This window comes from Capsicum annuum, chromosome 3, assembly GCF_002878395.1.
Source record: "Capsicum annuum cultivar UCD-10X-F1 chromosome 3, UCD10Xv1.1, whole genome shotgun sequence".
NCBI classification, from domain to species: domain Eukaryota; kingdom Viridiplantae; phylum Streptophyta; class Magnoliopsida; order Solanales; family Solanaceae; genus Capsicum; species Capsicum annuum.
Window position 1 is genome coordinate 24249331 of NC_061113.1, and position 62674 is coordinate 24312004.

Below are 62674 nucleotides of genomic sequence, written 5' to 3' on the forward strand. Positions count from 1 at the left end.
AAGCATCAGGGGCGAGTATAGAGGAGATTGTTGCTGCTGTTAAAGATGTTGTTGCGAAAGTTAAGAGAGGGTGTCGTCTGATCTTTGGAAATATCCAAGCTCCACAGGCAGGGAATTAAAGTTTAAACAGTCATTTGATGTGTGACGTATGAATTGAGTGTGACATAAAAACAAACTTAAAACTAAAAATATTGAAAAGAAGCAGAGCTGGAAGTCGAGGTGGTAATATGGCTGAGGGGGGGCAGGAAGAGAATGATGTTGAAGATGAAGACGAAGATGACATTGAAGAAAACAGGGAGGGTGTCCAGAGCGAGTATAGCGAGGATGAGAATGAGTATGATGCGGTTGTGAAACAAAATAATACTAATAGAAAGAGCTCTGCTAATGGCTCCGATAATATTAGTAAACCCAAAGACGATTTGCAAAAAAAATTGAAGAGATTCAAGGTTTAAGCTCAACGCTTGCTGAAAACTCAAAGAGATTAGAGACGGCCAGAGAGGATTTGCTGCACTCACAGGTAATAATTTTTGCTCTTTTTACTGCTCAATCTTACTTTAAAGGTCCATTTTGTTTGGTGTTTCACACAAAGAAGAGAGACTATTCGATGATGAAAATGTAACCATAATCTTTGTTTTATTCTATTTATTGTGGGGTAGGGGTGAAAGAGGGTCCATGAACAAATTATTGAAAAGTAAATAGAGATGACCAAACTTTTAGAGCTAAATGGGGTGTTATAACTATCTCACCATTCATAACCTGCGAGTTGATACTTTATTTTACTGGTAATTTTAGTAGTATGACAAACCAACTGCCGTTGTGCAACCAAAATAAATGTAGATAGTGAACGTTATTGCAAATATAATTCATTATTCGTACACCATGTATATTGTACCATCTATTTGAATTATGTGTACCTTACTGGTCACATTTTTTTCTTTAAGGAATTTGCACACTAAATATTTGATTTTTGGCTTTTGAAATTTACAATTTTGCATTGTTTTCTATTTTATGAAATTTGCATAATTGTATTTCTGGTTTCTGGAATTTGCTATCTGTGTACTGACTGTAGTCGCTAATTTGAACTGATTTTTTAGTTTGTTTTTGCTTTGTTTTGCATCAATGCATGGATCATCTTTGTTTCTGAGGCAGTAGCTTACTAGCTTTGGACTTCAAATTAGATATGTTTAATGTTAACGGCTAACCCGATAACCGAACCGATAACAATGAAAAACCGATAAACCGATTAACCGATATCTTAACGGTTCTTTAACGGTTTAGCATATATACAAATCGATAATGAATAAGTAAAATCGATAATTTGTAAAATTGAACCGAACCAACCGATATGCAGCTATAAACAACGTTTTTTTTACAACATATAAACTTATGAGTTAATTTTTATATTTGAAAAATCTCAAATCATGATATGAAATCCCAAATCAAATTTTTAGAGAATTTGAAATTTCATCTCATGATATGAAGATCCTAAGATGAAATCGACGTTAAATTGCACGTTCAAACGTTGATTTCATCTGATGAGTCATGACTTTCAAATCATGAGATGAAATGATATGTCCGAACTCCTACTAAGTATATAGTACTATAGATCGGATGTAATATCACCAACTAACGAGTCATTTGGTGTGAGGTATAAGGTATAATAATTTTGGAAGAAAATGTAGGATTATTTCACTCTGTATTTGGTTGGAGGTATTAGATAGTCCCATAATTTTTTATTTCACCATTCGTATCATAGTGATTTGATAAGTTATCTCATATACATGGTAAAATAACTTGATTCAAAATAGTTAATTTTAAATAAGTAATTAAAGAATAACTTATTTTCAGTCAAATGACTTGTAGAAGATGTAGTTAGAATAATTGTAAGGAAAAAAAATAAATAAAACTTTTCTCTAGGATTTTTTTTTTTTCTTGTTCAAGTTTTCCTCCCCATGCATCCAAAATATTTTCCTATTGGATTCTTCCACATTTAAAGCCTATCAAAAATAATATCGATCTTTTAAAATAGAAATTCTTTCAAAACACCAATTATAAAGTTAAATTGGCACATACAATTAGTTATTAGATAGAAAAAGATATATTTAAAAAAATATTTCTAAAAGAAAAGTACTCCTCGCTGTGTCAAAAAGAATGCCGCCTTACCCTTACTATCATTTTAGGTCATAGATTTTAAAATTTTTTCTTTTTTTGGTAATTATTATCAAAAGGTGTCACGTAAAATAAGATAAAAAAGTACTAAGATAATCTTAAATAACGTGTCAATCATGGAAGCAAGGGCATTTTTGTCCTTCAGTAATCTTTAGGTATCGCTGTTCTAATTGGACAACATGTGGGTCCCACTTACCTCCTTATATCAGTTGTCAAATTCCACTCGTTGTCGTCTGATGAGTCACCAATATATTTATTTGATTCCCATTCTTGTCCTCATCTTTTTCCAACCCCTTTCCTAATCCCCACCTTAATAACTCCTATAAATACCCATTTTCCCTCCCCATTTCAAAGCCCCCTCTTGTCTGCTCATCGTTTCATAAAACAGAAAAAAGAAATAGTTTGAGCTAAATATTTGCATATTTGCATTTATAATTTGTTCAATTCGTCCTTCTCTCCTATGGATTCTTGCTCCCCTTTTGACTCTATTATTTTCGGTATGTTTCTTTATTTGTTTAAATGAAGGTCATCTTTCAAATTTTAAAAGTTAAATATTTTATTTTTAATTGTAAATTTGGATATGAAATGATTAAATTTTTTCTTTTTACGTGTTTAGATGTATAATGCTTTTTCATTCTAATTAAAGTGTCTTAATTTGATTGAATATGAGTTTAAGAAATAGAAACTCTTGAATTGTAAGGCATTAAGCTAGAGATGTGTGTAAACTTTTGAGACAAACCGAAAAGGATGGTAAAATCGTTAAATTAGGATGGAGGAAAGTGGGAACCCTATTAATCACTATAATGGATAATTTAAAATATGCCTCACAAATTTCATGAGGTAGGATTAAACGTCTATGTATATTGTGTTCTTTTCCGACTTTGCATTGGATACGTACGTTATTATTGTTATTAGAAATATTTGTCCGATCGCATGTGGAATTGTGTTAATTATACTAGTCGCTAGTCTTAATTTTCCTTTTGTTTACTTACTGAGAAATTATGTTAAGTAATCTGATGATATTTTGAAACTATTTTTGTTTAGATTTGGATGATACTCTCTACTCTTCCAAGACTGGAATTGGACAATCGTTGAAGCAGAACATTGACGGTTAGAATTCTCTTGTTATTTCGTTATTATTATTTTTTTTTTAAGTTCAATTTTGTGATTAACTAAATAAACGAAAAATCAACATCACAAGATGTAATTGATTACCTAAAAATGTTGTGTTTGGCTGAACAACAGATTTTCTTGTGGAGAAATGTGGTTTTCCAGTGTCGAAAGCATCGGCGTTGCGTGTTGAGCTTTTCAAAACTTACGGCAGCTCTCTCGCCGGTTTACGAGTAATTTTCCTATTATTATTCCTTAATCTTAATTAATACTTCAATACTTTCTATTAATTAAAGTTTGCAATTAATCAATTCTCGTTCTAGGGGATTCATTTCCTCAAGTCGAGTTTCTATTAGAAACAATTTCCCTACCTCCGAGGTAGGGTAAAGTTTGCGTATATGAGACTATGTTGAGTATGTTGTTCTCGCAGCTAGTTGTTTTATTCAAACCCTTGCTTTTTCTTGTAGGCTATAGGCTATGATGTTGATGCAGATGATTATCACAGGTGAGATTTGTTTAGGAAAGAAAAAGATAAATTCTGCATAGTTTGATCCCTAATTAATCAACTTAATTTTGGAGAAATTTTAAAAAATGTGATTATTTATCTCACTTTCTTTTTTCCCCCTTATCAACAGTTATGTGCACGGAAGATTACCGTATGATTTGATTAAACCGGATGCTCAGTTACGAAGCATTTTGCGTAGTATTAATCAAAGGAAAATCGTAAGTTTTTTCCTTTAATTACATAGTTGATCGTTTTAATGAAATTTCGATTTTTGACCATAGGGGTAAAGTATGCATACAGACTATCCTTCCCAAACCCACTTGTGGGATTGCACGAGTTATGTTATTGTTGTTGTGTAAAAATGACATGAGAGTTCATATTGTGATCTGGTAATTACTATTTTGATATGTTAATTTGGACTTCGTGGAACTGATTTTGAATGTAAATGAGCAGATTTTCACAAATTCAGATCGAGTTCATGCAATGAAGGCATTGGATCGTCTCGGAATTACGGATTGTTTTGAACAAATTATTTGTTTTGAGACGATGAATTTTAACCTCTCCAAGGCAACGCGGCCAGAAGAGATTCCGGTGATATTGAAACCTTCAATGGAGGCAATGAATATCGCCATCGAAGCTGCTAAGGTTGATCCTAGACGCACGGTATGCTCTATAATCTGCAAATTATGCTAATTATCTCTTTATTTTTTGCTAATTATGTGCTTAATGGTTGTGATTTAGTGTTTGATTCTTTTGTTTTGTTGCGATGTTAGCTCTTCCTTGATGATAATGTTAAGAACATAGCTGCTGGGAAAGCTGTGGGGCTTCGAACTGTTTTGGTAAGTCCTCATTATGGTTGTGAGTTCGCCAATCTCTTGCAAGAAAATCAAAATAATTGAAACTCTGCATCTTGTGTGATAGAATTTGCAAAATTTCAACAAGGTAGTAATTAAGTGACAACAAAATATAACAAGAATATGTAAGGTACAAGAAGATATTTCATCTTATGGTTATCTTAAATGGTACTATGTGACCTTATTGTCCTACGTTAATTCAGTAATCAATGTTAGGTAGTGCATTTTATTTTCGTAGTACCAGGAAAATGACTTTGTTTGGACACAAGTATTTTCCCCTTTTGTAGTACAACTTCGACCTGTCCAACCTAAAAACGTGGGCGATTGTAATGCTACTTTGACATATGACTACAAATAAAGTACACCATGGATATTTTAGCTTGTGCTTATCTCAAATACCATGTTGTGACAAACTTTCTTTTAGGTCATTGTCTTATTCAAATTGTAAGAGACCAAAAAATCTCATTTCCTCTATAGTTTTAACATTTGTTATTTGAGTATCGTTATGATTGTAGACTAGTTAGGTTACAATTTTTAGTATGTATATACAACTTAAATTCATTATACAAACTCTGATTTGTGTTTATTTCCGCGTTTTGAAGGTCGGAAGAACAACCAAGACGAACGAAGCTGACTATGCATTAGAGATGGTGACTGATCTAGTCCAAGTAGTACCAGCAATATGGTACACCAAAGAAGAAGAAGATCAAAAAATTACACGTACTAGAAGTGAAATGGACTTTCTTGCAACCACAGCTGTGGGTGCATAATTACTGGTCCTTGGACCACAGTCCACAGTACATATGTACAAGTGCACATTTCAATAACCTTGTAGTGATCATCTTTAATCTATGTGAATGTACTCGTATGTATATATATCATGAATAAAATAACAAAAGAAAAGCCACAAGAAGGTGGTCTTTTCGAGAACTTTCTTGTTGGTTCGAGATAAGCTCAGCTAATTTTAAATTTGATAAATAGTTTGAAATTTATTCCTAAACCATATGACTAGTTTTTATTTACTTTTTATTTACATATCGTTTTATAAAAGCCTTCATACTTGTCATTAGTTTCAAATATATCTCTTCCACTTCCACTTCAAATATATCAAATTGATCCTTAAATTATCAAATTGGTTCAATATAATAATATGTTCTGCAATAATTTGAAGCATAACGATTAGGTTTTGATGGGTTGATAGGCAAAATAGCAAAGGACAAATGTAAAATAAGTCATGATCTTTAAGATATATTTGAACTTTTCATTTTTGATGAAATCTCAAATATCTCACAAATTCACGGGATATTCATAAAGAAATCAACTATCTTTAATATCTCACAAAATCATAAGATATTCATAAAGAGATTATCCTATGTTTGAGAAATGTGCTATTAACGACCCTCGAATTACGGAAGCGGCATTATCCTTTTACTAAATCCTCCCTCGCTTACTACCATGAACAAGACCTTTCCCGATCAATTGGTTTTGAATTATTTAATAAGAAAGATGGCAAATCCTACCATTGTATTTCCTTTTTTCATTTGGATCCTATCAACTTGGAGAGTGTCTAGATTAAGTCACTTCGAGAAATGTGCTACTAACGGTCCTGAAATTACGGAGAAATCAAGAGAGAGGAATTAAGGGAGGAACATATTTGTATTCATATCATTTATCAATAAAAAAATCTTGTTTTTTTAATATTTTATTTGTGATTACAATTTATTTCTGTCACCATAAAATTTATTGCCAACACTAGACTAGAGAACATATTTTTTAAAAAAAACATTTTCCTTTTCCATGTAATATAATTTCACTGGCTGCTTTCTGAATATGTTCTCCGCGTAAGAATCAATTATTAATAAAGATGGCCTTTACTTATATAATTGAGAATTTGTGTGTTTATTTTATTTAAATTGATAGATTGGTGTGAATCCAACCAGTAATGTTGCTTTCAATGCTACAGGGCAGGTGATGTACTAGCATATATTTTAATTAACCAACATTATTGCAAGCATATTATAGTGTGTCATTTGATATCATTATCTGCTGAGTCAGAAGGTGTCTTTGCTTAAGTCTTATTATTCAATAAGGATGGTTAATTAATGACTTTAATGTTTGAGAGCGTAGAAACATTTTATTTTGAGATCCATTATTTAAACATTGTTGGAATCGTTACGCATCAAAACACTGTAAAAGAGGACAACAATTACCTATGAAATTTGACATTTGTTATACGACCGCTACATAACTCATAGCTAATAATTGATGAAAAAGACTAAAATTTAGGAGGAAAAATAAATGTTGGGACTCTATTCAATGGCTAAGATGCTCATTACGCCTGAAGTACAACAATTAATCTCTTTAAATAGAGCTTTACTATCATTAAAATTAAGATAACAATTCACTAACTTCTACTATTACTCAAATGCTAACAAACTTAAAAGATTTAGCTATTTTTATTCAACCAACTATTAATTTACTAAAGACTTGGTCAACCAAAACACTAACAACGACCAAAAGAGAAAAACAATAACCAACAATCCCTCCCTTAAACTGAAAGTCACACTGTAAGTTTAACATGCTTGCAACAAATGTTTCAAATGTGATTTTCCACAGTGCAAACACCAAGTAATTTTCTAAACTTCAGGAAGGATGCCAACTTGAGAGATTTAGTAAACACATCAGCAATCTAATTTTCACTTCTGCAGAAGATGAGATCAATTACTCCATCTTTTGTGAGGTCCTTAAGAAATGAAATTTGACATTAATATGTTTACTTCGCCCATGCTGAACAACATTTTTGGAGAGCTTTCTTGCTAAACTGCTGTCACAATAAATGGTAGTAGAGCCATTTTGTTTGAAATTAATTTCTTCAAGAACCTTGCGCATCCAAATTGCTTGATAGGCACATGTTACTGCTGCTACAAATTCAGCTTTTGTAGTTGATAAAGTCATAATTGATTGCTTTCGTGAAGATCACGAAATTGCTCCCGACCCCATCATAAAGACATAATCTGACGTACTCTTTCGATCATTCAAATCTCTAGCATAATCACTTCTTATTTTTCTCCTTTTGCATAGAACAGACCATAATTAGTAGTTCCTTGCAAATAGCAAAAAATTTTCTTTGCGGCTAGAAAATGCACCTCTTTGGAATTTTCCATGTATCTACTAATAAGAGTTACAAAATACATAATATCAGGCCTTGTGGGCGTTAAATACGTCAAACTTCCCACTATTTGCTTGTAGAGAGTGTTGTCAACTCTTCTTCCTCCAGGTTCTTTAGTGAGCTTCGAATCAAACTCTTCCAACCCTTTATCTGAAACCTATCCAAAATCTCTTGAGCATACTTCTTTTGTGTGATGAAAATCCCATCAGCAAATTGAACAACTTCAATGTCAAGAAAATAATGCATCATAGCAATATCAGTCATATCGAATTCAACCATCATGGATTCTTAAAACTTTCAACCATGGAGATATTATTTTCGGTGTAAATCAAATCATCCACATATAAATAAACAATAAGCATTTTTTTCTTTGTCATCAATCTTTATCAAGAGTGTGTGCTCATATGGACATTTCTTAAATTCCTCCTAAGAAAAATAAGCATTTATACGACTATAACAAGCTCGTGGAGCTTGTTTTAGTCCATATAATGCCTTCTTTAATTTACAAACCTTATGTTCTTCCCCAACCTTGACATAACCAGGAGGTTGGTCACTAAATACTAGTTCATCCATTTAAAAAATTGGCCATAAGTGTTGCGCAGCTAAAGCTATCACTAATCTGATAGTGTCAAGTCGTGCTACTGGAGCAAAAACTTCTTTGTAGTCCACACGAACTCTTCTTATAGCCTTTAGCTACTAAGCGTGCTTTGTGTCATTCAACTTCACCCTTCTTGTTCATTTTTTTCTTGTATATCCACTTGACACCGATTGTCTTATGCCCCTTCTAGAAGCTCAGTCAACTCCCAAGTGTCATTTATAGCAATTGCGATAATTTCTTCGTCCATTGTCTTTCGCCATTTTGCATCTTTAACAGTTTCTTCAAAATTGGTAGGATCACAATTTGAAAATAGGACAAAATAAATGAGTGGATCTTTCGATTGATTAATTCAGTTACCTCAAAATCAGTCATCCATACAAGTTTTTTATTTGACCGTTGAGGCCGCTCCTCTTCTTGTGTAGGAGATGAAACTGGTGATTGAACTAAATCAAAAGTTTTCGACTGTTCTGTCTCCTCCAGTTGCAATAGTTTCTCTTCAAAAGGTACTGAAACAAGCTGCTGAACTCTTTTGTCTTTCCATGGCCAGGTAGCATCTTCATAAAAAATTCTAGCAAAGTTAATGAAAATTTTCTTAGTGTTAGGATTATAAAAATTATAAACCTTATATTGATTACTAATACCAAGAAAAATGTATTTTTTTCTCCTTTATCATCTAGTTTGATCCTTTTCTGATTTGAAACATGAGTATAAGCTACAAATCCGAAGATTCTGAAATGGTCAACACTTGATTTTCACTGGCTCTATGCCTTCTCCAGAGTCATAATTTGTACAGAAAAAGTTGAACTTTGTTTCAAAATATGAATGCTCCCGTCAACAGCTTTTGGCCAAAAAATTTTTGAGACACTGCTCCTTGTCAAAATATTGTGCACCATATTAAGGACTGTGCAATTCTTTCGCTCACAAACACCATTTTGCTAAGGTGTGTAAGTTGCAGTAAGTTTTCTTTTGATTCTATTTTTCTCACAAAACTTTGTAAATTCTTAAGAATTGAACTATCCTCCACGATCATTACGAAGATTTTTAAATGGACTACCAGTTTCTTTCTCAACAAGTACTTTAAAACGCTTAAAAACATCAAGTGCTTTAGATTTTTCTTGTAAAATATACACTCATGTTTTTCAGCTGAAGTTTTCAATAAAGATTATGAAGTACCTTTTACCACCATTGAAAGTTGAATTAATTAGTCCACAGAGATCTGAGTGCACCAATTTCAGCAACGCCATTGATCTCTAAGATTTACCTTATGGAAATGGACTGTGAGGTTGTTTGCTAACAACACAACTTTCACAAGTTCCTGAAGGAGCTGCAATTTGAGGAAGATCGCTCACCATATTCTTTTGATATAGCGTTCTCAGTCCATTACAATTAAGGTGCCCATAACGAAAATGCCACAACTATGCTTCATCATTTAATTTGGCAGAGAAGCATGTATGACGAACATTATGGAGATAGAGAGGGAAAATTCTATTTCTAGTCATTTAAACTTGAGTAATTAATCCAAATTTGGCTTCTAAAATTCTGCAAACTCCATCTTTTATAGATATTTCATACGCTTTCTCTTGCAATTGGCCAGTGCTCAGAAGATTTGTCTTCAATTATGAAACAAAAAGAACATCAAAAATTGTCTGGCTGAAATCTCTATTAGTTTGACTTAGAACCTTCCTTTTTTCTATGGTTGCAACTTTGGAGTTGTTACCGACCTTTACGCTATCTCGAAAAGATTAGTCCAAGGCAGAGAAAACTGACTTATTTCCACTCATATGATTACTACATCCAGAGTCGAGGTACCATAAATTCTTATTTGTTTCCTCTTTCATGTGGAAAACCATCAACAAAGATATCTCTTCTTCCTCTTGTTCTGCAAAATTAGATTCCTCTCCGTGTACCTCAGACAAATTTGTTCAACATTCTGATTTATAATGACCGAACTTGTGGCATCTGTAACATTCAATTTAGACTTGTCTAATGACTTTAAGTTGTACCCACCTCGTCCCTTTTCTCTGTCTTATTATCACGGTAGTGACGCTGCTGGTGATTTACACTATTGCCTCGGCCTCTACCTCCACCTCTTCCTCTGTCTCTACCATTACCTCTGTTGTACCCTTATCCTACGGAAGGATCATCTGTTGAGGCATTCAATGCCACCTCCTTCTTTTCTTGTTGAGTGATTTTTTGCTCGTGGATCAATAAAGAGCTTTGTAATTCATCAATTGAAAGCATATCGATCTCATAAGACTCTTCAATAGCACAAACGACAAAGTTAAATTTTGGTGCTATTGATCAAAGAATCTTTTCAACAATTATAACTTCAGTTGACTTATCGCCATGGATACACATCTTGTTAACGACTGTCATCATCCGTCAAAAAATAGTCAATAACTGACTCTCCAGATTTTATTAGAAGAGTTTCAAACTTCGAACAAAGTGCTTGAAGCTGTTGCCTCTTTGCCCTTGTTGATCCTTGATATTTCTTCTTCGTGAAGTCCCAAATCTGCTTAGAGGTGTCTTTAGAAAGAATAGTTTTCAAGATTGAACAATCAATTGCTTGAAAAAAATAATTCTTCGCCTTGAGGTCCTTTGACTTTGTTTCTTGTGCTTCTGCTCTTTGTGCGTCTGACACTACTATGCCTTCAGCTGATTCTGGTATGCCATCCATAACCACTTGTCAGTACTCCTTTGATCTTAAAAAATTCTCCATCAACATGCTTCAATGGTCATAGTGACCATCAAAGCGAGGAATGGATGCCTGTACAAAGTTTTCTGAAGCCATAGGTTCATGTTGCTGCTGCAATTTTTCTCATGTATTTCTCTCACAAAATTGACTCTGATACCACTGATGAAAAAGACTAAAAGTTAGGAGAGAAAATAAATATTGGGATTCTATTCAATGGCTAAGATTCTCATTACTTCTTATGATGTACAACAATTAATCTCTTTAAATAGAGCTTTATTAACGGTAAAATTAAGATAATAATCCACTAACTCCTACTATTACGCAATTACTAACAAACTTAAAAGATTCAACTATTTTTATTCAACTAACTACTAACTTGCTAAAGACTTGATCAACTAAAACACTAACAACGATAAAAAGAGAAAAACAATAACCAACAATAACTTCTATATATTTAGTCGTTGATCAATCATTAGGAAGAATCAGGTTAGAGCTAAAAGCCTGTTTAGTTGGATTGAATAACTTTTGTTCAAACAAATAAAATCAAATATTATTTTAAAACTCAAAACTGATAAAGCTAAAATGTCGACTCCACCTTTGATAAGAATGTGAGTCACGGACTTTTTCTATTAGCGATAGAAGTTGTGTCCATAATTGGTGTTGTTTTAATAAAAAAATATACATCTTTTGTATATGCTAAATTGTTGCTGAGCAAGAATGCATTATTGTGACACGTGAATTATGAATACACCATTGCTAGAGCTGATTGGATCATATTAGCTAGAATATATATATCATGTATGCAATAATATACAATAAATGATCTCGATTTTATTCCTTCCACAAATTACAGCTCTTTTATTGGAAGAATTATTTCATATTTCAAAATCCTCTTAGAACTCACTTAGATATGGTTTTAAATCAAATTGACTTTATCGTACTATGCTCATTATCTCATGAATTTCAATTACAGGGAGCAAAGCAATAAACTTTCATGTTGATATATGAGTTAATTAGCTGGCTAGAACAAGTACTACTATCTATACGCCTCATGATCATGTCGTTTTATTTAAGTCTGTCTTAATCTAATATTAGCTAATATATAAATATCCTCCGCGCAAGAATCGGATAAATATGTGAACCACATGCCATCACAATATTTAAAACTTTAGTACTATCTGATAAGGAATATGTCTCTATATTATTTGTTTAACTAATTGATTCATATGTTAAGTAGTGTTGCTTTCCCAATACCAAAGATATTGATGTTATATTTTAATTAATCAACATCAGCACATTATATAGCACATCATACCTTTTGATATCGTTATCTGATGAGTCATTGTGTGCCTTACTTTGTCCCTATCACATACTATATTTTACTCAATAAATTTGGTTAATGACATATTAATGTTGATAGTTTAAAAAAGCATTTTCTTGATGGATCCCTTCAAATATCCAAACATCGTTGGCATTAGATATTTCTTGTGATTTATGTATTTTATATGTGCTAAGTTGTGGCTGAGCAAGAATGTCATTGTGATGTATGGATTAGCTAGAATTGAATTGGCTTTTTTTCTGTATGTTTTATGAACCCTTAAGAAAATCCACAGCTGCTATTTTTCGGGTGTGCACATTAGGTAAATTCGATACAGGATATGTAAATTGACTAAACACTCCCAACGAGACAGGCTTGAGTACTGAGAAGGTGTTGGTTGGAGAAATTGATCCCTAAATTTCCTAAGAAATACTACATTCTGCACTAACTCAGTTACCCTTATGGATGACTGATTCACCTTTATTAATTGAGAATATCAACTGTATGATATTGCTATAGAAGTTTATAACTCAAATATATTGATATTTGGAGGAATACTAGGCTCATGAATGTTCTTTAGCTTGACATATAAAAAATATAGTATGACACTTTCGCTAGTTTTAAATGATCCAATTCTTCGAATCTCACTTGTAAAAATACAATAAATATATTGTTATTGTTAAATGGTCCATTTAGACGTCCCGTCAGTTGAACCAAAAGCCCTCAACTATTAAAACAAAAAGAATCTTATATATGTGTGTGATTTCTTCAATATATATATATATATTTATGAAAATAGACTGATCGATCACTCTAACAAAAAATTAAAGGGGCCACTTGGGTTTAAAACACTGATAATACTACAAAACAATGGACAACATATTTTTAAAAAGAAAATAATTGAGCTGACGTTTATAACAAGAGGGGGAAAATACTAAGGAAATAAGTATAATAATGAACACATCTATTGCTAACAAGGTGGCTTCATGATGATATATCATACCACTCATGCAGGAAAGACAGTAATTTTACTAATCACACCTATTTATAACGTCATCTTATTTTAATAATATTTTATTATAACAATCTGATTTTCTTTAAAATTAATTTTTCATATTATGTTTTACTTCTCAATAACGTCATTCTGCGTATCACAATAATAACGTTATTATAACGGTACATTCTTTGTAAAATTATCTCTCTATAACAACATATTCAAATGTCAAATATTATGTTTTGTAAGAAATATATTATGTAAAAATTAAAATAACAAAATATTTATGGTAATCATAATTAATATCATGCACACAGTAAATTTCAAGTATGAATATCTACTTTAAAGAAAAAATTATATTTAAATGGTGCACATCAATTATTTCATAACTTCACGAGGAAAAACTTGCTAATGTTTGTCTTTTTTATATTCATGCTCTTTCTAATTGTGTATGCTTTTGTTTATAATAGCTAAATAAGACTTGAACGTTAAATATCAATATACATGTATAACAGTAATAAAATTTTCAGATAAATACTGTCACTAAAGATAAATTTAACTATTTACTTAAGAAGAGGTAAAACTGCAGCAAGTATATACTGGAACTGTAAAGATTATTTTTCAAGTGATGTTAAGGTAGACATGACAAAGAGAAACAATTCAAAAGAAATATAAAGTAGCAGAAGAATAACACACATATATAAAATTGTAAGTTTAGAAAATTCAGGTTTTCAGTTAAGTTCTAGCAAGCTGGTAACTAAAGTTAATAGTACCATAAAAAATGTACAAGAATTGGATTTTCTCTTTTGTTCTCTTATTTTGATTGGACATAAAATTTAAGTAAATTGAACTTTTAAATTTTGTGAACTAGCTTTAACTAAAGATATATTTCCTCTATCTAAATGTTCTTGAATCTTGTCATTTTAATTCTAAACATGTTAGGTCAGGTAGGATACTGAAATTAAAAAGTTAAGTAAATTCATTAAAACTCTACTAAACTTGTCCCGCCAATACTTTAACACTTAAACTTAACTGAAATTTATATACCATCCTTAACAACTTCAAAGTTACTATTTTTGCCCCCCTCGTACATCTAACCAGGTCAAGCCTTAGTGTTGTAGGTCCACGCGCTTTTTAATTGATCCACGTCATTTAAAAAATCAATCCCTACTAAACCCGATTCAATTTATATTTAATTAAACAATCGACCCATTTTCAATACCCGACCCGCTTCAATCGAATACCTTTAATTATTTTGAAATCCATCAGTCTCTTCATTTCTCTCCTAATCAAATGCCCTAATTGCGAATTCAAAATTTTTGTGCCCAAATACTGAAATCGTTGAGAAATTTTTCACTTGAATCAAAGTATTTGTGCCCAAATACTAAAATCTTAGAAGTATTCTTCATTTACATAGTCTAGGATTTTAACCCATTCGTTATTTAAAGGAGTTAAAATTTTTCTGTTTTTGTTTTTTCGATTTTTGCTGATGCATGTGTTTTATTTTTTTTACTTTTTTGTAATTTGACAATGAATTTTGTGTCCACTGTGTTAAGGTTTCACCATGAAAAAATTTTACAATAAAAATCTCGAATTAAATACATCAGAGGTATTGTTATAGATTGTTTTGAAGTAGATGTTGATAAATTCTCTTACTTTGAATTTGTAGGATATGTCAAGAAAATTGGGTATAATTATTTATCTTGTATTGTTTATATTAGACCACCTAAGTCTTCTCACTTGGTTAAAGTTACATGTGATAGGGATATTTTGATATTGTACCTCAACTAAAAAATGGAGATATTGTTGAACTATTTGTGTCACGTTTAATTGAAGAGGCTATTATGGTTCCACCTGCTCTTGAATATGAAATTCATGTGGATGGAGAATCTAGTGCTTCTTTTGATAAAGAATCTAATCAAACATGTGAGGGTAGGCAGAATTCAGGATTTGAAGAGGCCACACAAACTCAAAAATCTACTGGTTAGTGTTGGTGAAAAGTTAGGTGGTGGGGCTTCTACTGGTGTTGGAGAGAAGGTTGGTGCACCTTCTACAGTTGTTGAAAGAGAAGGTGGGTGGGATTTCTGTTGGTGTTGATGAAGAGTTGTGTAGTGGGGATTCTACTGTTATTGGAGAAGAGGATGGTGTAGATTCTACAGGTGTTGGAGAAAAGGTAGGTGGGGCTTCTGCTGTTACTGAATTAGAAGTTTCAATTATTGAATCTGATTGGAAAAGTGCAAGTGAAAATAGTGAAGATTCAGGTCATGAAGACTTGTTTGTTGAAATTGATAATGAATATGGCAGTGATGTTCATGAGGAGGTTAGGACTTTGAGGGAAGGTAAGAGAGCTGTCAAACTAAAAAGGAAAGAAAGGGATCCTACAGCTGAAAAGGTTAAATTAGGCAACAAAAAATTGATATTGAATATATTGAGTATTTATTCAGGAAAAAAAATACTTTAGAGGATAAGATGGGTGGTGATAAGCCATATTTTGATTCAAATGAAGAGACTACCTTTGAAATAGACACTGATGTAGATGTTGATGTTGAAGATGAGGTCCAACAAGCTATAAGAAGTCGGAAAAAAATAAGAAAAGCAAAAAGATCAAAAAAATTGTGTTTGATCCTACTTGTAGGTTAGTTATTTGAGAAACTCATTTATATTTTGAAAATGTTAAGTAATTCAGAGAAGCTATTACTAGATATGCAGTTCAAGAACATGTAGAATTAGACAAGTTTGTTAATGAATCAACTAGGGTGAGAGTAAAATATGCAGATGATTGTCCTTGGTTATTGTTTGATAGTCATGATTCAAGTACAGAAAAGTTTATTGCAAAATTATATTTAACTGTATAAATATACTGCCATAATAAAAAATAAATTGATCAATTCAAAATATTTAACAAAAAGGTATAAGGACAGAATTATTTCTGAGCCAGGAATTAGAGTATTTTCAATTACAAAATTTGGTGAAAAAAAATTTGTAGGTGTATGTTGGTAGAACTGTTGCAAGAAAAGCCAGAAATATTATCTTGCAAGAAATTATGGGGGTGATCATATGACGAAATTTAAAAGAACATTAAATTATAGGGATGGATTTTTGAAGACTAATTCTGAAAGCACCTGTGTGGTGAGGTTTAGTAAAGAAACTTTTGAAGGTGGGAGAAAAAGATTTCAGTCATTTTATATTTGCTTTGATACTTTGAAAAAAGCATTTAAAGCTGGATGTAGGCGATGTATTAGGTTTGGTAGTTTCTTATTGAAAGGTATTTGCAAAGGACAATTGTTTGTAGCAGTCTGTAAAGATGGAACAACCAGATACTACCATTGGTCGGGGCAGTGGTTAAAGTTGAAAATATCTTCACTTGGAGATGATTTATTAGCCTTGTAAAGAATGATCTTGAGCTTGGAGATAGGACAGAATTAACAACCATTTCTGATATGCAGAAGGTTATTTTTTCTCCTTTATCTCTTTATTATCTGATTTTACTTAATTTATTATTATGTCACCTAATTTTTTATATTTTGTTGAAGGGTCTTGACACTTCTATTCATGAGTTGTTGTCAAATGCAGAACAAAAAATATGTGCAAGACACATTCTTGCTAACTGGTCCAAAGATTGAAAAGACATTGAAAGAAAAATTATTTTTCGAGATGTGCCAAGTCTACATATTAGTAAGAATTGAGAAAAAATCTAGATTTTATGGACTTGTTAGGTTACAAGATGATCTACTGTAGTACAATATTGAAAGATGGTATAAGGTCTACTTCAAAATTTTTAGTTGTTTTGATAGTGTTAACAACAACATGGCTGAAAGTTTTAGTTCATGATATTGGGTCTAAGACACAAGACTGTCATTATAATGCTTGAGGAAATAAGGATTAAAATGATGAGAAGAATTGAACAGTTGAGAAAATTCTCTGATACTTTAATAACAGATATTTCACTAATGGCTTTAAAAGTATTGAAAGAGAACACATCAAAATCAATAAAGTGTACACTTGAATGGAATAGTGAATATAATTTTGAGGTTAAGAACAATTGGAGTAATACCTTTATAGTGAATTTGAGTGACAAAACTTGTATTTGTAGATCTTGAATGCTAAAGGGTATACCTTGCTGTCATGCTATAGCCGCACTATATTTCAGAAGATTTGAGCCTATTAACTATGTTGCACATTGATATAGCAAATAAATTTACCTCAAGACCTATAACTACTTCATTCAATCTGTCACCGGAATGAAAATGTGGCCACAATCAACCAATCTTCCTTTCATACCACCTGAAACTAGAAAACTACCAGGCAAACCTAGTAAAAATAGAAGAAAAGAGCAATCTGAAAACAAGACAGGTAAACTGTCTAAAAAGGGTGAGATGACCTTCAATACTTGTCATGTCAATGACCATAATAAGAGGGGTTGTCCTTTTAGTGCAAAAGCTACTACTGATAGAGAAAGAGGGACAAGCTCAACAATGTCAAGTGTCGGTTCTTCTGCAGTAGCAAGTGAATCTCAACCAAGCACAAGTAGAGGAAGAGAAAGACCTAAGGGTTCTACAAAACAGGTAATCATTTGACTTCTTTATTTACTATTAATTCTTATTAAATAATTTTTTTTCTATTATACACTGCTACTGTTCCTACTCTAAATGTGGTTGGTGTGACTGAAAGAAGAAAAGGGTCTGTTGGTGTTGTTGGAAGGGGTAGATGGACTGTTGGTGTTGCTGGAAAGGGTAAAGGGTTTGTTGGTGTTACTGGAAGGGGTAGAGAAACTTTTGTTACTGCTATATCTTACGTCGGTGGTGTTGCTGGTAGGGTTAGAGGTATTTATGTTGTTGGTACATCTAATGTTAGTGGTGTTGCTGGTAGAGGTAGTGGGACAACTTTTAAAAGGACAACATTGGTTGGTATGAAAGTGCTACATACACAGAGTGATTTTACAATCCACAATGTAAGTTTAATGATTTCATAGTTTTGATGAATGTTTTGTTCAACTATGAACGAAGTTGTCTTTTTGAAAAATAATTATGCAGTTGTGACTGCAATGTAATGTTGTTCTCTATTAATTATGCAGTTGTGACTGCACTAGCTTAATCTATTTTGTCAAACAATTATGCAGTTGTGACTACAATGTATTCACAATCTTTGATAAAATATGCAGTCGTGGTTACACTATTTTGATGTGTAATTTTGACTATTGTTTTTATCATATCATTATGCAGCTGTGTCTGCACTTTGGTGAATATGACAATTTCATGCAACTAAATTTGCATTCTCTTATTGAATCATATTTGACAGTCCAACAATAACATCAACATTCCATTATAATCTCGAGGAAAACATTACACTAAGATATCATCCCACAAGACCTAACAAAATTTACTCAATTTCAAATACAATGCAAAGATAAAGAACTATATTACACTAAAAATAAGTCAAGAATAATTATAAAAGATCAAATTAATTTCAAAATAAATGATGATACACACCATTATATCAACTAACAACACCAAATTCTAAGATAACTTTATTGAGTCTTTCTTTACGTAGATCATTCCAAACCAATAGCTAGTAGCCGTAATAACAACACAATGAAAAAGAGTGCATTATCCTTAGTCCTTCCTTTAGCCATGTTACTTCTCCACTTCTTCTCTCTTTCTTTCATCTTTTCAATCTCTTCTTCCAGCTTCTTCAACTTCATATCTACACAATTATCATCTTTTTTGGATACTCTAGGTTTATCAACTTCTTCAGAAGTTTCCGCAATCAATTTTCAACCTCATTGAATGATGTAGACTTTTTATATTGAGATGATTCTATTAAATTCTCAAGCTCACTTAATTTTTTAATTAATTTAGGGATTACAAATTTGAACCTCGAATCTGTATTTTCTTTATCCCTCCAACATTAAAAATCGCAAGATTTGGACCCTTTCATGATTAAAAAGGAAGAAATCAGAATTCAATTGAATCAGTTGGGATAATAAAATGAGGAAATGGAAGCAAAATATGATCTTTACCCTATAGTAATTACATGCCCAATATCTTCTACCGGAATTCGTCGAAGTCCAAGATGTCTTCAAAGGCACCACAAATCCATGATTGCATCAAACCTCTTGGTTCAAAGATAAATCGCCCTCCTCCATACAAGGCTTACCCAAGATAATTGATCTTATTATGTGCTATAAAGAATTCATTCAAAAAATTACATAAAATGGAAAAAACTTGATAAGAAATCATAAATTTTTTAAAAGAAGAGATAAATTATAACTTATAATGAAGTAAAGGTCATGATTTTTTAAGAAATTTCAAATCTTGACTTGATTGAAGATGAGGTAAATGAGAAAAAATTAGGGTTCTTACAAGATTTGGGGCAAATGTTACCGTTGCCTCTATTTTTATTCTTTTTCCTTTAACTTTGTGGTAAATTTTGACCTCAACACGCTTTGATTTGATGGGGCAATACGCGTCCCTGTTGGATGGACAAGGGGGTGAAAATAGTACCCTTTGAAGTTGTTAAGGGGGGTGTATAAATGACAGTTAAGTTTAAGTGCTAAAGTAAGTTGGCGTGGCAAGTTTAGGGGGATGGGGGGAGGGTTTTAATGCGTTTTCTCTAAAAAGTTACTAACTATACATAGTGCTATTTTTGTAAACAGACAAAAACACATACAATAAAATAAAGAGAGTAACATGCTTTGTGTTATAAAAAAAGAAATAATAAAGAAGATGAGTAGAGAGAATAGAGAGAGTGATTCTTATTTCTTCTCTTGAGGGATGAGAGATTATCTGATTATGAATACAATGAACAAAACCCCTCTATTTATAGGGGAAATTTACTCATAGTCTGAGTAAAAGACAGATGCTTCAAATCCTAATAGATATCAAAGTAGATCTTGATATATCTTGATGGACATTCACTATAATGTAAATACATTTATAACACCCCCCCCTTGAATGTCTAGAAAGATAATGTGCCTCGTTAAAACCTTACTAGAAAAAATTCAGTAGGAAAAAAAATCTAGTGAAGGAAAAAGAGTACACATTTCTAACAATACGCATATCGGCTGCCTCATTAAAAACCTTACAAGGAAAATTCAGTAGGACAAAACCTCGTAAGAAAAAAAAGTACAGCATGTATTAACTCCCCCTAATGAGAACATCTGTGAACCTTTGCATCTCGATCTTATGCAACATCTTCTTGAAAGTTGCAATTGGAGAAGATTTGGTGAATAAATCAGTCACATTGTTAGTTGAACTAATCTGTTGCATGTTAATATCATTATTCTTTTGTAACTCATGTATGTATAAAAGCTTTGGCAAAATGTGCTTCGTTCTATCTCCATTTATGAATCCTCCCTTAAGATATGCTATGTATGCTGAATTATCTCTGTATAAAATTGTGGATAGATTGTCATATTTCACACTACATTTTTCTCGAATGAGATGTATCATGGACCTCAACCATACACATTCTCGGCTTGCTTCATGAATAGCTATTATCTCAGCATGATTCGATGAAGTGGCTACGATAAACTACTTTGTATATCTCCAAGATATGGCAGTACCAACACATATGAACACATAGCCTATTTGAGACCGAGCTTTATGCGGGTCAGATAAGTACCCAACATCAGCATGACCAATAAGATCGAGACTGCAATCTTTAGAATAAAACAAGCTCATGTGTTTTATTCCATTTCGATGTCTCATAGTAGGAGCAGAAATATACCTTGCTAACAAATTAACTGAAAAGACTATAGGTCTTGTAGTATTTACAAGGTACATGAGTGCATCAATTGCACTAAGATATAGTACTTCATAACCAATCCAATTCGATATATTTTGAATTTTAGCAAATAATCTATTGCTTTAAAAATTCTACAAGAGTTCCAATGATGTTTAAGCAATAAGCTTATACAATATAAGGATTATAAATAAGTTTCCCAGAAACTTTTATATGCTTCAAGCATTTTGAATCCTTAAAAGTTTTTCACATAAGTTTTGTCAAGTGACAATATTCAACATTTTATGAGTGACATCTTCAAATATCCGGACTGCAAATCAAATAAGTTTAATACTTACCAAGATGCATCCTTTCATGTCACTTGATAAATATTTCTACGTTAGCATGCTTAAATTTACGTAGAATTAAGGTCCTCGTAATCTTTCATAATATTGCACCAATATTGTGTCAAAGATATTGATGATATATCATTTAGTATCAGTTCACAATGCGACATAACATTTTGAGATGTCATCACTTCATTATTTTCAGGTACATGAACCTCTCATAAGGTTTCATGAAGTGTTATGTCGTAGGCTCTTCAAGAGCTCATTGCCTTCTTATTATGATTATTTGCTCCTTATTTTTCAAAGACTATTTCATTTGGAATCGATTAGTCTACCACGCTTCACGCATGCATAGACTTTGTCCTTTAGGAACAAAAAATAAGAGCACTTGCGTTTAATATGAGATGCTTTCGGCAATTGACTTGAATTATCTTTTGGATGAGGATCTGGTGATAATTCCTAACATATTTCATAGCACGTATAATCTCCCCCTTATGTTAGGAAAACTAACATACATCCTCTACTTCTTTGAGGAATCCATCTTTGTGCATTATGGTATATTCATTAATCGTATACCGCACATCAAAATTATTAGATTGAATAATTGGTTCTGGACCTTGAACCAATTGAGAGGGAAGAAATAATCATAATTTATTGGTCTAATGCATACAAATGCTATTGCAATATATCATATTTTAGATCAATACATAAAGTTTTGTTCTCATTAATAATGATTTAGCTACTTATCAAAGGCATTCAATGCCAAACCATCATCATTAAGATAACTTTCTTGATTGCACAATCTGAAAATTATGTTCTTAACTCAATTTTATTAAGCAAGCAACTTTATAAATGTCAAACTGCAGGTTGACAATGAATGTACATGTGATCATCTTATTGATGCATCTTTTCAACATATCACATGATAGATGAACAAGCCCATATTCACCTTTTATATTTTTCAGATTTAAGAAATTCAATCCCAACATTAGTTGGTCCAACTAACTTATCATGAGAACAAGCGACATAAACAATTCTCGAAGAACCTTCTAGTTCTTCAATACATGTCTAATATTCAATATGCACATCTTCGAGATGTCACAATCGTTCATATCAATATATGAACTTTTATTCTAGTAAACTCCAAGTTTACCATGACAGGTACTTTTTTCTTTAGTAAATTTCAGATTTACTATTACATGAATAAATTTCAGATTTACTACTTTAAAAGTAGATTTCGAAATAACTCTTCTCAGTTATTCTACCTCATTCGGAGGTAAGTTGTGATACCATCACAATCAAGTGCACGTTTGCATTAATAAGCTTCTCATTCCCCAGGAATGAAATATAATCATGCCTTAAGCGTATCAAATTATGATAGCTACTACAAAAGCAAATTGAGGCATGCATATGATTTATTACTACCACATTCAATTCAGGGAATAGAGCATATCAATGGGATATATTTCATGACTTTTCATCAAATACCCATTATTTTGCCTTAGCCATCATAATATCATCAATACATGCATTGAGATCCAATCTCAACGTCTTATCCATATAAAGGCGTCTTAGGCATAAATTGATGGGACTTGAACCCAACATATTATCATCCCTTTTGATAATATTGTTCTTGAGAAATAAATTTAAAACATAAATGGTTCCAAATCAATTATTTATCTCAAATTCAACAATAATGATATTATTAGTAGCAAAAGATAAATAACATAAAAAATTTCTAACCTTGAAATCCTTAAGATTTATAATCTCACCTTGTTTGACAGAGTCTCGTGCTGATAACGTGTTATAAAACAAGAAATAATAAAGAAGAAGAGTAGAGAGAATAGAGAGAGTAATTCTTATTTCTTCTCTTGAGGGATAAGAGATTATCTGATTGTGAATACAATTAACAAAACCCCTCTTGAGGGATGAGAGATTATCTGATTGTGAATACAATGAACAAAACCCCTCTATTTATAGGAAAAATTTACTCCAAATCCTAATAAATATCAGAGTAGATCTTGATAGACATTCACTATAATATAAATACATTTATAACACTTTGAAATTTTTAGTATTAGATTTTGTTGGTTTATAAGTTCCATCCATATCTTGTTTTTTTAAACCACTATTTCAACCATACTTACCACTAAACCTTCACAAATAATTACATTACATGCTAAGTACAATTAATTTTGTTCTTCACGGGTCAATTTTAACAAATTTGGGCCTTCTTTAGGTGATTCCCAAGTGATGACATAAAATTCCTCAATTTGGGCCGACCATAAAAGCCCACCAGTGCTTCCACGAAAGCTTGGAGATGGGTGTTTGGGTCCAATTGTGAAGCCCATTGATGCTTTGGGCTCGGCCTCTTTGGTGTCTGATTGGGTGTTCTCATTTATCATAACCTTGATGGGACGGTGTGTCATGATGCACTTGAATGATTGCTTTCATAATGCAGTTGTCTGCGGTTTTTGAGGAGATAGATGGGATGTAAAGGGAAGCTTGAGTTGCCATGGCTATAGAACAACTGGATTGAGAAGTATTTGTGAAAAATGAGAATAAGAATGAAAATAGAATGGGTGGTGGAGAAATTAATGGATACAGAATAAGGTGATATTATATATTTGGGCCAATTAGAATGTGTGTTTTGATATGCACACTAAACAAGTTAGCTAAGACCTCAACCTTGTATATTAGGCCATGTTATGTGTCCAAAAGGATTTTGGTCAAGACATGACATGCCATCCATTTTTTTAAAAATAGTTAAATTACATAACCAATCCTTAAATTTGTAGGACATTCCGTTTAGACACCAGAACCAAGTCTTGTTTCGGTTGAATATCTCAACTCCTAATAAAATATTTGAATTAGACACTTTCTGTTAAGAATTTTGGACTTCTTTTTTTCATTTGTTATCATTTATCTATTAGATAATTAAGTTTAGAGTTTTTCTACTTCTTCCCCTAAGAAACTAAAAAGAAATGTTTGCTAATAAATCATGGCTATAGAATTTATTTCAATTAGGATGATTAGACATATAACCTCTCTTTGTTGAATTCATATGCTATGTTTTGGCATCTGTCTGGTTTATTTGTCTGCCTTTTTCTCTGTAACTGTATAAGCATGTCTGCTTGTAACTGCACTATATCTTCTACCAAAGTGTAGTCTGAAGACCATAAAGATACGTATTCTTTTACCTGGTAACTTATAAAAGCATATTTAGAAACTGCATAAAGAGTACTATAGGTCACAATAGTAACTAAGAATTCAAAATATTTGGATAAGTAATTGCCAAAGAAAGTGTTCTTTGACAGTACAAATAGTAACTAAGAAAAAAAGACTGAAAGGAGGAAGTATCATCAAAGGAAGCAGAGGTCATAGCTGTACCAAAACTTGTGTAATTTCATATACAGCAGACCATTTTATGTCATGTAACTTCAGATTGAGACACTATTTGGGATTCCCTTCCCAGTAAGTCCTGTTGCACTGTTGTCACCAGAGGCATTTGGACATAGTAATGTATAAGGCATTTGTACAGGTCCATTTCTGTTCTTGAATGTACTGTCATTGTTCCTATCCATTATGCTTTTCTCTATTTCAATCAGTTTGTCGCGGAATCTCTCCAATGCATGTCGTGGTTGAGTGTCACTAGTCCATTCAGGAGTGTCTCTTTGTCCGAGATAAATCTCGTCTGTGGAATGCATGGATAACATCTCTATCAAAGATATGCCAAGAAGTGTTTGGAATTGGGCTGTGATTGTCTTTAGGTAAGCAAGTTCATGGTTTGACTCAAGCTCAGCATACTCAGGGGTGCCTGGCTCAGGCATGAATCGTCGGCTTATTGTTGGGCGATTTGGGAGGTAACCAGCATAAGGATATTGCCCGAAATTAACTGCTGCATGAAGAGCAGAAGCCACCCATATTATTGTGGTGCATATTTGGATTAGTTCAGCTTTCGTTTGCATCTGAGGCCACCACTTTTCGTCTTTCAAGTCACCATGACCTTCATCGTGAACTTCTGTCCACCATGATTGGAGTTCAGTGTCATCTCGAATCATGTCATCTGTTGTGTAATACAACGAGCAGTAGTCGTTAACCCAGCCTTCTATTGCTGACCATATCTCAAGTCCATCAACAGCATAAGGATAATCCTTTATCAGAAGTTTAAGGCCATGAGGCTCACTTGGGTCTGGCACTGCAACTCCTCTGAAATTGAAAAAGAAAAAATGAGGCTTGTTTCTTGGCAAACATGGATATGACATTGAGTTTTAAGTTGTACACTCTTTGTTTCAATTTGTTCATCTTACTTTCCTTTTTGGTCCGTTTAAAAAAGAATGTCTCTTTCCTGTTTGGTCAACTCTTTAATTCCAACTTTCCACATGGTATGTTTAACGACAAGATTAAAGGATATTTTGATACATTTTATGTATCTTTAGTTTAAGACCATATAATTCAAAAGTCATCTTTACTTTCTTAAACTCCGTGTCAATTCAGAACTAGACAAACAAATTGAAACGGAGGGAGTAACAACTACTGGCCTACCTCTTAAGCAGATCTGCAGGGAGTGCCTGCTCAGTAAACACCCAATTCTTATAGATGGAAGAACACATTTCTAAGGCATACTTGGATGGGAATACCGTCAATTCAAGTACCCCACCTGCACTAATGAGAATATGCCTAGCTAAAGCATTGATGTTCATTGTATCGCGGAAATGGGGTTGTAGAAGCTTATAGATTGGATGAAGCACACTCAATTGTCTGTTTGTTGCTATAATGAATGGCTCTATCACTGCATGGGTGTTCAACCTGGAAGCAAAGTAGCAAAATCAATAGAGTGACTTCAAGAGGTGACATTCATTGCATCTAAATTCTACAATTCTAGCGCACCAGTGACTGACGAGCTGATGATATCCAGAGTCATTCACAGCAACATAAGCTTTGGCCAGATGCCAGACATAGCCTTCAGCGCTCTCATCGCTACACGGGGTAAATATTTGACTGCTGGAACCATGTTTATCTCCTTGTGGATGTGGTAAGCTCAGTTCAATTGCAAGTGGCTGCAACGTTCCATCATCTCGGAGTAGAAGGAGGGTACGACTAGCATAGATCTTTGTGGTTGTTGAGTTAACCCGTTTAAGGTAAGGCATAAGTATATCATGATAATCTAAGATGAATAGCCGGTTATGCTTAATTGCCTGTGACACAAAAGATGAAAGCGTAAACATATAGCATCTAAAGCGGAGACAGATGATAGAGTTCAGATACAAAGAATACAAATAAAGATATATTACATCATCCACAGTTAGTCCATCCATGTAAGTTTCAATGTGCTCCCTCGTTATTTTACTGGTTTGGTTGCCATACACTTCAGGATTTAACTTGCTTGTCGGTGGAAATTCCTGATAGGCATTTAGTCTTTTAGTACTTTCCATTCAGAGTGAAGGAATACACAGAAAAAAAAAAGGATTCGTAATTGATATTTACCTGCATACGTTGGATGATCAAAGGGTTAACTCCAGCCAGCATTTCACGTCCAAACTCTTCATCTGTCCTCCATGCCGAGTTATCTTCTGTAGTTTTCTTGAAAGGGTTCACAATTAGTAAGCTATCTTTTCACCTTCGGAAGTAGTTAGAGTCTAAACTTCATTGTTGAGACTGATTGAAGGGAACACATAGTACCTTTAATTACATGAGGAATTGGAAATTTATGAAATTGCACTTTGAACATTTTCCATGGCATGCATCCTTCTGCAGCGTTATCTTTGTAGAATCCTAGTACATGTTTGAAGCTGATGAACTCATTAAAAGGTCTGGCTAACAGAGATGCGGTTTGTGGAATTATGACCCGGCCAATTGATGTGGCACTATATGCAAGGAAATCTTTAAACTTCACATGGTTGAAACATTCATCTCGCGGAACATAAATGTTCAAACTCGGAAGTGGCAACCGGCTCTCTAAGCTAGAATCTGCAACAGCAAACTTAAACTCCACTCAGTTTATCTTTTGGTGGTTGTAAAAGAAGAAGATATGATGACATTAAATATGTTTGAAACAGAACCTCTTTTAGTCAGTGGACGGCCTGTTCTGCCTCTGCGAGGATATGGATGATCCTTAGATCCACCAAGCACAGGTCGATCATATCCTAAATCATTGTAGACTGCATAGTCATAAACTCTATCCCATTCTTTGAGCATGCCAGAACCTGTACCCCGAAGATTAACGAGCTCCTCATTCCTGTATGGCTGAAGGGGTTCTGGCGTGTTGCATGGCAGGTATGTCTAGTAACACCAAAAGTTAAAATTTTGAATCAAGTCCTTTTACCTATCTTTATGGATTTTCGCTTAGAAAATTGAAGTGTATTCTCAACATATGCTTGACTGATTATTCATGTTTTTTCAAAGCATCGCTAGTGTTCCTGAAGTAAGGTAAGAATATGGATACCTTGTTGCTGAAAAACACGCGATCATAGTTGTAGCGATGTGCGGGATACACCCAAGAATTGCAGACAAAATGAACTTCACCATGTCCAGGAACATCTTGTAAAGTGAGTGTCTTCAGGTAAAACTGGCTATGATGATAGTTCTTTATAATGAAAGCACCAGGAACTCCTATTGACTCATCCCAGTCAAATGTAATATTGACTGCAGCTTCTTCCACTGATATCCAAGTCTTGGAGGATGTCCATTCCAAAATTGCTGGTTTTCCCAACTTCCCTTTTGATCCATTTCCTAAGAAGAGAGACACAAAATTTATGCTTCAAGGTTGTTGTGCAGAATAGTATACATTGTGCAGGACTGCAGGTAATTCATCGAGGCGTACGAGTTAGTAATTGAGTTAATCAATGATTCTTTCAAATATATGAAGGTGTCTACCCAAGGATGTGTCTTAGTGGTCAATGAAGTGCGTTGACAACAATGAAGTCTCAAGTTCAAATCCCAGTGGAGGCAAAAATACTAGATGGTTTTCTTCCTTTCTGTCCAAGCCTTAGTGCACAGTATTACTTAGTACCTGAATTAGTGACTGGTCGAATTCATCTCCTAGAATTAGTCGAGGTGCGTAAAAAAGCAATATATTTATTTGATTGGATGAAAAACTATAAAGCTCATCTTATATAGCTTCTTTGCTTCAAAATGGGAAGAAAATCATGGAAATAAAAACTTTAGCTCTATCCTGCCTCATGCTTTGATTGATGTATTGGCTATAAAGGACTAACCAGGCATACAGAACTCAGGATTTACACAAGTTTTCTTACTCTGCATGATAGCCACTGCATAAAAATCTAACAAGTTTCTTACATCGCATTTCTCAGCTCTACTAGGATCCACATATCATCAAATCAGAAGACACGTAAATTACCAGGATCAGCATGTACAGCACTAATGAGCTGTAGGGAGACATGTTTGCCAAAGAGCTCGTGCATTCGATCAAGAAAGGCAGAACCAGCATCATTGAAGTTCAATGCATTCTTCTTCCTCAATACAACTGTTCCCTTGATCTTGATGGAACTTGTACCGTTGCTAGGATCGCGTTCTATTCGAACATCATGCTGCTTCCCACAAACCGTTTCCAGCAATTTCTCCAGTATCTCTGTACACCCCATTGAGAAAAATGGAGAAGGTTTTGAGATGAAATGAAGAAAGAATGTGAACTTTCACTTTGTATTACTGCAACAAGAGTAGCAGATTTGTGTGTGCGCTCGGACTTTTTAAAAATATAATAACGTGTGCATCTCACTCACTCCTAAATTGCATAAGATTAGTGCATTTTTGGAAGGTCCAAGCAACTTTAACTTAGATTAGATTATAGTACTTGTATATTATTGGATGTCAATTGAGGCAAACCAATTTGGTTATAAGAAATTCTCAATTATCTTAGATGGAAAAGTTGACTTCATCTCTCATGTCTGGCAATTCTGTTATGGAAAAAAAAAGAGATCTTACGACATAAAATATTCTCACATTGTGCTCTTTTTGGTCAATGAAAAAACTTGCCAGCTGTGATATGCATGTGAAGAGAAGGATGATAATATTAAATATATTCTAAGGGCTATTTGGAAATGATTTCAAATGATGATTTGGAATCAGTGATATGGACTCATCTTCATTTTAAGTTGAACATATCAATTTAATTTTTAACTTGTATTTTTTTTTTCATAAATATAAAAGCCCCACAATTTATAAAAACTATCAAAAACTCCTCTAACTCTTATATTATCTTTAACGAATGACCAAACAATATTCCATAAACAAGGTATCACATTGTGCTGCTCTATTTATCCAATAAAAACTTGACAACAAACACTTTTAGAAATAGAGGTTTTGCCGTCACAACTCAATAAGAAAATTGTATTATAAAACCAACTCACTAAGTTGACACACGATAAAAAATATATTTTCAATAAAACACTGAGAAGCTTCTTGATTTTTTCGTACAAGAACGTTATACACTTTTAGAAATAGAGGTTTTGCCATCACAACTCAATAAGAAAATTGTATTATAAAACCAACTCACAAAGTTGACACACCATAAAAAATATATTTTCAATGAAACACTGAGACGCTTCTTGATTTTTTTCGTACCAGAACGTTATTATGTCTTCCTTTCTAATTGATTTAATTAAAATGTCTGTGAGAATCACCACTTTAGATTTTTTGGTGGGAAATTTCAATGGAAGAATACTGAGTGTTTTATTGTTTAGTAGTGTCAAATCTATGCGTGTGAAACAGGATGAAAACATTTTCTAAAGTTTTGAAACAATTCCCATTTCTCCCCCATCACTAGCCAACAAGCAAGATCCAGTTAACAAACTGATAGATCAGATTTTATTAAATATTCACACGCAGTGCACATTAAGTATTAGAAGTTGTAAATATTAAATAATAATAAAAGGGAAAGAGAAATTGTGCAAGAGTGTTAGAATGAATGAAGAGCTGAAATCATTTTTATCCTCTTATGGAAAAAAATTTCTTGTTAGATGTAAATATCAAAAAATAACTTTCTTATGAAAATCTATTTTCTGGAAAAATAAACATGTCGTATTAAATACCATAAAATGACTTCCGGGTGAAAAAAAAATATTTTCATTACCTAGACTTTAGCCAAATTAATTTTCACGTAGTAAGAAGCTGGTCAAGAGGAAAAGGAAAAAATATCCACATAACTAAATTCGCGTAAGTAAAATCACGTTTGTTAGTTGGTTAGGAGTTATTCATGAATAAAATTAATATGGTATTTGATTTTACGATAAAAAGACCTACATACCTGTAAGTTATGAAAGAATTTGAAGGAATGAGCTAGTTAAAATCTCTTCAATCCATCCTATATGTGTTGACATTCATCTTCTTGATGTGTTCCTTTTCTTGTATCTCAATGTTGCTATTTCGCAAATGTACTTTTAGCTGCATTGCATATATAATAAGATCATTGTCCAGAAACCATAAATGATAAAAACATGTTGTAGTTATTGTTAAGGCATGTGGAGTTTTGATGATATACATGTGAATGAAACATGTTGTGAAAGCTGGTCCATTCAAGTGTACAAAGAAAAGTTGCAGGCAAGGCTGTTGATAAGATGATACTGCGCATAGACAGGAGTGGATAAGCAAGAATATTCAGGACCCTTCTCAAACACTTATCACTCAGTAAAGTGGAAGAAAAATGCAATATTCAGAAGTGGAGTTGATCTAGAAGTTCAACAATGAGAAGAGTTCTGCAAGGATAAAGCAAAAGAGTCCTATTCAACCAGGGGAGGAGAAACGGCTACAACAAGGAGTGAAGTTACTTGATAGAAGAGAAAAGAAGAAAGAAGCAGAAATCAACAAGGACTCTATCACAGGAGTAATTATCAGGGTGCATACATACAACAAAGCACGATCAAGTAATTCACTCAATGCACTGAAAAGAAAATCAACAATCAGCATAACAGTTCACATACTTGAAGAAAACCTGGTCCCTTACTTAGCAAGTCATAGACTGTGTAGTAGGTAGGTTCTTTGTGTTGTAATGAGTCATTGTTCTAGTCTCAGTAATCTATAAACTGAGTTAGGAATTGTGTCTTCAAGTTGGGAACTCGAAGACTTGGGAACACTTGTCTTGAGAAGATTTGTGTTTTTGTAGCGATAGGAGTTAGAAGTTTTAATTCCTAGTTAACAAGAAGTTTTGTATTTATGTTGATTGTTGAGGCTCAAGTATTATAGTGAAGTTGGGGTTAAATCCTGTAGAGGTACAGGTCATGATTTTTTACACCTTTCTAGAGCCGGGTGTTTTTCGCATAAAAACACTGTGTTTAGTATTTACTTCTGTGAACCACGTTTACTTACTTATTCCACAGATAGGCTAGGGCTCATACTCTAACAAGTGGTCTCAGAGAGAGGTTTTCTTAAATAAGGCTAATACCTAAGAAAATATCAATATGATGAATTCCGCACCTCCTATTGGTCACAATGAAGGTCAGTCAACTACTAGACCTCCACTTTTTTATGGCTCTCATTTTATCTGGTGGAAAGCAAGAATGGAGATGTTCATTCAAGGTAAAGATTATGAATTATGGGATAGGATTACTGATGGTCCCACTATTCCAATGAAGATAGTTGATGGTGAACAAGTTAAGAAAGTTAGGAGTGAATTTACTCTAGATGACTTGTTGGCTTTGAAAAAAAATGCAAAGGCCAAGAATATCTTGGTTTGTGGACTAGGACCTGCTGAATACAACAGGGTATCCACTTGCACTACTGCCAAAAAAAATTGGGATGCAGTGGTAAATGCTCATGAAGTCACTTCTCAAGTAAGAAAGTTCAGGATCTCTCATTTTCACTGAGTATGAGGCATTCAAAATGAAAGAAAATGAAACCTTGCACGACATGATGAGTAGGCTTACCACTTTAACAAATGAGTTGAATTTCTTAGGAAAAGTCATCCCTGAGGAAGAACAAGTTAAAAAGGTACTGAGGGTGTTACCAAAATCAAAATAGAATGTCAAGGTGACTGCAATTAGAGAGGCGAATAAGAATCTTGAAGGTATGACTCTGGATGAACTAGTAGGGAACTTATGGACTTATGAAATGAAAGTTGATTGAGTCAAAGAACGAGCATCTCCTAAGAAAATCTTAGCATTGAAGGCTTCTGAAAGTGATGATGAATTTGACCTTTATAAGGAGCAAGTTGTCTTCATAACAAAGAACTTCAGCAAATTCTTCAAGAAGAAGAAGGGAACAGGTACTAAGAAACGTTCCAATAACAATCCAAATGGGTGCTAAAAATATGGAAAAACTGATCATCAGATTAGGGAATGTCCAGTCTGGGAAATTGAATGGAAAAAGAAAAGGGTTGAAAGAAACTGTAGGCAAAAAGGAAAGAGGAGCATGCAATGATAGCAGCCTGGGGATCTGATTTTGATGAAGATGAAGTTGATGAAACTACATTCATGGCTCTTGGGGATTCAGTTCTAGATGAAGAATATGAGGACTCTAAGGTAAGTATACTCGAACTTAAAGAAAAAATGGAATTGTTCTCTAAGTCAAAACTTATTTCTTTGATGAATGCATTGATTAATGATTTTCAAGAGTTAACCTCTGATAGGGATGAATTGTTCAATAGTCTGGGAAGTCTTAAATTTGATCTCATTGATTTAAGGGCTTGCTCAGATACAGTTGACAAGGAAAGTTGCATACTCAAGAAACAGGTTGCAGAACTTGAGATTTCAAAAAATGATTTCAGATCTGAAGTTCTCAAATTAAATCTCACTGAAAATGGAAAGAAGACCATGAGTAAAGAACAAAAAACTGTTGAACTTGATCTTGTTAAATACAAACAAGAATGCCATGATTTAACTGAAAAAATAAATGAGTTGAATCAGGAAATATCTAAACTCAAATTGGATCTTGAAAGGGCTAACAAGTGGACAAACTCCTCTAGAATTGTTCACAAACTAAGTGAGAAAAACTTCAATGAAAAGGCAGGTTTGGGATTCCACCAAAGTTTTGATGATCCAAAAGATTTATGTTTCATTTGTGGAAACCTTGGACATCCTACCACTGAATGTCCAGTAGCTGCAAAAAGCAGATTAGCTAGTCAAAATCTGGCTAACAGATCTTCTCAGACCAAAAGGAACAAAACCAGTTCTGGTCAGAGAAACAGGTTGCACTACGTGTTGCCAGCATGGACTACGAGAAATTTAATTCATCCTTTCACTCATAAATCAGGACCCAAGATTGTCTGGGTTCCTAAGGTTAACCTTTGAATTCTTTTGCAGGAGAAGGTGAAAGGAAACAAAAGGCACTGGTATTTGGACAGTGCTTGCTCAAGACACATGACTGGTGATAAGAAAAAAGTTTCTTTCACTATCCAAAATAAATGAAGGAGGAGTCTCTTTTGGTGATGGAAAAAAGAGAATCATAACTGGAATTGGAAAGATTGGCTCATCTGAGTCAAAAGCATTAGAGGATGTCTATCTTGTAGAAGGACTAAAGCATAATCTGTTGAGCATCTCTCAGCTGTGTGATAAAGGTAATAAAGTTATTTTTAGTGCTGTAGGAGTCAAGGTCAAAAAGATGGATACTAAAGAGGTTGTGCTCACTGCAAGGAGATACAAAAATATATACAAAGCTGACATCATGGCACTACCAGGACCAAAGATGACTTGTCTAAGTGCTATAAAAAATGATCCCCCTCCTTTGGCACAGAAGACTTAGTCATGAAAGTCTGAAACAACTCAGCATAATTTCATCCAAAGACATGGTATTGGGATTACCGAAGACCAAGTTCAAGGAAGAAAAGCTATGTAGTGCATGTGTAAGGGGGAAGCAGGTAAGATCCTCTTTTAAGTCAAAGAACCATGTTAGTACTACCAAGTGTCTTAACCTGGTTCATATAGACTTATGTGGACCCATGAGACTTTAAAGCAGAGATGGAAAAAGGTATGTGTTTGTAATTGTTGATGACTATTCCAGGTTTACTTGGACTTTGTTTCTAGCCTCTAAAGAAGATGTCTTTGATGTCTTTGAAATCTTCATTAAGAAAATTGAAAAGAAACTGGGTACTTCTTTAGTTTCCATAAAGTCTGACCATGGTTCAGAATTTGAGAATGTTAAATTCTTGAAATACTGTTCAACAAATGGTATAGATCATAGCTTCTCATCTCCTAGAACACCACAACAAAATGGAGTGGTGGAAAGGAAAAATAGAACCTTGGAAAATATGGCTAGAACAATGATGCTTGCAGCAAATATTACTAAAAACCTTTGGGCTGAGGCTATAAGTACTACAGCATATATCATAAATAGATGCATGATCAAGCCTTTGTTAGAAAAGACTCCCTATGAATTACTAAAAGGAAGAAAGCCTAGCATATCTCACCTTAGAATCTTTGGATGTAAATGTTTCATACATAATAATGGAAAGGATAATTTGGAAAAAATTGATGCTAAAAGTGATGAGGAAATCTTCTTAGGATATTCACTTCATAATAAGGCCTATATGGTTTTAAATAGCAAAACTAACTGTGTTGAAGAAAGAATGCATGTAATCTTTGATGAATCCTATGTTAAGACTAACCTGCAGGAGGCAGTGACACTGAGGAACAGGTTATACGACCCGGTGCATCAACTAGTGCTACCAAACATAGAGATATTTCAATAGGGGGAACTGAAGCTGAGGGCACAGTGATAGGGGGAACTGAGCATACCCCAGCTCAGCACATCAACAATGATCCTGGTAGCTCACCAAACTTGATTCCAAAAGGATATAAGTATCAAGGATCACATCCCATTGAGAATGTTCTTACTGATCTCTCATCTGGGATCACCACAAGGTCTGAATTGAGAAGTATATGTGCCTTCAAGGCATTCCTGTCAAAGATTGAGCCAAAGAAGATAACTGAAGCATTGCTTGATACTGATTGGATCATAGCCATGAAGGAAGAGTTGAATCAGTTTAAGATAAGCAAAGTATGGCACTTAGTTCCTCTCCCTAAAGATAGATCAGTAATTGGGACTAAATGGGTGTATAGAAATAAAGTTGATGAGCATGAAATAGTTACAAGAAACAAGGCAAGATTGGTGGTTCAAGGATACAATCAAGAAGAAGGAATTGACTTTGATGAGACTTTTGCTCCTGTAGCAAGACTTGAAGCTATAAGATTACTTGTTGCTTTTATTGCATACATGGAGTTTATCCTTTATCAGATGGATGTGAAGAGTGTCTTCCTAAATGGCATTATCAAGGAAAAAGTGTATGTTAAACAACCTTCAGGATTTGAAAGCAAGGAGTTTCCAGATCATGTGTACAAATTGGATAAAGCCTTGTATGGGTTGAAACAAGCTCCAAGAGCTTGTATAAGAGACTTTAAAAGTTTTTATTGAAACATGGACATACCAGAGGTAAAATTGATAATACCTTCTTTTTGAAAACTAATGGGAAGGATTTGTTAGTTGTGCAGGTGTATGTGGATGATATTATTTTTGGCTCAACAAATATGAGTATGACTCATGAGTTTGCCAAACTCATGAGTTGTGAATTTGAGATGAGCATGATGGGAGAGCTGAATTACTTCTTGGGTTTGCAAATAAAGCAGTCAGCTTCAGGGACAATGATTCACCAACAAAAGTATGCCAAAGAGCTTCTCAAGAGATTCTCCATGGAAGAGGCAAAAGAGATAAGTACTCCTATTGCCACTGCCACAAAGATGGAATTGGATAAAACAGCTTCAGATGTAGAGCAAAAGATGTATAGAGGTATGATAGGGTCATTATTGTACCTCACAGCAAGCAGGCCTGACATTGTGTTCAGTGTAGGGCTATGTGCCAGGTTTCAAGCAAAACCCAAAGATTCTCATCTAAAATTTGTGAAGAGAATCTTCAGATACTTGAAGGGAACCAGTGATCTTAGCTTATGGTACCCCAAAGGTAGTAACTTTAATCTGATAGGTTACTCAAATGCTGATTATGCAGGATATCTGGTGGACAGGAAAAGCACTACAGGAATGGCATACTTTCTTGGATCATGTATGACTACCTGATCCACTAAGAAGAAAAATTCAGTTGCTCTATCTACTGCAGAAGCTGAATATGTTGTTGCAGGATCCTATTGTGCTCAATTGCTATGGATTAAGCAACAACTCATGAATTTTGGTATAGATGTTGGTTGTGTTCCTATTTTTTGTGATAATACCAGTGCTATTAACATAGCTACAAATCCTGTTCAACATAAGAGAACCAAACATATTGCTATTAGGCATCACTTTCTTAGAGATAATGTTGAAAAAGGTCATATATCCATTATGTTTTGTTCTACTGAGGAACAGATTGCTGACATTTTCACTAAGGCCTTGAGTAGAGAACACTTTGAAAAAAATAGGTTATTCTTGGGGATGATTAAAATTGCATAAGTCTCCCTCAATGATTGACTAGAATAAGTTGATTTTACAAATGATTTTTGATCAATTCAGTCTCACACATTAAGTTGTGTATCCTAAGTCCAAGATTTTAGAGTATGGTTGATTAACATGTGTGTGTTGATTTTGCAGAAAGCCTTGATTACCGAAGCAATCTTTTCTATTTTGTCATTCAGGTATGCTTATTATTACTTCAAAGTAGCTTAAAGAGAAACAAGTTGTTTTCCTGGTTCCCTATTGGTCCATTTAAACCGCCAAAATACAAAGAGTCCCTTCTCTATCAAAAAGCTGCCACTTTCTTTCCCATTAGGACTGAAACATTTATCATTACGCTCTGCCAAATACAGTCCCTCACCTCTTAAAATTCCTCATCCTTTTTCTCTTAAATACGTTTTTGATTGTCTTGTTTCTACACTAAAAATTCTCTGCACCTTCTTCATGCTCAAGAATACCTTCTTGATTCAACAATAGTATCATCTTCTTCATCTTCTTCTTTCTCCTTCACTGAATTTGTTCCAAATCCTTTCACTGCGCTTATCCTTCATCCAAACATCACCTTACCTCCCTTTATTCCTCCTTCACTCTTTTAGAAATTCACCGATTTTGCTGCTTTCAGAAATTTCCCAAACCCTTTTGCCTAAATTTCTTCACCTTTTCCATTCTCTTCGAAACCCTTCCTTCCTCCTCCTATTCCACTCTAAATTATTGAAGATGATGATAATCTTAGTGACAGATATGACCTCCCTATTGCAGAGTTAATCCCCAGAAGGTCAAAGTCCAAGCTCCCAAGAAAACCTCATTCCATTCTGGTCACTGTTCACAATACTGCCCCTCTAGAGCCTTCTTCAAATGTAGCTATACCTCGCATTCCTCACACTTGAGGAAGAAAATAACGAGAAGATGCATTCTTGGCTGAGGCTCTTCGAGCCAGCAAAAAGAAACGTGTGGCTACATCTGATTCCACCCCGCTTCGTGCATCTTCTCCTGATCTTCTACTTCGATCTGTCAGAAAGACAAAAACTATCATAGCCAAAGTTCCAAAACCCTCGTTGCCCATGAAATCCTCTTCTAAACCTACTCAAAAGGCCTCTTCCTCTTCAAAATTCCTTCTATTGTCAAAGGATCCTCCTCCTCAAAAGTTTCCCCTCCCAAGCCTTCTACTCGTCTCAAGAAACAGGTTACCCCACCTGTTCCTTCTGACTCATCTAACTATGACTTTACTCCAGATGCTACTGATGAGTTGGAACCTGAGTTTGAAGTTCCCCACTTATCTTCTCATCAGGATACTCCTGAGGCTCACCATCTTCACTTTCAAAAGAGGAAATTAGCTAGAGGAAGGGTTGTTAGTGGTTTTGGGGGGCCTGATATGCAAGTGTTACTTGAAAAATTGGAGTTTCAAGGTTGGTCACATTTATTTCTTTAGGGTGATCTTCAGCGTAGATTTGCTAAATCTGAAGTGTATGAGTTTAATACGAATGGGGTGGAAATTGGTGAGTTGTTCTCCACCACTGTCAGAAAGGTTACCATGAACCTTTATGTTGCTGACATTGCTAGGATTTTACGTATTCCCTCTAGGGGAAGGGGTCACTATGTCAAGGGTGCCTGGACTCCTCTGGATAGTCTTGCTTCGGCCCTCGACATATGTAGAAAGTTTTCTGGAAATTCTAACTTGCTCCACCATAAAAGAATCCTTAAGAGGGAGATGTCCCCATTACATCATCTCTATTTTGATTTGGTCCATAAAATAATTATCCCTAGGAAGGAGAGACGGTGTGTGGCTAGTTTTCTTGATCTTACACTCATGGAACTGTTGGATACTGAAGTAAGAATTGATCTGCCTCGACTCATACTAAAGCATATGCAAAGGGTTTTACTTAAGGAAGTGAATGGACATGCTTTACCTTATCAATTCTGGCTCACCCCCATAGTTGAGGACTTTGGTGTTTCTGTTCAAGTGTGGTCTTCACAGACTACCAAAGATATCATAGGGCATGTGAATCATATGATGCTACCTGTTTCCATGAAGAGTGCTGATAATCCGATGCAAAGATTGAGAAATTCACTGGCTGAGAAACAAGCTGAGGTGGAAATTGCTCAGGCAGCTTTGGAGGCTGCACAGCCTGCTCACAGAGAAGAAAAAGGCATCCTTCATGCTCAAATTGCTTCCCTTAATTCCTTGTTGGAAAAAGAGAGCTGAAAATGCAAATGTTATTAGGAAACTCATCTCTCTTATTCCCTCCTCTTCCTCTACTTAGTCTCTTCACAGATATCTTAAGCCTATCTCCTTTTGTTCTTTTTCCTGACAGCTTGTTCTCCCTTAGTTTAATTTTTGGTATATGTTGTCATCTCTGCAAATGAATGAAATGGGCTTAGTTGTTCTACTGTTTTCTGTTCCTGCTTTATCATATTGCATTCATGTTCCCTTCTCAAACACTTATCACTTCGGTAAAGTGGAAGAAAAATGCAATATTCAGAAGTTGAGTTGATCTAGAAGTCCAATAATGAGAAGAGTTCTACAAGGATAAAGGATAGAGCAAAAGAGTCTTATTCAACCAGAGGAGGAGAAACGGCTACAACAAGGAGTGAAGTTACTTGATAGAAGAGAAAAGAAGAAAGAAGCAGAAATTAACAAGGACTCTATCACAGGAGTAATTATCAGGGTGCATACATACAACAAAGCACGATCAAGTAATTCACTCAATGCACTGAAAAGAAAATCAACAATCAGCATAACAGTTCACATACTTGAAGAAGAACCTGGTCCCTTACTTAGCAAGCCGTAGACTGTGTAGTAGGTAGGTTCTTTGTGTTGTAATGAGTCATTGTTCTAGTATCAGTGATCTATAAACTGAGTTAGGAATTGTGTCTTCAAGTTGGGAACTCGAAGACTTGGGAACAATTGTCTTGAGAAGATTTGTGTTTTTGTAGGGATAGGAGTTAGAAGTTTTAATTCCTAGTTAACAAAAAGTCTTGTATTTATGTTGATTGTTGAGGCTCAAGTATTATAATGAAGTTGGGGTTAAATCCTGTAGAGGTACAAGTCGTGGTTTTTTACACCTTTCTTGAGCCGGGTGTTTTCCACGTAAAAACATTGTGTTCAGTATTTACTTTTGTGAACCACATTTACTTGTTCCACAGATACGCAATTAGTAGGGCTCATACTCTAACAGTTATACTTAGAACAATTGGCAAATGTTACAATGTTGTGATGTGTTTGACATATCCAGGGATGCGCTTTCCTTTTCCCTTGTTGGGCGTCTAGTCATGAAATGGGGGAATTTTCTATATTGTACAAACACACACTAACAATGGACTTTGAACAAATATTGACAACAAAATGGATGTACACACTATGTGTTGCAACTCTTGCTTAAGTTTTGGTGATTCCGGATTTTGCTGAAGAGGGGCTGCAAAAGTTACGATATCAGGCTATCTGTGCTGTAGAACGTCAAATTGAGACACTATTAGGAATTCCTTTTACTGTAAGTCCGCTTTCACTGTTGTCACCTGAGGCATTGGGGTATAGCAACATATAGGGCACCTTTACTGGTCCATTGCGATTCTTCCATCTGCTGTCATTGTTCCTTTCCACTATCTTTTTCTCAACGTCTACTAATCTGTCATGGAATCTTTGAAATGATTGTCGTGGTTGAATATCTGAAGTCCACTCTGGATTATCTCTCTGTCCCAGATATATCTCGTCTGAAGAATGTCGTGACAATATTTCTATTAATGAAACACCTAGCAGAGTTTGAAACTGGGCTGTGATCGTCTTTAGGTAGGCAAGGTCAGGATTTGACTCAAGTTCAGCATACTCAGCGGTGCCTGGCTCAGGCATAAATCGCCGGCTTACTGTTGGGCGATTTGGGAGGTAACCAGCATAAGGATATTGCCCGAAGTTGACAGCTGCGTGAAGAGCAGAAGCTGTCCATATGATAATTGTGCATGCTTGGACGAGTTCAGCTCGTGTCTGCATTTGAGGCCACCATGGTTCATCTTTCAAGTCACCATGACCTTCATCGCGAACTTCCTTCCACCATGACTGGAGTTCAGAGTCACCTCGGATCATGTCATCTGTTGAGTAATAGAATGAACAGTAGTCGTCAACCCAAGCTTCGATTGCTTCCCAGATCTCAAGCCCATCTACAGCATAAGGGTAATCTTCAATTAGAAGTTTAAGGCCATAGGGCTGGCTTGAGTCCGGCACTGCTACTCCTCTGTGACAAAGAAAGTGCGAGTGTTAGATTTTGGTCAAGATTGATACTGAGATAAATCGAAAATTTTGGACACACCTCTTAAGCAGATCAGCAGGAAGTCCTTGCTCGGTGAAGACCCAGTTCCTATAAACAATAGATGACATTTCCATGGCATATTTCGCTGGAAATACTGTCCGCTCAAGTATTCCACCTGCATTAATGAGTATCTGCCGAGCCAAAGCATTTATATACATGGTATCACGGAAGTGAGGTTGTAAAAGCTTGAATATTGGATGAAGTACACTCAGCTGTCTATTTGTAGCTATCACAAATGGCTCTATTACTGCGTGAGTATTTAACCTGCACGTTGAGATGAAGTTAATGAACTAAACTTATTTGGAATACCACCAAATATTTTCATCTTTGCATCTACTTTTTCTAAGAAGCTTACCAATGACTGATAAGCTGATGATAGCCAGAATCATTTACAGCGGCATAAGCTTTGGCCAGCTGCCAGACAGTGCCTTCAACACCCTCATCAGCTGGTGTAAATACAAGGCTGGTGGCACCATGTTTATCTCCTTGTGGATGAGGTAAGCTCAACTCAATTGCAAGTGGCTTCAATGTTCCATTATCTTGAAGAAAAAGAAGAGTCCTACTGGCATAAGTCTTTGTTTTTGTTGTATTAATCCGTCTGAGGTAAGGCATCAATGCATCATGATGGTCTAAAATGAACAGCTTATTATACTCAATTGCCTGCATTCACAAGTTCAGATAATCTTTACTATATTATCTTAGACAAGAGTCGAGTTATTTCAGGAAATAAATAAGGCCTTAGTTATTCTTTTCCGTGGCTTCTTCAGTATATTAAGGTACCATGAGGAAAATAGTTCAGGAATTTACTTCATCTACGGTTAGTCCATCCAGATTTTTCTCTATGTGCTCCCTTGTGATTGAACTGGTCTGATTACCATATACTTTAGGATCCAACTTGCTAGCCGGGGGGAATTCCTGATAAGCATTTTATGGGTTAGAAACATGCATGAGAGCAACGATCATTAAACCAACTAGTAAGGTGAATCTCGTTTGATACCTGAAGACGTCGAATGATAACAGGGTTGACTCCAGCTAGCATTTCCCTTCCAAACTCTTCATCTGTCCTCCAGGCAGACCTATCAGCTGCAGTAATTTAAAAAAGATCCTCATAATCAGTTTTCAGTTTATGATGCAAGATCTAACACCTCAGGAAGTATCGATTATCTAAATAATTGGAAGAGTAAGCCTGAGAACCCTTCGGTACCTTTGATTACATCAGGCATCGGAAATTTGAGAGGTGGTTCACCATCTGAGCGAATTAGTTCTTTGAGCATCTCCCATGGGATGCATTGCCTGAGTTTGTTTAAATGATGGTCAGGCAGCTTAATCCCACCTTCATAGAGCTTGAGTACGTCTTCAAAGCTATCAAACTCGTCGATGGTTTTGTCAAATAAAGCAACAATCTCAGGAATGAGGACCTGACCCAAAGATTTAAGAGCATATGCAAGAAAATCCGAAAGCTTCACATGAGTGAAACGCTCATCTCGTGGAACATAAATGTTCAAACCTAAAGGTGGCAACTGGCTCTCTGAGTTAAGATCTGCAAAGCCAACACAAATAGCTGCTGCTTATTATCCATATTACTTCACTGGTCTTTAGTTCACTTCTTTCGAATAAAGTTTCTACAGCAATGCAAAGTCATAACATTCTAATAGGAAGACTTAAATTTATATGTGATCTAACCTGTTTTAGTTGCTCGACGGCTTGTCCTGCCTCTGCGAGGATATGGGTATTCCTTCGACCCACCAAGCACAGGCCGAACATATTCTGGCCCCTTATCTGGAAATCCAAGATCATTGTAGAATGCATAATCATACACTCTGTCCCACTCCTTGAGCATGCCTGAACCGCTTCCACGAAGACTAAGAAGCTCCTCTTCCCTGTATGGTCGAAGGGGCTCTGGTGTGTTGCTTGGCAGGTATGTCTGGAAAACCAGCAAATTTGATTTCAGCATATCTTACCATATAGAGAACTACCAACTGTATACAACTGTTCAGTTATCATTTCTAGAAAAACTCCGAGTTTCAGGATGTCACTGTGTAGCCTTCGAAATGGCTGTTCACTTGTCATAATTTAGTCAGTTAAAGGATTTTCGTAACTGTTGTCTATTTAGAACAAGATTGAACCTTTTGGGATCTTAAAGAGGACCCGAAGAGAATGCCCCGAAATAATATACATGTAAATTTCACAAAGTTTCATCAGTATGTCCGGCTGTTGCTAACAAACATAAGTGCAACTGTGAGGCCTGAACCTCAATGCTGCTTCCAATTTTTGATGTAATTTGCTCTGCTTTGCTACTTTAATGTTAGAGATACCTTGTTTGCAAAAAATACACGATTGTATTTGTAGCGATGTGCTGGATACACCCATGAATTGCACACAAAATGAAGTTGACCATGTCCAGGAACATCTTCCAAAACGACTGTCCTGAGGTAAAGCTGGCTGTGGTGATAGTTCTTGATTATGAAAGCTCCAGGAAATCCCATGGACTCATCCCAGTCAAATGTCACATTAAATGTAGCATCTCCCGCTGATATTGACGTCAATGTGGACACCCAATTTTCCATGAATGCTGGTTTTCCCAGCTTCCCTTTACATCCATTTCCTACAAAATGTAAACACCAAGTTGAATATTAGCTAGAGTCCAACTCTTTTTGCTTCATTTCAGAACGGAGGTACGATTATCCCAGTGGACCTTCCCTTTTCTATCCTTATTTACGGATTGGAAACTGAATTTTAGTAAATTTTGATGTTTTGACTAACTTATGAAGGGGCAACGCAGAAGGATTGAGTAAACAAGAGGAAAAGTTTTACTTTTTGGGTGTTTTTGCACTGTTTAGATATCAATTAAGGTTACATCCTTTTAATTGAAGCTTTTAGATGAGGTGGTCACACCATTCAACACGACATTAGTGCTTTCAAGAGACTTTTTTTTTCCAGTCTCATGATTATCCAAAATACAAAATATTTTCACGTGCTTGGTCTAAGAAAAAGACTCGCAAGTTAGAGGGCATGCTTTAGGCAACAACAACATACCTGGTGTAATCCCACAAGTGGGGTCTTGGGAGGGTAGTGTGTACGCAGACCTTACCCCTATCTCGTAAAGATAGAGAGGTTGTTTCCCGATGGACCCTCGGCATAAATAAACAAAGGGTACCCTCTCTAGTTGTTTAAGTTTTAAATAAGGTAGTTACACAAATTCAACAGCTACAAAATTTGGGAGGAAAGATCAAAAAACAGCAGGTCAGACACATTCAGAGAATTGAACTAGGATCAACTTAAATTGAACTAGGATCAACTTAACTTGAATCATCAATATTTTTACCATAAAGCATATGGAAAATCCAAAACAGACTCCATCTTTTGCTACTTGGTTTAGTCATTGAAAGGGGATACTGAAGTTGGCTGAAAGAATGATCAGTGTTAATTATTACACTCTCCGTTTCAATTTGTTTTGTCTTACTCTTTGTAATATCTCTTTCCTTTTTTGAAACTATTAAAATTCCATCATTCCACATGTCATGTTTAAGACCGCAAGATTAAATGCATTTTGGTACAATTTACGTAGCTTTAGTATAAGACAACAAGATTCAAAGGTCTTTTTTACTTTCTTACGCTCCGTGTCAACTCAAAACCAGACAAACAAATTGAAATGGATGGAGTAATTAGCTATCCATATCCTTACATCATAACCAATCCTAAACCTTTTGTTGGCAGAAAAGTAGAGCAAAAGAACAAGGAGATACCAGGTTCTGCATGGTCTACACTGATCAGCTGCAGGGAGACACCTTTACCGAATACTTCATGAACTCGATCAAGAAACGAAGCACCAACGTCCGTCAAGTCTAAGACATTCTTCTTCATCAATACAACTGTCCCTCTAACCTTCTTCCCATTGGTATGATTATTGTTGCAGTTGTTCTCATCTGTAGTGTCATGGTTCCTACCACAAACCACATTAAGCAATTTCTCCAGCATCTCTGTAGAACATAATGGAAAGACCCCCATTGAGTAAAATTTGAAAAGTCAGAATAGAAATCTTTTGAGTTAAAATGAAGGGATAAATATAAGTATTTATAAAGGGCAAGGTATCACCTTACTTCCAATTTGAGTTACTTTAGCTGTGGTGGACTTGGCAATATGTATATGTTCACAACTTCTTGACCAAGAATTTGATATTCTTCTACCACCAACTTGTACACTTCTTATACTAGTCATACATGGAAATACTAGTATAAGAAAGGTGTGAATCTTTAATAAAAGAAAAGTTAAAAGAACTTATTCCATCTTGGCAAATCCACATCTGGCATTTTGATTAAAAATATTATCATGTTGATCTCACAAATAATATTGATATACTTTGTATAACCTAAAAGCTTAGTCCATTCCATGTCTTCTCCATGGGAACTAAATTAATTACTTTAGATTTTCTCCTTTGCCTTATTAAGATGTATTTCTCTATATTCTTGGTCCTTGTTTCCCACTTCTGATTCAATCAGTTGAGAAATGAAACAGAAGTAATATAATAAAAGTGAGAATAGTTACAAAATTTAATATGATTTAACAGCAGAAACTTTACGACTTAAAAGGTTGTCCTGTGCAGTAAAGCTTTTGCTATGCATGAGGTTCTAAAAAGGGCCGGAGCACAACTTGACCAATAGAAACTTTACAACTTAAAAGGTTGTCCCGTGCAGTAGAGCTCCTGCTATGCATGAGGTTCTAAAAAGGGCCGGAGCACAACTTGACCAATAGAAACTTTACAACTTAAAAGGGCAACCCGGTGTACTAAAACTCTTGCTATGAATGGAGTCTGGGAAGGACCGTACCACAAAAATCTATGGTACGCAGCATTACCTTGCATCTTTACCAAATGATGATTCCACAGCTTGAAACCGTGACCTCCTAGTCACCTAACAACAACTTTACCAGTTACTCCCCTTCTAGCAAATCGAAACGGAGCGAGTATCATGCTGATCTCACAAATAATATTGGCATATCTTGTACATAATACTATAAGCTTAGTTCAACCCATGTATTTTCCATGGGAACTATCTTAATTGCTTTGAATTTTCTTCTTTGCCCTGTTATGTCTATATTCTTGGTCTTCTTATCCTTGTTTCCACTTCTCTATCACTCACTGAAAGTGATGATAACTAGTTGAGAGATGGAACAGAGACATAATCAAAGTGAGAACAGTTAACAAAATTTAATGTGATGGATCAGCAGAAACTTTACAACTTAAAACGTCAGTCCGGTACATTAAAACTCTCATTCTGTGCGGGATTCGAAGAAAGGTCGGACCACAACTTGACCAATTGAAATTTTACAACTTAAAAGGACAGCTCAGTGCACTCACTCCCTCTATGCACGAGTCCGTAAAAGGGTCAAACCATAACTTGACCAATAAAAACCTTACAAATTAAAATAACAATTCAGTACACTAGAATTCTCGCTATTACTGTGCACAAGATTTAAAAAAAAAGGGTCAAACCATAACTTAGACCAATAGCAACTTTACAACTTGACCAATAGAAATGTTTGAAGGGCATAATGCAAAGAATCTTGACAGGAGAAGAAAGGTAAAAGGGCACCACAACCCACTAAGGTCCCAACACCCACCCCCTCAAACCACCCCACCACCCTACTCCACTCCAAGGTCTCAGAAAAGGGCCACACGTTAGGTTGTTAAAAGAATGAACAAATCCCCTCTAGGTGGTGGGTATAGGGGAGTTGGGGTATGTAAGTAAAGCAGATATTGTACTCTCTCTTATGCAAGTGATGGTCTAAAATTATTCTTTTTATAAATTATTTTATTAAGAATAAAATAAAAATTTTAGAGTAAATTATTTTGTCATTAAAGTAAACTGATATTCATTTTGAAACGAACTAAAAAAAAACGTGAAGTAGGGAGTTAATTACTAACCTTTAGAATGTGAGAACATGCAGCTGTCAACATAGTGAATGTCATCAAATCTGGTGCTAGCAAGGAAATTTCATAAAGATAGAAAAGAAAATGATAGTTGTCGGGAAAAAAAAGTGATTTACCGGCCAACTAATTACAGTTTCCCGCGGCGTTGGACAAAGGGTGCACGTGGTTACGATGGTTGGTTAATTGGAAAATGTGGATTATTCTCTTTGGAAATATTTAAAGTTTAAACTACCATTTAACAAATTTTCCTTATCAAATCTAGCTGGAAAGTGATGAAGCACGTCAGAGAAGTTAGATTTACTACTATAATTTTTCGTTTAAAACTTTACTCTCTTTGTTTTCCCTTCGTTTCAAAAAAGAATGATTTTTTTTTGTAATACTTTAATTTTAATTTTATACATGACATATTTAGGATCACAAGATTAAAGAGCATTTTAGTATATTTAATACAACTTTAATTTAAGTCCACAAGATTCAAAAGTCTTCTTTATTTTCTTAAATTTTATGTCAAATCAAAGTGAGTCATTTTTTTTAAAACGAAGGTAGTAACACTTTTGAAATGAATATGTATTAAAGAAAGCTACACTATGATACCACATTTAGTAATATCATGTGCAATAATTTTTTTTTATATATAGTTATGGTGTTCAGATCAACTTTCTTATGCCTCGATTAATTCACATGATATCTGTTGCATTCCACTTTGATAATAGGTGCCACCTCCCTCCAACATATACCAGGTAATTTTGTCTATCAAGACTAGGATAGAAGAGGAGAATCACCTCGTACTTTGGTCTCTACTGAGATTTAAATCTAAAATGTCTTGCTCTCAACCCAGTTCATTGAGCAACAGGTCACACTCTTAAACACCTAATATTAGTGAATTTTCCTTTCAAATCTACTTGAAGGAAAATATTGAAACACATCAAAACAGTTAGATTTACTGCAATTTTCGTTCTAAACTTGTAACACTTTCAATACAAATAGTGTATTAAAACTACACTATGTTACCATTTGGCAATATCATGTGCTCTTATGACATACATTTTCTCTATTTTAACATGATTCTCTCAAGCATCCTAGTAACACACGAATAGTATATTAAAACAATATTGTGTTGCCATTTTGATAATATCATGTGCTTTTGTGACATATATTTGCTTTTTTAAAACACGATTCTCTCAAGCATCCGAATAATATATTAGCAGCGGTTTACATAAATTTAGTATTATATGCTTCAAATAATAGTATTAAATAATTTGAAATGTTTGACAATAAACTCATTTGTTATCGTATAATATTAACTCGAGGTTCATTTACAAGACCTTTATTTGTTAAATATTAATTTTAAATTTTTAATACTTATCTTTTATTTTAAAAACTTAATATATTTATGTAATTATATTTGTACAATCAAATAGTAATATACTTATAATTGCATGGTGATTATATTGTGGCAAACAAAATAGAAAAAATGAGCTAAAAGGGACACTTGAGAATTAAATTAATTAAAAGGGACATATATCTAGTCAAAGTCAATTAAGTGAATTTGAGACCTAATTATAATTTGTAAAATATTAAGAACAACTATTACAAAATTAAACAATATTTTCGCTCTTACATATTCAAATTTCAAAATTTCAATTCTCTCCTTCCTCCTTTCTCTTTTTCTTCGTATTCTTTTTTTACTTTTTTCTTATCCCCTTCTTCATCTTCTTTCTCCTTTTCATATTTGCTATTTTTCTGTTGCATTTTTTTCTCTGCGTTATCTTCTTATCATGTTTTATTTTGAGTTTTTTTCTCTTTATCTTCATCTAGAATTTTTATTTTTTTTATTTGTATGTTTTCCTCTTTTTCTACTTCTTCATTCAAATCTAATTATGAAAATTTTCAAAAAAATATTAGGTGAATAAAGTTGCAGTCGTCGAAAAACAACTGAAAGATGTTGTTTAAACAAACCAGAGTTGTTTAAGCAAACGAAAAATTTGCTAGTTGTTTGAAATTGATAATGATGTGGACTGCGGGGGAGAAGTGGGTTTTTTTGGGAGGGGGGAGGAGGGGGGGGGCAATATATATTGTTTTAGACAATCGAGATTTATTTAAGCAAATAAAAAATGTCATTCGAGCATCTGCTAATTGTTTGGAAATGGTGATCACATTGAGGATTGGAGGTGGTTAGGGGCGGGAGGGGTCGATGGGGCTAAGGGGGTAAAGGAGGGAGAGCTGAGAAGGAAGAAAGTAGTGGGAGGTTTCGTGTAAATGAAAAACTTGTGGATGTTTGAAAATATGTGTCACTATCACTAATTAAAAAGGTGTCATTTATGATACATTTTTAAAAGTCGTGTCCTATTTTATTTATTTTCACGCTCAAAAGTCAGTTTTAATTCACCCTCCCAACAAAACATGTCCTGGTAATTACTTATTGCTATACTAATAAATAAATCATTGTAATTACTAGAGATAATTCTCAATTACCTCCCTAAACTATACCCAAAAAGGGTATGACACACCTCAACTTAAAGGGGATCCTATTACCCCCTGAACTAATTAAAAGTGCAATTTTGACACCCTTAGTGCCCACGTGGCACAACACACAGAATTGTGTTCAGGAAAGTAATTGAGTATTTTCTCTAATTACTAAACTATGTAATTACACAAATTATAATTATCAGGTGGCTTTCCAAATACACCCGAAGGATTACACTAATATAACGTTGTAGTATTGCTTTAGTAATCATTTTCCCAAGCCAGAAGCTAAGAATAACTATGATAGTGATTACTACTACTAAAAAGAAGTCACCCAATATTAAGAAACAATGATATAACCTTTATTAGTTTCTTAATTTTAAAAGTCACACTATTAGCAGCCATTGATTGCAACAATAACGAATTAAATAACAACTCTTCCATTAATAACCAAAGCTTTTTGTCAAACATTATAATTCAAAGTTCAAACTGTAATATAAGAATTTTAATTTAATAGTCTTTTAGTATCAATTATTATCATATTAAAATATTGATGATCTTCTCTTTGTGGTAATGGAATCCTATATAAATATTGACAAGTCATATTAGGTACTTAAATAATAGGAATTTGGTCATAAGATTGTTGATAATCTTACTAATAATTTTTTATCATGATCATGACACTATATGAAATTTTTGAAAATTTGAAATGCGTCAAATATATTATCATTCACTCGATATAAATTATAAATTAAATGGAAAGTATCACACACATTAACATAGTTAGAATTATTATCGTGTGATTGAATTTTCGTTCAAAATTCATACAACATTTTCATGAGCATGGATAATGTAATATCATGACACATAATATTTGCTTTTGTTCTTTTTAACACAATTTTCTCCATTTGTTCATGTGCTTTGGTTTGAGGTATAATGTAGCAAGAGGATTGCCTCAAGATTTATATTTCCCAGGGAATAGATCTAACTACTACTTATAAATTACCACACAATAAAGCCCATTCATATCAATATCAAGATTAATAATGAAAGACGATTTTTTAGAACTTTAATATATATATATATATATATAATCTTTTTCGATAAAACAACACTTATTTTGAGACAAAAAGAGTAACATCTTTCACCACTATCAGTGAATCACTTAGCACCCACAGAATGCTTTTAATTTGTCTTCACCACTATCTTATCAGTTAATCCAATTAATACAACAATGAACAAACCCCACCCCCACCACCCTTACCTGGCAAACCAACAAAGTAAAAAGTGGACTAAGTATTATTATTATCTACTTGAAAAACAAGTTCAGCAGTATTTTAAAAAAAAAAAAAAAAAAAAAACGCTTCTCTTTAGAAGTTAACTTTTACCTTACTACATTGAAATAAATTAATAAAGGTAAAAATAAAATTAATATTAAAAATAAATAAAAGTAATTTAATCAAATCATCCATTTAATTAGTTAATTTTTAAAAAAAAAATAGAATTTTGAAACAGATAAATATAATCAAATCATCCATTAATTAGTTTTTCTTTTTTGAAAATTTTGAAAAAAAAGATAAATATGACAAGTAAAACGGATAGAAATTAGTCTTTGATTGACTTCTACTCCTATATAATATAGTTGTTCATGAAATTAAATGGATTGATTACAAATAAATTTGACAGGTAGATTGATATCCAAATCTTTCTTAATCTTTACAATCTGGCATATTTAATTAGGAAGTCACGTCTTTTTCTGATCTTTATCTTTACTAGTAGCATGATCTTCGTGGTGTTTTCTTTTTATTATATAAGGTCTTAGTTGTTTCACTTTTCTTGAAAGTAATATATTTGCTTTTATTAGTGTGGGTGTATATATATATATATATATATCTGTTTTTATTGTTCAGACAAGTTATTTGTTGATTATATTAGTTTTTTTTAGTATGCAAGTATTAGTGCTCCCAACGTCATAATTGACATGACATTTGCTTTGATTAGTTTTAATTATTTTTTTTATAATAATAATTTAATTTTAAATTTATCACTTTATCCATTATAAGATGATTTATATGCAAATATGTTTCCAAAAAATTACTTTTATATTTAAACTTTATGTGCAAATATATTTCGAAAAATTTACTTTTATATTTAACTTCATGTTTCAAATATTATCACGTAAATAGGAAGTGATGAAGTACAAATTTTCAACCCAAATTTGAGGTTGTGATGTGTCTATCTGTAGAAATTAATTAATCCTAACCTGTAAATGAATCTAGGGTTTTTAATGAAATGAGGTTATGGAAATGTGCGTTGCATGTTTATCTCAGAATAATTAGTATAAAATTTTATTTTATACATGATATTGATTGTTATAATATATTTTTGGACACACGTTATTTTATATTTTTCCCTATTTTTGTTTATTTATTATTTAATAGATAAATCGTGTTTTGTTCTTTGTCTTATTTTTATAGTAGCTTTAGCATGTAGCCTATCTTTATTGTAGGTTTCAAATTATTGATGTGTTATATTTCGTAAAAATAAAATATCTGATAAAATTGTGTATTAAATTAAATTGGTAGAAATTATAAGTCAATAATTATTGTTTTTATGGAGCTTGAAATTTTAGCAGTAACTTAAACCGTAGGCAAGCATATGCCCTTAGATAAAAATAATACTACATTACTTTGTAATGACAAATTCAATACTACATTAATTGACAACCAATATATACAAATACTTAATATATATTGGCAAATACATATTAAGACTTATCGTGCATATGCACCCATCCTAATTGATATATGTAACATCTTTGATGTTAAATAGATTAGATTTTATGATTGTACGGTGTGCATGCATGCCAGTTCAAGATTTCTTTGTAAGAATCTTTTGCTTTTACTTTTCAAGTAAAACAGACAAATTGATTATACACTTCTATTGCTTTTCTTTTTCTTTTTTTTTTCCCCATGATTATTAATTCTTGCCCTAAAACTTGTATATATTATTTCTCCTCTTAATTTAAATCTTTGACAGCAAAAACTAGTATTGAATACTAATTTATTTTTATTTCTACTTTGGAATAGGTTTGAGACAATATTCAATAATTTTACAAACTATAATCAAAATATTGATGGAGAATCTTAGTAACTCAATTGGTTAGTTATCTGAGCTCCCACTTTACTGGTGAGGGTTTCGATTCTCCACCTTATAATTAATTCTGACATATACAGTATTTTTTTTGAGTTTGTGCCATTCTTTCCAATGACGGTCCCACAAGACCAACATCTATGTTAATTGTAGTTGTTGTAGTAGGTACACTAAAGTTTGTTGCAATTGGACTGAATTGTAATGGACTATGATAGTTAGAAATTAGAAAACGAACTCTGAGGTTCTGACGCTTAGAATTAATCATAGGTACAATTTTGTGGAATCATTGATCATTAACCATAATGAATATATATAAGCAACCATATCAAATAATATTTGAAAGATGTAAAATTAGAAAAACTCATTCAAAAATTAAACAATTGCAACCATGATATCTTACTAAGTTGCGGTCATAATCAAAGTCATTATGCAAGGTACTACAATGAGCAAGGTTAAAAAGAAAGATTAGCTTTCGTTATGTACCTAAACTTGTTTTTTACTAAAGACCTCTCAATTAACAATTGACTATCAAGAATACGTACATAGTAGTTAATGTTATAAAATCACACACAAAAAAAAAAACTTTTAAATTAGCAATTGCCTATCAAATAATAGATGAAAAAAATATTATTGTACACATTCAGAACAAATTAGAATTTTAAAAAATTTAACTCAAATTGAAATCAAATTTGTCTCTTCAATCATAGATACTATCTGTCGTTTACGGGTATACAAGAATCTGTATTTTGACAACAATAACTTCAACACAAGTTCAAGTATAAAACAAGAACACTTATGAAGTTATGTAACACCCTCAACATAAGATCAAAAAGACCTTTCAAAGAAGTGTATTTTTTTTTTCCAGAAAAATTAGATGAAACAGAAAAAGGTCAAGTCCTCCGAATTTATGGAATGTCCTTAAGGAAATAATTTTCCTCAAGTACCCGATGTTATGGAATTTCCCTCCCAGGATAAAATGGCCTAACAATCCGACTGTAGTGGTACCTCAAACGATCGAATTCTCTTCGAACTCACTCAACGATTATTAGATGATCACACGGAGTATTTCAGAAAGCAAGAAGTATTTTTAATGCGGGAAATTTTCGTATCTAAACCTGTGGAAAAATGCAGGTTTATATAGCCATCAGGTGTCCCTTCCGAAAGGTGGCAATGGTTCACCTGAAAGGTGTATCCTTTCTGAACAGTAATGTCTGTTCATCGAATCATTTTGTCTTTTTCTGAACAGCCACAACCATCCGAACAGACATTTCCTTTCCTGAATCAGTGTGTCATTTTGTCGAAGGGTTGTATCCCTTCCGAAGCATCATTTCGCATTCTGCAGTTGTTTTTGCACTGCATGCATGCAATTAGTTAATGGAGGTTCAAAAACTACAAACAAAACTGATTGCGTTTTTCCTTTGATTTTTTTCCGGACTGGTCAAATAAATTTTGAACAAAAAGATAGATCTCACGAAGTCGAGCCGAGCAAGCGAAGTCAACGGCGGCAAGAGGCACCTCTTGGTTCTTACCTCACTTACCATGTGAAGTAAGTGTTCCTTATTATAAACACTTGAAGGTTTTCTTCTCCCACCAATGTGAGAGAATTAGTAGATTTTTTATTTTTTAGTACACTTTCTATTTTTAAGTTATCTCAATTTTTTTCCTCCACTTAATTCCCTTCAGTTTTCATTCACACTTTAATCTTGAACCCAACACTATAAAAATTTCACCAAAAAAATTACTCAATTAGCAATTGTCTATTAAAAACATAATTTTAAGGAATAAAATCACAAAAAAGAAAACTCATGTAATTAAAAAATTTAAATCACCTGAAGATGATATTTATTGTATGCGACAATAGTCGATAGAACACCGACAAAGACATTATCCATAGATATTACTTCCTCCATCTCATATTATTTTACATGTTTGCCTTTTACACAATTTTTAAGGAAAAATTAATAGGGGGTATAAATTGATTAATATGACCTATTAAACTCGCATTAAATATTGCAATTACCTATTGAAATTAATTACTTTTTATTAAATTACTAAAGGTAATGTTGAAAAAAATGTTCAATTATCACTTAATTCGTTAAACATATTAATTATTTTGAGAGAAAAAATTTCAACAAACCTGAAGTAATATATGAGACAGAGGGAGTAATATCTAATAGTAAATTAGTGCTAAAATTACCCTATGATTATTATTGTACAAAACAAAAGAAACACACAAACCTAGACCCAAAACTCCAATAAAACCTTAGCAGAATCAATGATCAAATATTTCGTGACATGCCAATTATATAAATTTCAAAGAAACTTATAATATCCTACGATACAGGTTATAATAGTCCGACTAAAGGCCTCTTTTTACCATATATTTGTTGGGTTCATAGAAATGTGAATGAAAAATGAAGAAATTATGGTGGAGAAGAGGAGACACCAATTTGAAAAGTGTACTCTTAAAATTGAAAAGTTCACTAATTCTCCCACATTGGTGGGAGAAAGAAACTTTGGAGTATTTATAATGATGAACACGTACTTCACATGATAAGTGAGGCAAGAAATAAGAGATGTCTCGCGCTGTTGTTGTCGTCACTCGGCTTTGGATTTGGATCGATCGATGAGATCTATTTTTTTGGACAAAATTTATTTGAATTCCGAAAATACCAACAGTAACGCAATAAATATTTTCTGTGTTTAATACTCCATTTATATGATTTCAGTTTCATTACGAAAGCAACGAAAGCATGCATGCAGAAGCTATTTCGAACAGATGCTTCAGATAAATTTTTGAATTGATGCACTGTTTCAGCAAACTGATGCACTGCTTCAAAACTAATGCATTGTTTCAATGAACTGACACACTTATTCACGAAATAGCATGCCTGTTCAGAACAGTCACAATGTTTGGACGAATAGACATGAATTTTTAGAAAAGGTTACACCTTTTAGATGAACCTTTGCCACTTTTCAGAAGAGGCATCTTGTGGCTATAAAAACCTGGTTTCATCCACAGGTTGCATACGGAATTTTCAGATTAAAAACTCTCTTCTTGTCTCAGAAATATTCTGTGTGATCACTCAAAACGTTTTGTGAGTTCGAAGAAATTTCAGCCGTTTGAGGTACCGCTACTATTGGTCTGGTTAGCCATTTTATCCTGGGAGAAAAATTTCCACAACCTCGAGTACAGTGGGGGGGATTATTTCCTTAAGAAAAATCCGTGAATTAGGACGACTTGGCTATTTTCTGTTTCATCTTTATTTTTCTGGAAAAAAAAATACACCTCTTGGAAAGGTCATTTTGATCTTGTGTTGAGGGTATTTGATATTTCATTGTGTTCTTGTTTATACTTGAACTCGAGTTGAAGTTGTTGTAATATACAGATTTTGCATACCCAACTATATTGTGGGAAATAACAATCTTAAGGAAATAAGCACTATTTCAGAATCTATATAGCTTATTTTTGGAGATTAAAATTTTTACTTTCTACTCCGCCTGAACTTAACTAGTGATTTGAAGTCATAAAAATTTCGTCACAAGTTAAAGATCATTTGGTTGACAATTGGAAGTCATAAAAACTTCATTGTTAACTCGAAACAAGAAGAAAAATTTAAAGTTGCTTAATTTTTTTTTTAGTATTCTGAAAATACTGAGTATTTTTTTTGTCTTGTGGTGACAGAAAAATGGCAACTGAAAGTCAAATGATGGATGCGACAATGTCTGTGGGGGCAACTAATATTGCCACATCAATTCGCACAAATGTTCCGCCAACAATGGCACCGGCGGAGAAGCCCAAAAAATTTTTGGGCATTGACTTTAAGCGGTGGCAGCAAAAGATGTTCTTTTATCTCACCACTTTATGTCTGCAACGGTTCACTAGCAAAGACGCTCCTGACGTGCCCGAGGGAACCTCGGTCAAAGACCGCTTCGTTATTGTAGAAGCTTGGAAACATTCAAACTTCCTTTGCAGGAATTATATTCTGAGTGGTCTCCAAGATAGCCTCTACAATATTTATAGTGGAACCAAGACATCAAAGGAACTGTGGGGGGCACTTGAACGAAAATATAAGACGAAGGATGCGGGAATTAAAAAACTTCTTTTTGCACAGTTCCTAGACTTCAAAATGATAGATAGCAAAAGTTGCAAGTCATCATACATGATCTCCTAGCAGAAGGTTTAATTGTGAATGATGTTTTCCAAGTAGCAGCGATAGTTGAGAAGCTACCACTTTTGTGGAAAGACTTCAAAAACTACTTAAAGCATAAACGCAAGGAGATGACTGTCGAAGATCTTATTGTCCGACTGCGTATTGAAGAGGACAATAAAGCTGTTGAGAGAAGGTCAAAAGGGAATTCTACAAGTAATGGAGCACATATTGTAGAAGATGACCAGAACAATTTGAAGAAAAGAAAGAAAGTTGAACATGGAAGCAATCAACCCAAGAAAAAGTTCAAGGGAAAATGCTTCAATTGTGGCAAAATTGGCCACAAGTCCACAGATTGTCGAGCCCTGAAGAAAGGCAAGAAAAAGGATCAAGAAAATATGATTGAATCCAACAAAGAATGTGATGATTTGTGTGCTTTGTTATCAGAATGCAACTTGGTGGGGATTCCTCGTGAATGGTGGATGGATTCTGGTGCCACCCTCCATGTATGTGTGTTGGAGTTGTTTTCGTCATTTGCTCCGGCTCAAGCAGAAGAAATGATCTACATAGCTAACTCCGCTACTGCTAAGGTGGAGGGAACAAGAAAAATTTGTTTAAAGATGACTCTCGGCAAGGTCATGACACTGAACAATGTGTTATATGTTACAGAGTTACGTAGGAACTTAATTTCTATTTCACTCCTAGATAAGAATGGATTCAAATGTGTAACCGTTTATGGAAAAATTGTAATTAGTAAAGGAGAAATGTATGCCGGTAAAGGCTATCTGACCGAAGGCCTTTATAAGATGAATGTAATGACTGTTGAAATAAATAAAAGTTCAAATTCTTCTTATTTTCTTGAGTCTTATGATTTATGGTATGAACGTTTAAGTCATGTTAATTACAAAACGTTACGAAAACTGATTAACTTAGAAGTTTTGCCAAACTTTGAGTGCAATAAATCAAAGTGTCATACGTGTGTGGAATCAAAGTATGCAAAGCATCCTTATAAGTCCATTGAAAGGAATTCCAATCCCTTAGACTTAATACACACTGACATTTATGATATGAAGTCAACACCATCACGTGGTGGGAAAAAGTATTTCATAACTTTTATTGAAGATTGCACTAGATATTGTTATGTCTACTTGCTAAATAGTAAGGATGAAGTAATAGCAACGTTTAGACAATATAAAATTAAAGTTGAAAATCAGTTAGACAAAAAGATCAAAATGATAAGAAGTGATAGGGGCGGAGAATATGAATCTCCCTTTGCGCAAATATGTGTAGAAAATGGAATAATTCATCAAACTACGGCCTCATATTCACCTCAATCTAATGAAATTGCGGAAAGAAAAAATTGAACTTTGAAGGAAATGATGAATGCATTACTTATAAGTTCTGGTTTAATGCAAAACTTATGGGGGGAGGCTATCCTTACGGCCAATCATATACTCAATAGAGTTTCCCATAGTAAGACACAATCAATTCCTTATGAAAAATAGAAAGAAAGGAACCCAACTTGAAATATTTCAAAGTGTGGGGGTGTCTAGCGAAGGTTCAAGTTCCTATACCTAAAAGGGTTAAGATAGGATCTAAAATAGTAGGCTACATGTTCATAGGATATGCAAAAAGTAGTAAAGCATGTCGATTTTTGGTTCATAAATCTGAACATCCGGATATTAATGAAATGGTAATTGAATCAGACAATGCTGAATTCTTTGAAAATATTTACCAGTATAAAATTAGATATGAACAGTCTAGTGGAGGATCTAAATGACCTTGAGATAAACCAAGTGAGAATGTACATAATAAAGAAAATCCAACACGTAGTACACGTCAAAGAACGTCAACTTCATTTGGATCAGATTTTGTAACATTTCTCTCAGAAAATAAGCCTCAAACATTTAAAGAAGCGATGTCGTCGTCAGACTCATCCTTTTGGAAAAAGCCAGTCAATAGTGAGATAGATTCAATCTTAAGCAACCATACATGGGAATTGGTTGACCTTCCTCCCGGAAATAAACCGTTAGGTTCTAAATGGATCTTCAAAAGAAAAATGAAGGCGGATGGTACTATTGACAAATACAAGGCAAGACTTGTAGTAAAAGGCTTCAAACAGAAGGAAAGCCTTGATTACTTTGATACATACTCGCCAGTAACAAGGATAACCTCGATTTGAATGTAATTGCCTTAGCGTCGGTATATGATCTTCAAATCCATCAAATGGATATGAAAATTGCATTTCTAAATGGAGATTTGAAGGAAGAAATATACATGAAACAACCTGAGGGTTTTGTGGTTCCAGGAAAAGAAAATAAGGTGTGTAAACTTGTTAAGTCACTTTATGGACTAAAGCAAGCACCTAAGCAATGGCATGCAAAGTTTAACCAAACCATGTTGGCAAACGGATTCAAGATAAATGAATGTAATAAATGTGTATATATTAAAGACACACCAAATCACCGAGTCATTATTTATTTATATGTGGATGATATGTTGATCATCAGCAGAGACATTTATGGCATAAATGCAACTAAACGAATACTCGAGAGCAAGTTTGATATGAAAGACCTTGGAGTTGCAAATGTGATATTAGGTATAAGAATCCATCAAACTCCATAAGGGTTAGCATTGTCACAGTCTCATTATATCGAAAAAGTACTTGACAAATTCAAGTATATGGAATTCGGTATTACCAAGACTCCATTGGATGTGAACTTTGCACTTCGAAAGAATGAAAGTGAAAGTGACTCACAATTGGAGTACGCAAGAATATTGAGATGTTTAATGTATATAATGAACTATACACGACCAAACATAGCATGTGCAATTAGTAAATTGAGTCGGTACATGAGTAATCCCAACAAAACTCATTGGATGGCTATGAAAAGAGTTTTTTGGTATCTTAAATACACTCAAAACTATGCGTTGCATTATAATAAATATCCTGCGATACTTGAAGGATATAGTGATGTAAATTGGATCACCGGATCGAACGAAGTAAAATCCACAAGTAGATATGTGTTTACTATCGATGGAGGAGCAGTTTCTTTGAAATCATTCAAATAGACTTGTATCGCTCGCTCTACAATGGAATCTGAATTTATCACATTAGATAAAACCGGTGAAGAAGCAGAATGGCTCCGAAATTTCTTGGAAGATATTCTGTATTGGCCCAAGCCAGTGGCACCAGTATGTATACACTGTGATATCCATGCGGCAATAGGTAGGGCAGGGAGCATGATGTACAATGGTAAATCTCGTCACATACGACGGAGACATAATACCGTTAGAGAACTTCTCTCTAGTGAAACTATCACTATTGACTATATAAAGTCAAAGGATAATGTGTTGGATCCACTTACAAAAAGCCTATCTAGAGAAAGAGTGGAAAGAACATCCAAGGGAATGGGTTTAAGGCCTAGGACGAGTCAGCATGGCGGTAACTCTACCTAGCAAACTGGAGAACCCAAGAGCTAGGTTCAAGGAGATCAAACAAAGTTGTGTCTGACAGGTTCAACATTGTCAAATTAACCAACTCATTCTCATGATGTAGACAATGTATAGCAAACTAGGATAAGACTTAAGGTGAAAAGTCTTTTAAATTTGACAGATTTGACCAAACAGTTTAATCTACAGGATTGAACATTTAGAAATCACCTATGTGAGGGCGAAGTAGAAGCCACTTCAAAGAGAATGTTAGTAAAGGCCTATTCTCTGAGCTCTCATGAAACTGGGACATGTTCATGGCTGAAAAGAACAAAATCATGAGAACCATAAATGTTAAAAGGTTGATTGTGTGACATGTATTGTCTAGGTGTACAATAAAGATCGACGGTTCAAAGATATCAAATCTACCGATTGACCGAGTGCATGCGATGCATGTTCACTACGGAAAGTTCAAAGGAAAACCTACTTATCCAGATGCAATCAGTCCTTGCTTGATGATCACATACTTGTCCGTAAAAGTTTTATGAAAAATAGTCATTCCCCATTCATGTGGGGGATTGTTGGGTTCATAGAAGTGTGAATGGAAAATGGAGAAAAAATGATGGAGAAGAGGAGACACCAATTTGAAAAGTGTACTCCCAAAATTGAAAAGTTCACTAATTCTCCCACATTGGTGGGAGAAAGGAACTTTGGAGTGCTTATAATGATGAACGGTTACTCCACATGGTAAGTGAGGCAAGAAATAAGAGATGCTTCGCGTCGTCGTTGTCGCTCGCTCGCTCGGATCGACTTTGGATTTGGATTTGTCAAATGATCGATCGATGAGATCTATCTTTTTGGACAAAATTTATTTGAATTTCAAAAAAGATATTTTCTGTTTCATCTTTATTTTTCTGGAAAAAGAAATAGAGATCATTTTTCTGTTTCATCTTTATTTTTCTGGAAAAAAAAAAATACACCTCTTGAAAAGATCATTTTGATCTTGTGTTGAGGGTATTTGATACTTCATTGTGTTCTTGTTTATACTTGAACTCGAGTTGAAGTTGTTGTAATATACAGATTCTGCATATCCGACTATATTGTGGGAAATAACAATATTTAGCGTAAAAAATACTTTTGTTTATATAAGATAAAATTTTATTTGTTTTAGAATTGTTAAATATAATAAACTTTTATCATATAATTAATTTTAAAGTCAGAAATAGACAACTTTTTATTGAGAAAACTAGTAAAAATATGCCAGAGGTAGTATATTAGAAGATACTTAAATGAAAATAGTTAAAAGATGTCCTAAATAAAATGAAGTTAAAGAATTCTCGTGTTTCTTTTTATTCCAAAAAAGATTCACGTTAAAAAAATATTATTTTGATTTAAAAATTTTAACATCCTAAATTAAATAAAATAGTTAGAAGATGTCCTAAATAAATGGAAATTTTAATGATTCCCGTAAAGTACCTGATTCCATGCCATCATTAATTGAAACTATTTTTTAATTTTGATAGAAAACATTGATATATTATTATTTTTTTTTCTCTTATTATATTTTTCAGTACTTTTTTATAAAAAAAGAAAATCTAACAACACTAAATCTTCATATATTTTTCTCTAAATAGTCAATATTATAAAAATAATTAAAAAATAAATTGAGTAAAAAAAGTGAAAAGACGATTTTATCTATTTCAAAAACTTTTAATGAGGGCAAAAAGTTCAAATAACATTTCTAAGACTTATACACTTTTAATATATCAGAGATAGAGATTAAAAATTAGAAACAGAGACAAAATAAAGATGAGAGATTAGAGATTAAAGACTAGAGATTAAAGATAGAGGTTAGAAATAGAGATACTTCTTTCGTTGTTGTTTGCTTGTGGCGGTTTACTTTGACTAAAACTTTAAGAAGTATTTTTTCATCATATCAATATGAGGAAAATTGCAACTTATAGTACTTTTCGTATAGTTTTTAAACATTTGAATTTTAATTTAAAAATATTAAATTAATCTAATTTAGCTTTATAAATCAGTCAAATTGCCTCTCAAAAAACGAACCGCGAGAACGAACTATTTTAAACGGAGGGAATAATCTGCTATCACATAAATATTAGTAACAAATTATTTTAAATTATAAAATTTCGAAAATTATCATTTTGTAAAATTCTACGTACAATCAAACAGAATAATTATATCATAATGACTCGTGCATTTCAAGGCCTTCCGTACAACTTCGTGCGAATAAGGGTTTTATTGCATGTGTTTATTTGTACTTTCTGAAATAATTATATCATAGACAAGTCGTCCATTTTAAGATTTACTTATTTCATCCATTAATCTTTAGTCGTCCATTTTAAGATTTACCTATT

General features: G+C 33.9%; 3 protein-coding genes and 1 long non-coding RNA gene across 10 annotated transcripts; 2 read left to right on the forward strand and 2 right to left on the reverse strand.

The window, feature by feature from the left end:
* The first annotated feature begins 2400 nt into the window (after positions 1–2400).
* LOC107864111 lies at positions 2401–5568 on the forward strand. Its single transcript, XM_016710383.2, has 8 exons — positions 2401–2666; positions 3214–3279; positions 3415–3512; positions 3747–3784; positions 3915–4002; positions 4238–4447; positions 4558–4623; positions 5241–5568. The coding sequence occupies exons 1-8, from the start codon at positions 2630–2632 to the stop codon at positions 5406–5408; spliced, it is 771 nt and encodes a 256-aa protein (XP_016565869.2). The 5' UTR covers positions 2401–2629; the 3' UTR covers positions 5409–5568.
* Positions 5569–24675: 19107 nt separating this feature from the next.
* Positions 24676–29488, reverse strand: LOC107864114 (probable linoleate 9S-lipoxygenase 5). The gene is made up of 9 exons (XM_016710386.2): positions 28842–29488; positions 27927–28213; positions 27544–27763; positions 27164–27451; positions 26969–27054; positions 26776–26883; positions 26372–26679; positions 26027–26290; positions 24676–25690 (listed from the first exon to the last, which is right to left on the reverse strand). The coding sequence occupies exons 1-9, from the start codon at positions 29083–29085 to the stop codon at positions 24922–24924; spliced, it is 2574 nt and encodes an 857-aa protein (XP_016565872.1). The 5' UTR covers positions 29086–29488; the 3' UTR covers positions 24676–24921.
* LOC124896518 lies at positions 27904–28744 on the forward strand. The gene is made up of 2 exons (XR_007052867.1): positions 27904–28043; positions 28133–28744. It is a non-coding gene; the product is annotated as an uncharacterized LOC124896518 (long non-coding RNA).
* A 10535-nt stretch (positions 29489–40023) lies between the features above and the next one.
* Positions 40024–47308, reverse strand: LOC107865522 (probable linoleate 9S-lipoxygenase 5). 7 transcript variants are annotated; one of them, XM_047407918.1, is made up of 11 exons: positions 47089–47308; positions 45266–45375; positions 44912–45145; positions 43481–43770; positions 42849–43089; positions 42370–42705; positions 42163–42248; positions 41973–42080; positions 41521–41825; positions 41166–41429; positions 40024–41090 (listed from the first exon to the last, which is right to left on the reverse strand). In XM_047407918.1, the coding sequence occupies exons 3-11, from the start codon at positions 45141–45143 to the stop codon at positions 40322–40324; spliced, it is 2631 nt and encodes an 876-aa protein (XP_047263874.1). In that variant the 5' UTR covers positions 45144–45145; positions 45266–45375; positions 47089–47308; the 3' UTR covers positions 40024–40321.
* Positions 47309–62674: the final 15366 nt, after the last annotated feature.

What these genes read in the sequence shown, in the direction of transcription:
- LOC107865522 (XM_047407914.1), bottom strand. Translation starts at nt 45,383, where the DNA reads ATGACTAGTATAAGAAGTGTACAAGTTGGTGGTAGAAGAATATCAAAT. An exon ending in CCGTCGAGCAACTAAAACAG is followed by an intron (nt 42,706 to 42,848) that starts GTTAGATCACAT and finishes TTGGCTTTGCAG; the next exon opens with ATCTTAACTCAGAGAGCCAG. An exon ending in CATCAGCTTATCAGTCATTG is followed by an intron (nt 41,430 to 41,520) that starts GTAAGCTTCTTA and finishes CTCAACGTGCAG; the next exon opens with GTTAAATACTCACGCAGTAA.
- LOC107864114 (XM_016710386.2), bottom strand. Translation starts at nt 29,085, where the DNA reads ATGGGGTGTACAGAGATACTGGAGAAATTGCTGGAAACGGTTTGTGGG. An exon ending in GCGTGTTTTTCAGCAACAAG is followed by an intron (nt 27,764 to 27,926) that starts GTATCCATATTC and finishes TGGTGTTACTAG; the next exon opens with ACATACCTGCCATGCAACAC. An exon ending in AATTCCTCATGTAATTAAAG is followed by an intron (nt 27,055 to 27,163) that starts GTACTATGTGTT and finishes AGAAAACTACAG; the next exon opens with AAGATAACTCGGCATGGAGG.
- LOC107864111 (XM_016710383.2), top strand. Translation starts at nt 2,630, where the DNA reads ATGGATTCTTGCTCCCCTTTTGACTCTATTATTTTCG. An exon ending in TTTTGACTCTATTATTTTCG is followed by an intron (nt 2,667 to 3,213) that starts GTATGTTTCTTT and finishes ATTTTTGTTTAG; the next exon opens with ATTTGGATGATACTCTCTAC. An exon ending in GTATTAATCAAAGGAAAATC is followed by an intron (nt 4,003 to 4,237) that starts GTAAGTTTTTTC and finishes GTAAATGAGCAG; the next exon opens with ATTTTCACAAATTCAGATCG.